Raw genomic sequence first — 60,948 nt, 5'->3', positions numbered from 1 at the left:
TCATCTGGTAAGCGACGCTCTGATTGGTTAGATGAAAGGTCTTTCTGACGTGACCTGTAATGGGATGTCCTCAGATCTTTGTTTAGCGATAGCGGGAACTAAGATCTGATTTTAATGAGATTGTGGTGATACCATCAAGGGCTGGTCGTCTTTCAGAGTCAGCTGATACCCATGGGGCTTGTGACGTATGGATGTCCTAATTCGGCCCTCATCTCTCACATACAGTGGTCTCGATGACTTGAATGGCAGGGGGTGGGAGTTCCCAGTCGTTGGCATTCGTCATATCAATACTTGGGCTTGCGGTCACCACTTCCACCTCTGGAGCGGTAAATTGTTGGTGGTACGCCTGACTGTGGTCAGCTGATCAAGCAGGTTAGGGTTGTCCTCAGAAAAGTCTTGAAGAATGCCCCTCTTGGTCATGGCCTACACCTCGAGAGCCAGAGTACTGTTGCCTGAAGCATCGGTGCCACTGTCGCCATGGAGAACTGGTATGTCGCTGCAGATAACGTGTAATTCATCGATGAAAGTGTGGATAATGGCAACAGTGATGTATCAACAGTGACAGGATGAGATTGCGTCGGTGGGGAAGGGGTGGGTTTGGACAAGTCGGACATTCTTATTAAAGATAGGCACCGCTTCCGAGTCTGCTGGATCTGCCTTGAAACCTTTTTTTGGAGAAAACAGTTGGAGAGAGGAGCAGACTATCTTTGCACCTATCCAGGCGCAGATGGTAGTTCAATTTAGACATAAAGCATGCAGGTCCGACCCCAATTTATTCCCTTGACAGTTGCTACAATGATAGTGTATTCAAACTGCGTTCCCAACTGATGATGTATGCTATAATCATTATCCTAGTCTTGTGGGTTTATGAATAATAAGTTTAACACAAAAAACTATGAGTTTGATAACAATAATATCGCTAAGGTACGGCAATAAATTGCAATACAATGAATACAGAACACATGCCAAGACAATATGTGACTACTAGGTGAATTCAAGATGGCTGATTTGGAACAACAATACGTCTGATGGTTTTTGTGGTAAACACCACACCAGACGATAAATATTAATGCGATGGCATGAATCATATGAAATATATATATGGTAGGCACCATTATAATTCACAAGAATAACAATAGAGTATCAAACACTCGAAGGATTCAAGTAGCTAATGCAGAGACACAAAAACAGGTCTTGTTTCTGGGCATGACAGCAGTAATGTGCTGTTCAGTGATGTCACTACTTCAGGGGTCACATATAAGCTGTGTGACAGGCTAAGCCCCACAACCAGTTGGAACAACATTTTCTTCAGCATATATACACAAGTGTGCGCTCACTTATACAGGTCTCTTCCCCTGGTACGGTAGAACCCTCTCCCTCATATGTATCCTCCATGCTGTAATATAAGTCTTATTACCAGTAATTGAATGCTGCTCTTTCCCAGCATCATGGTTATTAAGTGAGACAGGAGATCCAAGCCATCATGAAGTAATTAGAGTCGAGTTGTCCTACATACATTTTATGTCAAATCACAAACTTTTTAAAGACAAGAGAATACAATATCTGAGAAAATGCTTTTATCTTGGGGCCAACAGTCTCATGAAACAAGGTGGATCTGATTGAGTACAACAGTGTCAGGAAACCAGAATTGCTGTCCGTAATACTAGCTCCAATGTTGGCTTCATACAGCTCCTACTTTGGCCAAAAGTTTGTTCCCTCTGATATGTGTGTAAGGAGAAAGAAGGCAGTAGAGTATTTTAAAAAAACATTTATTTTCATGTGTATAGATAATAACAATTGAACATTCATATTCTGATTATAAAATATACATACCGCTTCATTATGTTGTACCCATACAGAAAGTCATCTTCCCAAGAACAACACATGACGGGCGATACAGAACAAGGTCCTTCAATCCTGTCAAGTACATTCAAACTGTGCACAATCTCATTAAAATCAGATTGTTTTGTGGTAGCAAGAACTAAGACCTGATGTTAATGAGATTGATCTGTATATGGCAGTCATATATCTGGAATATTGCCAAGCTGCCTTCAGTATTTCCAGCTAAAATACTGAGGATAAAAGTAACAAATATCCAAATGTTTCTAAATCTGCAAAAACAATTGCACTATCGTATATAATAAACATTGTTGCGATGTACATTATGTACTAAAGTTAAATTTACTTTAAACAAAGTTTGAGTTACTGAGACTTATAATACTTTTTTGGGCAATAACGTTTTTACTGATCACACATATTGTTTCTAATAGGTTCACAAAACACATTAAAATCCTAATAATATGTCATCATAAGAAGAAACCTGCATTTAGTGAGAGCTTATGAGCTACACATTTTGAACAGAAACTGGCTGAGCAGTGCCAACCATATTGAAAATCAGATTTAAATCTCTCAAGCAAATTCAGGTGTTGTCATTGGTGGGAACAACCATTCAAAGTTTCAGTGTTGTGGTTTCTGAGGAGATGATGTTTACAGTCGACGATACTGGCGATGACAACCATGCCAGGAAAGCAGACCATGACAAAAGCTCACTTGACTTTCAGTCTGGTGACCTACAAATGATGGATGCCAACAAGATAGTTTACACTGTAAAAGAAACAGCTGAAGAAATAGTTATTACCTATCATTGTCTGTTAAACCGGAATTACAGTTCAAGCGATGTTGGGACCGGTATAATGAACCCTCCGTCATATGGATCATCAGTACATTTGGTAAGACATATTCCGTACTTACAAAGAATGATCTGGTGACCCTCATTCCAGATGAGCGATTATTGCTAAGGTCACAGTCTTGTTGTAATAATTATGGCATGTCCTTGTTTGTTACAGTTTAGTGGTGATAGCACACTAAATGTTTAAAGTGCAGGATCTTTAGTAACATGTATTTAGTAAATACTTCGGAGAGGTTTGAAGTGGGCAGTCTTCATACAATGAATTTTATCAATTCATACAATAAAATCAAGTGTTAGTTTAATCATGTATTATTTTTCTTGGATCTTTTTATCTTTCTCACCCATTAAACATAGGGCAACTGGGCAAATACAATAACATTAAATCTATTGTTACTTCAACAGTATTTCTGATTGGTTTATGGATGCAACCAAACCCAACAAACTTTGAAAAGGTGTGACCCCGATCAGGTTATAATGCACGCTTCTAACCAGCTGTAAATGACCTTGAAGTCACTAACTTCAGATTATGTTAGCATCAATCTGTTATGAATTCAAATACGCATCCAAGTTGTATACACACACACAACTGAGAAGCACTTTTCCTGGAGTTTGGTTACTGTGCAGAAAGTGACTACATCCCACACAGATCAACAATGGTTTGGCTTTCCTTGCCTTGTTATTCATGAGACACAGTTGCTGAAGCCAAGTTGACAGCTGATCATGTCTTTAAAGCACTTGAAACCAGCACTGGTATAATCATTCAGACAACTTTGCCTTTAATAGATGAAAGTGTTTTATGTTTGTTCTTGAAATATTTAATTATTTTTCAAGTCGTAAGAAAACCCTGAAAAATAGAGCGTTTAATCAGATGCCTTCATTCATAGGAATGTATATGCTAAATTTCAGATGAAAGCGATCAAAGATTTTCTTAGTATTTTCCTATTTACAATCACTGGTAGGGACATGTTCATACAGTTTCAGCGTCACCAGTCTTGATGATTTTAAAAATATGTTTACTGATTATGACAATTGAAGGAACAATCAGCCATGACACATAAAATGGGTCTGCCGCCACTGTGGTCACCACCACCTTAAAGTCTTCCAACGCAACGGACAACACACAACACACAAACAAACTCAGCTGGCTAGATTCATGACATGCAGCTCTTCATTCAGCACACAGCTGGATCAGTAGCAGCAAGAGAAAGTCAAAGGCAAGGACACAATGAGCTACACACATTAATGAAGTCATCAATTAAAACACTACATATACACAACAGAGATATGTTATGCATGTTTCAGATTCTGCTATGTGTAATCAATAATGCAATATTAGCGCTACAACACAGTAACAGTGTCAAGTCTCTTAATCTGTCAGATTGCAGCAATACCAGGACTGTTCCACAACTGAAGACAGTAAAAGAATAATTGTGCAACATTGTTGTCACTCCAGTTACATACACTTTGAACAATATATACAAACTACAACATTCATGGTTTGGATTAATGTTTGGTCAAGTTTCAAAAGACAGGGGAATAACTGTCATATGATGAGCCCTATTCACTCCTACCAATATACCACATGTTGAGCCCCACTAACTCCTACCAATATACCACACGTTGAGCCCCACTAACTCCTACCAATATACCACACGTTGAGCCCCACTAACTCCTACCAATATACCACACGTTGAGCCCCACTAACTCCTACCAATATACCACACGTTGAGCCCCACTAACTCCTACCAATATACCACATGTTGAGCCCCACTAACTCCTACCAATATACCACATGTTGAGCCCCACTAACTCCTACCAATATACCACACGTTGAGCCCCACTAACTCCTACCAATATACCACATGTTGAGCCCCACAAGGTGATCCAGCGTTCAGTCTTACAAGTCATCATCACACTTAAATAACACATACATTAAATACCACACTGGCTCACCTCACTAGCAAAAGCATTTGTCCACCCGAGTAAGCAAAATAGTAACCAAGCCTAATTCAAAGGGTTGCAAAACAGTAATATAGTGTGGTCACTTTCATGGATTTTCACTCCATACACTAATTTGTTTGGAAGGCACCAGAAAACAATTCTTCAGAGATAACTGCATTTTTGTTATGGTCATGAAATCTTCATGATCAAAAATGAAGATGACACAAAAGACTTTTCTCCATCATTAACTAAGAAAGATGTTCAAAAGATGAACAAAATACTAAACATATCTTTGGCTGTTCTTGTCTACATGGTTCAGTAGGCTATTTGATCCAAATCCATAATTATCTCAGTGGTCACTACATCGTTGCACAACTGGGTCAGTCAACGAAGACATACTGCAGTCTGTGATGTTTGTTATTGGCCAACACCCATTTGGGCAAAAAATATTAATTACAAACTCATTTTTTATCTGGAATAATTATTACAATACATGTACACCAATCTCATTAAAATCAGATCTTAGTTTTCGCTACCGCTAAACAAAGATCTAAGGACACCCCATTACAGGTCACGTTAGAATGACCTTTCGCGAATTTTGACCGACCAATAAAATGACTGACAAGAAATCGACATTAGCCAATCAGAAGGCAGCTTTCTTGAGTTTTACGACACTAGTTTCAAACTGGCAACTACGCTTCGAAACATATTTTGCCGTGTTCTCGATTAAATATTTTAAAACTGATAAGAACATTCTGGAATGACATAGATGGCCTGGATTGAATTGATATAATCATAAAACCTGTAACTGTCGTTCGGAATACCCCATGTTAAATATTTCGTGGTTGCATGATTAGAAAACACATTCTGACTGTCACTTTCATGATCTGGTAAGCGACGCTCTGATTGGTTGGATGAAAGGTCGTTCTGAACCGTAATGGAATGTCCTCAGATCTTTGTTTGGCGATAGCGAGAACTTAGATCTGATTTTAATTAAATTGCATGTACACAAATACAACCCAATCTGTACCTAACTGCATTCCCACCTACATCCAACAGTAAAGATTTCAGGTTCAACCTGGATCTTTTGTTATTTTTATATTAAAAACCACAGGAAAGCCGAGGAGCTTGAGTGGTGTTGCGATGCCGACTAGAAGTCACTTGTGTGATCATGTACAGGTGACAATGATAGATGGGCCCCTCAGTCATCCTTTTTCTTCCTCACAACCAAGGGATTCTTCTTGCACTGGTTATAAACCTCATTCAATTCAAACTCTTTGACAAAGTTTTCCTGAAACAGAAAAATACACTGACAGACTTATTTTCATAAACAATTGAAATCATAAAGATGAGGTGAGTCTTTGTCCAAGAACAAGCCATGAATTGGCACATGATGAAGTTGTGGATGCTGGAGGTACAAGAAAGTCACTTGAACGTCATGAAATATCTGCAACAGCTCCTTCTCCCTACATTTCAAGAAGATGAAATTATTACATACACATACAGGATTCAAAATTAAGTAACTTTGTTCCAAATTCAGAAGTATTTTAACACTGCATTTTGCATTCAATAAGGGCTGAAACAGGTACCCCGGGTACCTAGCCAAGGGAGGGAAAAGCTGTTACCATGATATTAAATTAGTTACCCTGACCCGACCACTGATCATGTGAGTGTAGATGAGAAAAAATAATATTCCAAGTATCTGCACTAGTCGTCATAGAGAAATATAGTGGTCTGAGGTTCAAGTTTTCTAAGACAAAAGGCAAATTTTAATGCAGGAAACAAATGTTGTTTTTTACATGGAACATACACAAAGGATAGTATCTAAATGTATTTGACATTATTGTCGCCTGACTCATGAATCCCTGCCTGCAGAAAGATGTCGTGAGTGAGTGAGTATGGTTTTACGCCGCTTTTAGCAATATTCCAGCAATATCACGGCGTGACACCAGAAATGGGCTTCACACATTGTACCCATGTAGGTAATCGAACCCGGGTCTTCGGCATGATGAGCGAACGCTGTAACCACTAGGCTACCCGACCGCCCCATGTCTCTCACGAAGATAACACATGCATGTTGTGCAGGGGTTTCACACTGGATGCCCAACACGTTTTTTCACAACAAGTTTTGGCAAATTCCTATTTTAGCATATGTTTACATTTCTTTGTAATTGGCAAGACTGTATGATGTGTTCATTAACTGCCCTTACCTTGTTTACCACCCCTCATCTTAATTAGTATGGGACAACTATACTCATGTTGAAATGAAAGGAAAAAACTCACCTTTGTTGAAGAGAACTTGAGTGTATGATGTTTGGTGGATAATGGCCGTCTTGTCTTTTCCTTGCCATCCTCAAAGAAGACAATAGTAGGAAGCTGTCTGGACCAAGCACTATGGTCTATCTTAAACCTAAAAACAGAAGATCCACAATTACACTCACATGGACATCAATTGAAATGTGCCATGAATTCTACTCTTTATGGTCTTTGCATTGTTCACGATGTCTCAGTGATACGCTGGAGGGAGGCCAAAAGGTATGCAGCTCACATGAGTCGCAACAACAGTGGCAGATTTGTGTGGGCAAGTCTAGGGGGGTCTGGGGGCATGCAAATGGTTGTCAGGTTTTCAATCATATTTTTTGGAGTGTTTTTGTTTGTTAAATCTTTGATTATATTTTCACACGGGGAGATGATTTCTTCTGAGCACTATTGTTTTTATAAAACGCGATTTTCTGCGTTTCCGCAGAGATTTCACATCCCTGTATCTTATTTAGGGGGCCAACAAATATCTTCATATCACTACCTGAGTGTCTTGTCTACATAGTTAGATCTAGGGCCCAACATATTTATCTTCATATCACTACCTGAGTGTCTTGTCTTCATAGTTAGATCTAGGGGCCAACATATTTATCTTCATATCACTACCTGAGTGTCTTGTCTACATACCAGTAGTTAGATCTAGGGCCCAACATATTTATCTTCATATCACTACCTGAGTGTCTTGTCTTCATAGTTAGATTTAGGGGCCAACAAATTTATCTTCATATCACTACCTGAGTGTCTTGTCTTCATAGTTAGATCTAGGGGCCAACAAATATATCTTCATATCACTACCTGAGTGTCTTGTCTTCATAGTTAGATTTAGGGCCCAACATATTTATCTTCATATCACTACCTGAGTGTCTTGTCTTCATAGTTAGATCTAGGGGCCAACAAATATATCTTCATATCACTACCTGAGTGTCTTGTCTTCATAGTTAGATTTAGGGGCCAACAAATATATCTTCATATCACTACCTGAGTGTCTTGTCTTCATAGTTAGATTTAGGGGCCAACAAATATATCTTCATATCACTACCTGAGTGTCTTGTCTTCATAGTTAGATTTAGGGGCCAACAAATATATCTTCATATCACTACCTGAGTGTCTTGTCTTCATAGTTAGATTTAGGGGCCAACAAATATATCTTCATATCACTACCTGAGTGTCTTGTCTTCATAGTTAGATTTAGGGGCCAACAAATATATCTTCATATCACTACCCCATTCCAGAGTGAGACATTGCATCATTGTCACATCTATTTCAATTATGACACAGGCATTATCAAACAGTTTAACATAGCAATTTCAGTACAAACAAAATATGGACATTGACAATGCATGTGATGATTCTACCACAGTCAACTCTCATACTTCCATTCATGATTCTGAAGATCAGCTAAAACAGAAGCTAAAACAACAAGTGGCACCTGATGAAAACATTATATCAAGGAAAGTTTGGTGCTTTGCCTCTTTCTTAACATTACGCAGCTTTCTTGTCTCTGATGGCCCCAAGGGGCCCCCGACAGATATAGTACACACTCCAGGTACTCAAGTGTCAGATTTTGTTGCAGAGGAGCATATGAGTACACCATGTGTTCTTCAAATACTTTCCATTAGGGTGCCACGATATGCCTTCCTCATGTATAGATACATATAAAGATTTTTTAACCAGTTTGTGTTTAACAAGCATGACTGATTCATTAAGATTTGTTGTAATATAATTATAATACCTTCAATACCAAATATGGCTCCATAATCACATATGTTATGTAGTATTATTATAAAAAATGAATTGATCGTGTCATAGCTTGGCATCAGAAGGAGCTTACTTAGCTTACTTGCACGGTCATGTGAACATGAGTCGTCAAATGTATTTTGTCGCCTATATTTACTAATGAACTGTAGCACAACACAACAGATTCTACAAATGTAACATTACCATTACATAAATACCATATGAAGTTGTATAATTATTAGCAACAAAATTTCAGTTAAATCCAAAATTGATTATTGCAAAACTTTGCAAGACCTGAAGTTTTCAGATAGCTAGCCTCATCCACCCTCATCATGCTCTTATATCAGTACAGCCAGCCTTCTAGAAACATCTCCAACTATCAAGTCTGTCGTTCTTGTCGTTTACACAAAGGCAGATAACCATGAACCACATGCTGCCACAGAACTAAGGATAACTGTAGAAAAAGGTGATAGTTATCACTTGGATGCATAACTGCATTTCGTAAGAAAGTTAGAATGTCTCCCTTGAGCACTTGAACAAGTGGTCTTCCCCACCTGCGTCTGTGCAATTCGAAAACAATTTCCGGTGAAACAAGTATTCAGTTTGGTCTTCTCTAAATAATACTTTTTGAAAATCAATACTCAATCAAAAAGATGAATTGATAGATGGGTGGTCATATCATGTTTACCGTATATTGCCATCTATAAAGCAACCCCAGCCTCAACAGGACCCATCCCCCAACCTCCAGTTAAAGCCTTAAAAATCAATGCTAATCTACATACCCCGTCTACAAAGCAAATCGAAATGAAACACCACCATCACGTACACAATCCCTACATTTGCAATAAAAATGTGCTTGTCTTTCGCAGAAAAAAATTTACATTGTATCCCTTCAGGGATTTCAGCTAAACGAACAGGTGATTATAATTAAACTTGGTTAATACAAATTTAAAATTTGAGATAAAACTTCAATAGACATGATGATTTACCGATTAAATTGTCTTTCATAAGCATTTTTTATATGCAGAGGTTGAGATTACCATATGTATTTTCTCGTAAACTAAGCTGGAAGCAGCCATCAGCTGTACACACATTTTCTTGGAATCTACCTGTGATTCAGTTAAAAGTTACCCAAAAATATAACTTTATATATACAAATTTTGATACAATGATGAGAAGAATTGTATCTGAAACTATTGTTTTATCAGGAATAATATATTCCAATACTATGTTATTTTAGTAGTAGCCTTACTTTATATATTTGAAACAAATTAATAACCAAAAGCATAGCACTTTGGTACAGCTGATTGCTATTGTCGAACATGTATGGAACAATATGACCAATCACCGCCGATGCTCCCACGCTAGCGATCGTGAAATCTTTATGTTAACACATAATAGTCAAACTACAACAAATATGACTTTCAATGAGTCAAAGTATGGCATTTATGATATATATATATATCCATTGAATGGATTCCATTCTCTGTCCACTAAAGAGTTTCAAGGCATCAATAGCAGTGGTTGCTGTAAATAACGACGAGTTGTGCAATCTACCGATCACTTCACACACGATTCATGAAATGAATGTGAACAATATTGAATGAGATTTTGAATAAAATTAATAAAATAGATTACAATCTTAAGTCCAGATATACAATGAACACTTTTTATAACCAGACAGTGTAATTACATGATTAATTTGCGTACTTCAGTATGGATTTGTTGACATGGTATTTCTGGTGGTACATGCTCATGGTAATGTCTTTGTGTTGGGGGAAAAAAACATCAAACCCTGTGTATAAGGCGACCCCCTTGAAAGCTCCAAATTCTAGGGCATGAAAACTTGCCTTATACACAGGAATATATGGTAAATGCAGAATGTGTAAATACATCTGAGAACCATGAGATCCATATTTTCCATGCAGCAATATCAAGAATGGGTGAATAGAAAACATAATTATTACATGTCACATGGCAGAATAAATATCCTGCTCTGCAAACAGCAAAATCTACATGATCTTCCAGTAATAAACATGATGACTCCCTGTAGGCATGATGTTGAACTGTCTGGATAACACTTACTTCTCAGCTAAAGCTGGATATCTGGACACATCAATTTTACCAAATTTCAGATTGTTTAGGGAGTACCTGCAACAACAAATAATGTTCTTTCACTACTTCCATGTATTTTCTTTTGTAAATCTGAAACAAATAATCATGATCTTATGAAAGATATTATGAACACATGCCATTTAGAAAGTGGTCAAATGTAACAAATGTTATCCTAGATATAACATTTGTTATGAAAGATATTGTTTTAAAAATTGAAATTTGTCAAAATCATAAAACCAGAAATCCTGTGAGGATTGTGATAACCTGGAGCTATGTAGACATTGTCATGACTTCATGTTTACATGGAACCTCTCCACATTGAACTGATAAAATAACTGCAGGCAATCTCAAACTGACCACTTTGGCTGGCTCTCACACTGTGTCATGTGTTTCTATATAGTTTTGAATCAATGTACATTTGAATGTTGCACACTTTATGAGTCGTGTGTAGGATGGGATAGATGCTCAATCATTGCACATGTTTTAAAGGTCTACAACTTTGCTGAGCTAGCAAATCAAGAAGTTGTCTTACTGCTTATCTTCATTACCATAAACCCTCAAACATTAGTGCCATGACACTGTAGCTCACCTGTTAATGTAGTTAATGGTTCAAAATGTCAACAAAGACAGTCGAAGATAACTGGTTTCATTATTCATTAACACTAATAAAATCTAGATAATTTTCATATTTTTATAATTATCCTGCACCACTCCTTAATGCATTCCCTGCTCACCTTTGACAGTAGTGAAAGCTGTGATTAATCCTGCTAGAAGAAATAAAGATGTACAGACGCCACCTGTCACAGGGTGAAAGGATATAGGTCTTTCTATAGGAACATTGAAAATCACAAGGACAGACAAGCAGCAAAATTGGGTTTAATTTAGAAACACGTCTGTACTGTATGGTGACCAGCAGGGATATGAAGACATTGTATGTCTATCACTTCCGGTGTGGCATGGCAGCTAGTGATTGGGGGTCCTGCTATGGAACAACTTCTTTATTTCTTCAAGCAAGATAAATCACAGCTTTCACTACTGTCAAAGGTGAGCAGTGAATGCATTAAGGAGTAATGCAAGATAAGTTAAAAATTCTGAGGAGGATGATCTGTAACAATACTGCAGCAAAAGAACTACCCATTTTTTCACATGTCAGGAGTCTTAGATTTAGTAAAATCTTAATATTTTTTACATTTGTATACTTATCCTGCATTACTCTGCATGCATTTACTGCTGTCTTTTGACAGAGAGACGAACTGTGTGAGACCCAGGTGCTGAAGAAAGTTGTCCCAACCAGTACAGGAAGCAGCGCCCTCTCACAGTCGGCACGTGAACCGGAAGTCATGACGTCACATCAAAACACATAACTGCTTTAAACATAACATCTGAAACTTCGTGACGAGGCAGCATAGCGAAGGGAGGGCACTTAGACTTCGTATTGCAGGATAAGTATACAAATGTAAAAAATATTCAGATTTTACTAATTTTTTTAACTTATCCTGCATTACTCCGTATTGCATCTTTATCAGACGGCATGGCTGGTGGGCATACCTTCAGATGTGATCCATAATAAACCCTCGTCAAGGGCTGATGAATCCGCACCAAATACAAGTGATAACCGGAACATCTACGACAATTCCTGTCTTCAGGAAACAAGAGTTGATGCAAAAAGGAAACACCTAATAGGTAACCGAAATAGAATGAGGCGGATAGCCCCAAACTAGAACTTACCTAAGAGCAAAAGCGAAACGCAGTAGAGCCCTCTAATCTGAGGTGATAAACACACTCGGGGCATCGAAGAATCGGCGGCAATATCTACGATCATTCCAAAGAGCGAATGCGAAACGCAGGAGAGCCCACTTACCTGGAGGTGAGGAACACTGGAGAGGTCGATGGGCACCACTCCGGGTATCGGAGAATCAGCGGCGTTGGTGTCAGCGTTGGTGTCTACGTCCATTCCTGTTGTCAGGAAACTAGAGTTGATGCAAAAAGTAAAACCCGGATAGGTGACAGAAATAGAATGAGGCGCTTAGCCAACAACTAAAACTGACCTAAGAGCGAATGCGGAACGCAAGAGAGCCGTCTTGTCTCAGGTGATAAACACCAGAGAGGTTGACGGGCCCGGCTCAGGGTATCGGAGAATCAGTGGTGTTGGTGATAGGTGACCTGTTGGGCTACAAGCAGGGACCAAAACTGTGAATGCCGGCGACATCTTCCAAGGCTACATCACGGAAGTAGATGTTGGCGAAGGCGGTGTAAGATCGCCAAGAACAGGCTTCCATGAGCGACTGAATAGAACAGTTATACTGTGAAGAACCATGGTAAAAACTGACCTGATTTTGTGTGGGTTGATAGCCTTGGGGGGAGGGTCCAATCTGGCAGCTTTAAAAGCTTGGAGGATGATCGCCCCGAGCCACAGGGAAAAGTATTCCAGCTGACCAATGACTGCGACGAAGGGCAGACCTGTAGAAAAGAGGTGTTTCCTGGACTTGCGACAGGCTTTAGATCATCATAGAAAACCTTCAGTGCCCTTACTGGGCATAATAACGCTCCTCCTCATCCTCGGCACCCACAATGGACGAAGGGGCAGGGGATAATGAATGAACTATCAGGCTCTCCTGGGAGTTGATTCTTTACGATGAAGTCCCAGCATGATCCATGATGAACGACGCCCTGAGTACTGCATTCGAACCGGACAACGGAGACATCAAAGGCGTAGATCTCATTGACCCGAGCGGCAGTAACTGAAACCAGTAGAAACACCGTCTTCTTCCTTAGGTCATAGAAGGAAGACGTTTGGAGTGGTTCGAAGGGAGCTGTACGAAGAGCATTTAAGACCTCATTCAGATCCAACGCAGGCGGTCTGAACTTGGCCATCTGGTCTTCAACGGAACGAGCACAGCCAGGCCTGTAGTTCGGGAATTTTCGTCATTCTCCGATTGTCCGGGATGGAGTTGAGGTATGTGGAGAGGTAGAGCCCTTCAACCGACAGGTGCTGCGCGAATACAGACGGAACTGAGCCAGGAACTGCGGTGACGCTGTCATCGGATCCTGGTATTTGTCGGAACAGAATACCTGGAACGAGCACCATTTATCATCATACAGTCCCTGTGTAGATGAACAGTGGGCTGAAGCAATAGCCTTGGCCGCTCTAGCCGAATAGCCCTTGGCTTATGGGGCTTTCTGCAGATGTGCCAGGTGTGCAGACGAAACAGTTTGGGTTTTAGGGTGTGGCAAACGACTGTGTGGATGGAGCAGAAGGTTGGACCACATCGGAAGTTCCAGGGGTTGTCTCTGGCGATGTTTCGGAGGTCAACAAACCAACTTCTGACCGGCCTACAAGACTCGACCAAAATCAGTGGCAGATGCCGAGTGGCCTGGATCTTTGAAGAACCGCGGGAGAGGGAACTGGAGGCGAAAAAGTGTACGCGTGTAATCCTTCCCAGGAAAAACTGAAGGCGTCGACTGCCACAGCAGCCGGATCCGGCACCGGAGAAATGTAAGGTGACAGCTGACAGTTCAGAGATGTGGCAAACAGATCGATGTTTGGTGTGTCAATTGTTTGACATAGTCTGGCGAAGACATCTGGGTGGAGCTTCCATTCAGTGGGAGCCAACAGAGTCTGTGCAAGAACATGCTCTCAACCTTTTTCTTAAATTACAGATCCAGTCTGACCACCAAGTCGAGGAAGCGGAAGGTCTGGTTTAGCAGGGATGGAGAGTGGAGAGTACCCTGGTTCCTCAAACACCACACTATGGTGATGTTGTCAATGGACATGATCAACAGGGCGTTACCAAGAATTCTCTGCCTGCAAGTGATGTCCTGGATAAGCGCTTTTATTATAGGCATAAAAGTACAGTAATTAACAACTAATTAAAGTAATTAACAATTCATTAAGACACCTACGTGATTGTATATAAAGGTCAAGAAGAGGAGTTGAAACCAGTAAGATATGAACATAACACATTTATATATATATATACTACTCTGATAGTTGAAGACTACGGGGAACATACTTGGCCACGAACAACCAGGGGTGAGGGTAGTAGGTCGAGGGTTAAACATTAATGAAAAACGATTAACCAGATGGGAAGTAGATAAAAAGTGGAATGGAGATGTTAGGGACCTGAGACATATATGGTATTGGGGGGGAAATAGTTTGAATTCCAAAAGGATGAGAAGCCTCATCATGGCAGGTCCGAATAAGGTGCTAGTTATTAGATAAGAGTGGGTTAGAATGATCTAGTGTAGGGGGGAAAGGTGGTTGACCAATGATAGATGGAAAAATGAGTAGAGCTGTGACGTAGGTACCGGTTTAAAAAGGGGCATAGCCCCAAATTGAGAGGACAGCTAAGAACGGCGAGAGAACGGCTAGGGAGCGGCTGGGGAGACTACATCTGGACTGGTGCTCCGCTCTCGGCTTGTTGTCACGATCTTTCAAACCAGAAACCAAACTTAGGCACCAGCATTTCGACTGAGACTGAAGCTTTGCGGCCGAAGTCTCGTAATTAAGTGACAAATAGAGTGGGTTGACCGGCAACACAAAGTGGGAATAAAAGCTGTTAAACGAAGATCAATCTTTGTGCTTGTTGGAGGAACTACGGTAATAGGTCCAAGGCCCTCGGGTACTGACATTGTACCTCTCGCTAATCCCAGACAGTCAGCACCAAAGAGCGAGGGGATTACCGTAGTTCAGAAGAAGAGCAACGCGACTGGCCACACCCTGGTAATTAATGACAATTAGCGCCGGTCTGTAAGGCGTTAAAATTACCTTGGACACTTTTATCACGAGGCTGTTGCTGTGCCAATGGTGTTGATCTCCGGATCACAGTGGGTCACAACATGGGCTGGTGTGGGCAATCACAGAACACTAGCCACTGACAAGGTGGAAGTGGAAGAGCGGGAAGTCATGGTAAATGAGGTTGTCTACAAGACTGCAAAGTTGAAAAGTCAGCAACAGGGGTCTCCGATCGTGTACCGTCGGGACGATACGTGGGGAGGTGTGCTCGCCTGAGAACCAAACCCCATGTAGACAAAATAAACCAGCTCCAAAATTGACTGCCGAGGCATTGACGTAACCGGGTAGTCGGAAGTCAAGGCAATGTGTCCATCTGAGGAAATCTGTAAATGTAGATCGCATCGTACTGTACGAAGTAATGTGATCGTTTCCATCCCCTGAGCGTCGTATTAGCGCTCCTGTTCTATATCGAGGTGACGTTAAAGGACGACAACACGATACTAGGAAAGTAGTCAACAGGGGCAATGGAACGGTCGTGGGACGAAGGAGAATATCGATGCTGTATCTGGTAGCCAAGGCTGAAGATATGAAGATGTCGTAGTCTAAAAGATCAAACTGTACGAAGGAAGGTGATCTTTTTCATCCCTTGAACACCGTACAGGCACTATGATTCTTATAGTGAGGGGGCGATGAAACGAGGTGCCTCGCGACAGCCGTGTTGGCAGCGGAGGACTATCGTTTCCATCATCTGCGCATGGAAGGACTGCGACAGGCGTCTGGTTGAGTGGTTGCACCATGCATACATGTAAGCATGCAAACCAATCTGTAGAAATACATTGCACTGCTCGCCATGGTCAGTTGACCTAATTGAGTTGTTGAGTTGTTGACAGTCGGAGTACATGTAAATCACAGCCGCATTGGAGGTGCAATTTCCACACACAGACAATCCTCAATGAACTGTGTGGTAGACAAACAAGTGGTGTACCCAAGTTTTAAGAAAAAACGCGGGAGCACCGGGGGCACTGTGGATAACCCGGGGAGCGCCGAGGAAGAGTCTCTTTGAGGAACGCTGGCGCTGAGGCAGGGTAGAGGAGCGTTGGTGTCGGCGATGTCGACGAAGAAGACAGTGGATGTCCTTGTCAATTGGCGGGGCCGGTGCAGAGCGATATGATACACCGTGATATGCGAGACCAGTCAACCATGATCCCGAGAAGTGGGTACCCGGTAGCCTATGACGAAGAGGTCAAACAGGCTTGATGAGCCTGAACAGTGAAGATATGCCAGTTCTGATACAGACGCTGTCCACCAGAAGCTCTGTTTCGATGGAAACCTGCAGGTCATCTCTCTGAAAGCATGGCGCTTTATACGACGGGGTTAAGGAGAAAGTCGCCAGTCGGCAAGTTGAATCAACCTAAATGTCTATTGGTTGAAAGATTCCTTCCAGGAAGTTGAATGATAGTCACGACTCCGAAGACGTACGGGAGAGCAGCGACAATTGAAAGACATGGTTTCACCTTGCTTCACCATGTGACGATCTATGAGATGTCAGTGGCGCTGAAAAGGCAATTGCCCAAGATCGGTTGAGATACTCAGCTTGTTGATCTGGGCACGGAGGGCTTGTGGCGCCACAGGGGCCGGGAGAACCAGAGAGCTTGAGGCGCCAGATAGCTTGAGGCACCAGGAGCGTCGGACAGCTGGGGGCGACGGGAGTGCCGGTGGTGTTGGTAGCGCTGGAGGCGCTGGGACGCTTGGCTGAGATACGCCGGGTGCGCCGTCAATGCCTCTGCTGTCAACATAGATGGATGAGGAGACGGAAGACCCGTTCCATTACGGGCGTCACCGGAAGGGATGATGTTGTCCATAAAGGTGACAGTAAGTATGGAGTTGTAAGCCATATCTGGGGGTCGACAAGCATGTTGAGTGAGGTGTGTCCTGGATACTCGTATTGAGTTGAAGGAGCACAGCAACAAAGGACTGCAACATCGGCACAACATCGGCAAAGTACAGGGCATCGTACAATCACTGCAGCAGGGGCGGCCCCGACCAGATTTTTTCCCCTGGCAAAAGTGCAGCGAGGCAGAAAATCGGGAATTCAAGCAAAACATAACTATGTGGCAAAACAACAAAGTATGGGAAGCATAATGTAACTCAAAAACTTTGTATTTTATTGAAGTTTATGGGAGCAAACAATTACGCTAAAAGGTAGCGAAAAGGCAAAGCTTTAAGCATAAAATATAATACATAAATTTAATGTATTATCCAAGCCAAAGAAAGATTTCAAAACGCAGAACACAAAATTACTTTGCCATGTGGTGAATGGCAAAAATGGCAGGAAAGAAACAAAATGGCGGGAACAATATTGCGCCCGTAAATTACTGTGACTAGAGCCTCAAACGAGCGATAAACGTTACAATTTACAAATGGGAAGACCCTAAAGGTAACAGCCCATAACCAGGTAACGATGTAGCAGCAGACGATGAATGGAGAAACACGCAAAATATAGAAACAATAAGCTTTTATTTCCACAAGGGATACAAAGTACGTCTGTCTGTGGAGGTCACAAAGCAGTTATGTGTTTTGATGTGACGTCATGACTTCAGGGTCACGTGCCGACTGTGAGAGGGCGCTGCTTCCCGTACTGGTTGGGACAACTTTCCTCAGCAGCTGGGTCTCACACAGTTCGTCTTTCTGTCAAAAGACAGCAGTAAATGCAATACAGAGTAATGCAGGATAAGTTAAAAAAAATTGCCTTTACTGTAAGCATAGAATGAAACACTCACTCAGCTGACACTTCAGAGAATGTTGGAGCAAACTGCATACAAGTGGGTGACCATGCTGCATAAAAAGTGATGAACCATCTAACTCTTGTGTCTTTCTCCAGCTCCTCCTGAAGCAATAGATGATGTTTGTGAATGATGTGTTGCATTTCATCTATCAATGTAGCATACACTATATTATTGCAGCAGTAATAATGGAACGCCATGGTGCACACTTACTAACCTATTAAATATGTCATACGCAAGATGTTTCTTGTTCTTTGTTCAACTTTAACAACACATCAATATGGATTTTTTTAAGCTGATTTTCTTTAGTTCAGTAAACAAAGTACCTGTCATTAGCAGCTCAAGGGCGGGCAACTCTATATCTTGTGGTATGATAAGTGTAGAATATACCCAGTTTTATATTATGCATAATCTGTATGCACACGAGGAGGTTTGGTCAAAGGACATCGTCCAAACAGTTCGAAATTTTAAAATAAATTGTATATTTACGTACTTATCTTATCTCACACTATGCATTTCTCTTTTTTCTTTCGATCCTAAGTGGAATATGCCTGAAAAAAAGGTTTCCAGCTTCTAAAGTAAACATACGCCAATCACGTATCTATCCCAGCCAACTCATTCTCTTTCAAGAGTGTATAGACTAAGGAATTGTGATGCAGGGATGGACAGATGGGAATATAAAGTGTTAGATAGGATAAGTTTATAACTATACAATTAATGGTAACATTTCTAAATTTTTAAACTTATTCTATCTCACACTGCATTCTATCCCACGGTTAGATGGTGGGGTGCAAGAAAGTGTCGTAAGAAAAGAAATTGTAAATAAGAATAAGAAACACCCTCAGAGAGTGTTAAGATCCTGACACGTAAACAAAGGAAACAAACGAAGTCAGGTACAATATGTGTGACTTGCTCATAAGCAAGCGTAATCGCATGTCCAAGTTGAATGAGTACAACTTACATTTGAGAAGGTATGGATCCGTTCTTTGAACCTACAACCCGGGGCAATGAAGGTATAAGATCAGTGAAGTTATAAGCTCGAAGGATGAACAAGTGCATCCAAAACGAGATCCTAGTATGAGACACTTACGCAGCGGATGCCAAGGAGAGCGGAGCGAACAGTCGAGGTGGTTTCGCTGCTTCCAGGTTGATCTGAAGAGCCTTACTGGACACAAAGATACGTCTTCGCGATCGTCAGGGTTAAGGTTGGACATAAGAGGGGGAATGGTAAATATTTGATCACGTTGACCAAGAACTTTCCCATGTGAGGTACGTTCAAAATGCACTCTGTTGACATCTAATGCATGTATTTCGCTCACTCAAGCCGCAGTTGCAAGGGCCAGAAGAAATACCGCCTTCAAGGCAATTTTTGAAATCCTTCTTGACCAGAGGTTTGTAAGCAGTCAATGTTATATGACGAAGTTTGAAGTTAAGATCCCAGGTCGGTGGGCACGGAAATAATCGGCAAATCCAATGGAATACCCTTGGAAGTAGTCGCCATTCCGTGGGAGATGGTTTGTCATGGCGGGACAGGACAGGGAGTCGGCTATGACCGAGATGCCAGCAATGTGTCTTGCTCCAACCTGAAGGTTGCGCAAGTCAATCAGGTGAAAAAGGTCGAATGTTAGAGACAGTAGTGACATCAACTTGGTTGATCCCATCTTGTCTATGTACCACACGACTGATACGTTGTCTGACTTGATCATCAGTGTATCAGTGTGGAGGACTGAAGGCATGTCGACCAATGAGGCACTGCCAGAGGTGAAGGGTCGGGGTGAATGGTTGCAAGGAGACTTCTTCAGACATTTGATGGCAGTAGCCACCCACCACTGGAGGTGTGGATGTAGGTGGTTCAGGAGAGTGATTAGAACCTGAAAATTGACGTACTGAAGGTAGAGCTTGAGGAAGCACTGGATTGGATGTCAGGAGTAGGGACGAGTCCAAATTTAGTACCCGGGTATCTACACCCCTATTACCCGACCCTACCCCGGTACCCGCAGTTGGTTTCAAAAGATAGGTACAAAATGTCCAATTGGGAATAGTTTGAGAGTAGCCCTGGCAAAATGTATTTAGATACACATATAAAACGATGTGGTCATGCAAACACTGAAGTTGACTGAAGTTTCAGCTTTGGTTCAAACATATGTCAGTCAGAAGGAACGTGTTCATAGTCATGACGAAATGCAAACATAAGAGACTTAAAATTGTTGGGCAACCATGTAGTTATATAGTGAATTTTTGTCATGAAACAATATATCACGTGACTAACCATGGGTCCAGGTAGTCCTGTGGGTACCCGGGTCCTTCTCAGCACCCACCCGACCCGAGTACCTGAGTTACCCGTCCCAGCCCTAGTCAGGAGGCAGAGAAGTTGTTGCCACTGGCGCAAGGGAAGTGGCTGATGGAGTGCCAATGGAACGAGGCGTTACATCTTCTCCCAACGATCCTGGGAAACATCTTGCCCAGGCTCAGTCGACGAGGGCTCCATTGAACTGAAGACATTGTGTAGGAATCGTTTCGGACTTTGTGAAATCGAGGTGTCAAAGAAGAGTGTTCGAATCCTTGTGTATTTGAATGCAGTCGTTGATGTAAGATTTGAAAGCGATGTCTCGAATGTGTAGGAATTTGACAATGGGTTTTGTGAGGCGAACTAATGGCCAAGGGGCCACACAAAATCCAAACAGGAGCACTCACCATTTTACTGATCATGATGTCATGCGGAAGTGTAGCATAGTTTGTTGAAAGGTTTCATGTTGAAAATGAGACGAAGCTGATGACTGTCTTTCTTTGGGACAAAACTTTTTTTTACAAACCTGTAGAGGTTATGAATTCTCTGATGAAATCCTCCTTGGGGCACTTATTACATTTTCCTGACTCAAGAAAATCTACATGACATAGTTGTAACCATTTTCCTTAATAAAAATTGTTACCACACAAAAAACTTTGTTTTTGTATGATATACGTCCACCCTTATGGTGACTCACCCTCCACGGCGCGTCACGCCAAGGGAAGCAACTCTTACCCAAATCACTTTCCTTATGTCATCTGACAAAGACAGACGTGCTGTTTTTTTCAAGACTAAAAAAAGTATGAGATAATCGTTTGTACAAGAACCATGGCAGACCAAACTGTATGTATGGTACATTTCTTTCATGCAAAGGCGTAATACCTCGCATTGTAAAGTTATAAAGTTGTAATTATGTGACACGTGTACGATACCTTTGAAACAAAGGCCGTCGTAGCGTCCATTTTGTAGTGCCACGTTTGATACATGTAACACCAGGGCCATTAAAAACGGCTTGGGTTTTTTAATGTTCTATCATCGGGCTTTAGCCTACAATCTTTTCCTTTAATATACCCAAGGTGGTGTGTTAATTATTTTTTTTACGGGTTTTTTACACCTTCGCGTGTAACACGCCCACTTTGGTGTTATAATTATACTACGACATTGGCTATTAGTATCGCATGATACTTGCATCAAGGCGGAAGACGGGCATGACCCATGATCTGTATTGCTTTCACCCCCCGGGCGCAGAAAAAGAGAAATGTGGACCTCTTACACTTTAAGGGTCTATTGAAGGCGGGGGTGGATATTAGATCGGCAAAGACCGTCCAGCCCCACCCCTCTAAAAAAGTAAGAAAGGGAAAAAAAGCAGCTGAGACTGTCCTTTCCGCTCCCTCCCTGGGGGCTGGGGGGAGAAGGCTCTAGGGTCCCCGTCACAATCACTGCACCCTCTCCTGCACCGTCTTTGGCAGACATCTCTGCCTTGTTGAGGTCGCAGATGGCGTCGATGATGGAGGAGGTAAAGTCTCAGCTCCGAGAGGAGATGCGGACCGAGCCTTCCCCGTTGTCGGAGCCGGACGCGCCTTCGGGACCTCGTGATATGCCCGGCGTCGGCCGAGGCAGGCCACTTGGTCTCGGGGATGATCTCAGACCGGGCGGAGGGGTGGCGGGCACTGGCCCGTTCACTACCGACACACAGTTCTCCCTAGCGAAGCCAGACGCCTCTTCCGAGGCCGAGGCTTCCTCTAGCGGATTTCTAGCCCAGAGCCAGGTGGGTTCCCTTGAACCCCCGGCACCTCGGGACCGGGACCGGGACTCGGCTTCGGGCCTGGTGCAGCCCGGGGATGTGAAGGCCTAGGCCTTCGGGCGTCCCCTTCCGACTTCGTCTGCCTCTTCTCTCGGGGAAGAGTCGATTAATTTCGGTTCGAAACGAGAGAGGAGGAGTGGATGGAGGAGGGGGGAGACGACTCGGAGACCTCGGGAATATTTTCCTTCGCTTCCTCGTTGAGGCATGTACAGGACAAGATTGTCCAGGTACTGCCTCAGGTGGCTGCGCCCATGCCCCAGTCGGGTCCGACTGAGTTCCGCCTTCCGGGGGACGCTTTTGCTCCGAGCAAGGCGCCCCAGGTGCGGCTCCGTATTCTGTCCTCATTGGTGTCATCAAACCTCTGTTGTCGGGTGCCCGCAGGAAGGTCGACCTGCCCAAACTTATTAAGCGGTACCCGTTAGCAGAGGATGGTGATTTTGAGGTACCGGTGGTGGACGAATGCGTCTGGACCTCCGTTACCCTGGGGGGGTCTTTGACCCCCAACTTGGCTAAGGTCAAGCAGAGCCGGCTGTTGCCACCCTTTCCCGTGTGCGGTATGGAGCTGAAGGCTGCTTACTTTTGCTTCGAGGAGCAATATCGTAACGCATGTCAGCAGCTCCTGGTGTCCGTACACTCCGCATATCTATTGGCCGTACAGAGGGAGTTAGCGGGAGAGGGGCCGGCCGACTCTTCGGAGTTGGCCGCGCAACTTACAGAGGTACATAGTCATCTTGCGAGGGACGCTATTCGTAGCTGTTATCGAACTGCCTCAAGCCGGGGTCCACTGCCTCAAGCCGGATGTCCCCGTAGGCGGCCGACTGGCTCTATTCCTGCAGGAATGGGAGACAGTCACATCCAATCCCTGGACCCTGTCCACTCTAAGGGATGGCCATTTGCTTGGTGGAAACATCATCCGCCCCCCTTCTCCGGGATAATGAGTGAGTGAGTGAGTATGGTTTTACGCCGCTTTTAGCAATATTCCAGCAATATCACGGCGGGGGACACCAGAAATGGGCTTCACACATTGTACCCATGTCGGGAATCGAACCCGGGTGTTCGGCGTGACGAGCGAACGCTTTAACCACTAGGCTACCCGACCGCCCCTTTCTCCGGGATAAAGCACACTCCGGTGCCTGCTAACCGAGAGAGGGCGGAATTCCTCCGTGCCGAGGTCGACGCACTTCTTATGAAGGCTGCGATCGAACCGGTTCCCGTGGGACAGGAAAGCGAGGGCTTCTACTTGACATATTTCCTAGTCACCAAAAAAGACGGAGGGTTCAGGCCTATTCTCAATCTGAGAAGGCTGAACAAACTTATAGAGGTACCGTCTTTCAGGATGGAGACACTGCGCTCGGTGATCTCAGCTGTCGAGACAGGCGTCTTTTAGGTCTATTGACGTTAGCCATTCTCCTATCTCCACGTACCCATACACCCCGAGTTCAAGAAATACCTGAGGTTTTCTTTCGATGGGAGGTGTTATCAGTTCAGGGTTCTACCATTTGGGATCGCCATGGGATTTGGGATAGATATACTGATCACTCTAGGGTGGATAGTCAATCTCAAGAAGTCAGATCTGAGCCCTACTCAGAATCTAGTCTTCCTAGGGGCGAATTTCAACACGGTGAGCGGAATTGTATCTCTGTCACAAGATCGCATTACCAAGGTCAGAAGTGTTACTTCCCAGTTCCTTCTGTCCGCAAGTCACACTGCTCGTACATGGCTCCAGTTACTGGGCAACATGGCGGCGACAGTGGATGTGGTTTAGCGGGCGCGCTTGAGAATGAGACCCATTCAACAGGCGCTCCGTCGACTTTGGGTGAACTCGGAAGATCTCGAGACTGTTCTCGAGACTCCGCAGTGGCTCAATGCACACCTTCAGTGGTGGACCGAGGTCGGGAATCTGTCCCGGGGGCTGCCCCTCGACACTCCCGTGCCATCTCTCACAGTTCAAACAGACGTGACACTCTCCGACTATGGTCCCAGCAGGAGATCAAACTGCATATCAATGTGCTAGAACTGAGAGCGGTCAGGTTGGTGTTCCAACGCTTTCTGGATCTGCTTCGTGGCCAAGTGGTGCGTCTAAAGATGGACAACCAAACGGCGATGACTTACATCCGGAAGCAGGGGGGAACGCTGTCTCCATCGCTTCTCCAAGAGACGTGGCAGTTCCTCCTATGGTGCGACTCACATGTTATCAGGGTGCTACCTGTTTATTTCCTCGGGGGTAGACAACGTCCGTGCGGACGCTCTGTCTCGCCGGATCCTCGCTCCTCACGAGTGGAGGCTCGACCCGGGGATATTCGGGATTATCTCCCAGTTATACGGGTCATTCCAGGTGGATCTGTTTGCGTCTGGGGTGAATCACCAGACACCAACGTTCTGCTCCCGAGTCCCCGACCCGAGGTCGGAGGCACCGGACACCTTCCAGCTAGATTGGACGGACAGAATTCTGTGGGCATTCCCCCCAGTACCTCTGATTTCCAAGGTCCTGTCTCAGCTAGCCACTCAGCCTGCGCTCCTGGCACCCCTTTGGTCGGCGCAGAGTTGGTTTCCAGTAATACTCAGGTTTCTGGCTCAGCCTCCTGTTCTATTACCTTTACGACCGGACCTCCTATCCCAGAACGAGGCCCTCCACCCGAATCCCAGGATTCAGTGAGGGGCTTGGCCACTGTCCGGAATCGCCTCCAGAAGAGCGGTATTCCTGCACGAGTTGCAGACACAATACTGGCTTCGCGGAGGGATTCGACAAACGTTCAGTAACGAGGATAGATGGGCCTGCTATGCGCGCTGGTGTGACGATAGAAGGATTGCAGATCCCTTTTCTGCAGATCTCGTAGCCGTGCTTGAGTTCCTCCAGTCGCGACTAGATGTCGGCCTGGCCGCATCGACAGTCCGGGGGTACCCTACAGCTATCGCTGCCTTTCACATCCCCGTCGACGGGGCACTTCTGGGTGCGCACCCATTAGTGCAGTGTTTTTTAGCAGGTGTGGACAGGATCCGACCGCCTGTCCGGCAGATCAGCCCCCCTTGGAACTTGTCAATCTTCTTGATTGGCTGTCCGGTCCTTCCTTTCGGGATCTGTCGTCTCTCTCTCTTCAGCTGTTGAGCTGGAAGACGGCGTTCCTTGTGGCGGTAACGTCCGGCAGACGGGTAGGCGACATTCACGCAATGTCAACCGATCCCGAACTAACTGTCTTTCACCGGGACAGGGTCAGTATTCGCCTGCCGGACTCTTACCGTCCTAAGGTCGCACACGCCTTCCACGTGACGGCTCCTATTGAGCTACCTGCTCTTTCACATCCTTCCTCGTCGGGGACCACTACAAGACATGCTCATGTCTTGGATGTCCGCAGGACCCTCAAGTCCTATATCAGCAGAACTAAGGGTATCCGTAAGGATAATCAACTATTTTGCTGTTATGGCGCTAGGAAGGCTGGCTCACCTGCGAGCAAACAAAGGTGGATAGTCTCTACTATATGTACGGCGTACACCCTTCAAGGTAGGGACCCCCTACCAAGTTGAAGGCTCATTCGGTTAGAGCAGTGGCTACGACACAAGCATACACCGCGGCTCTGCCCATTGAGGAGATCTGCTCCGCGGCTATTTGGAGCCAGCCGAGCACGTTCATCAAACATTACCAACTCGACAAACACTCAAGCGAGCATGCTCGGTTTGGTCAGTCAGTTCTCCGAACTGGGCAAAGTTCTACATCTCTAGCCGATTGAGCCTTCGAGATTTTAGACCACCCGGACCGGTTATAACACTGCTCAGTAACGGTCAGGATTATATCTTCTACGGTCGATAACAATACCAGCCATTACTACTCGATAATCATCGTATTTGCACATGCACTCCTTCGATTCACGGGGACCCTCTGGCCTAGGGTTTATAGTCTCTCGTGATCTGTGCCCCCATATCACTTGTTCAAAAAGTGGGGGGGTGTGTGTGTGTGTGTGTGTGTGTGTGTGTCTCGAGTTCTCGATATGATAAGCCACAAAGAATGGCTCTTTTCATTGCGTATGGTCGATAACGCCCTGTCTCCAGCCCCCGCCTTTCGACGGTGGTGCCTCTCGATAAGGTTGGTTCCATTTATTGAACTCTTGTTCATTGAAATAATCAAAATACGATGTATTTATGCACGCTTGTTGCTGACGGATGCCACTTCCTAGATTACCTTTAGGAGTCTATCTTGATGCAATAAGTGCCCCAAGGAGGATTTAATCTGAAAGAGAATTTTACAAACCTGTAGAGGTTATGAATTCTCTGATGAAATCCTCCTTGGGGCACGGCCACCCGCCTCCCCACATTCCGTCAGCATTAGACATATGGAAAGTGATTTGGGTGAGAGTTGCTTCCCTTGGCGTGACGCGCCGTGGAGGGTGAGGCACCATAAGGGTGGACATATATCATACAAAAACAATTTTTTTTGTGTGGTAACAAATTTTATTAAGGAAAATGGTTACAACTATGTCATGTAGATTTTCTTGAGCCAGGAAAATGCAATAAGTGCCCCAAGGAGGATTTAATCTGAAAGAGAATGTGGAATAGAACCCTGAGCCCAGACACTCTACGACATTCTTTAAAAGCAACATGCTTGTAGCATCTTTTTCAGTGTCTTCTTAGACTTTGTGGGTTTTTCTGTAGCCTTGGATAAGTGATCTGAAATATAGCTCCCTCACTTGTGCAGAGAGAGTTTGAATGATTCCTCCAGCAAGGAAGCTCTCAACGCTCTGAAATACTACACATGCCGGGCCAATCGGAGCACTTGAAGTATGAGTCTGAAGGAGAGAGGACACATCTGAACGTCATACGTACTGGATGCCGTGGGGGCTGCTCATCCATGATGAGTTTGGCACTCAAAAGAAAAAAACGCAAACGCAAACCGAACGACAATGCCGATGCAGGCAAGAAGACGTAAAAAGGAAAAATGGCAAGGAATAAAACAAAAATGGATTCCCTTTTGATGAAAACGTGTCACCACTGTCTGGTGATTTGAAAGAGAATGAGCTTGCTGGGACAGACACGTGATTGGCGCATGTAGGTCAACCAGCATGCAAAGCGTGCAAGACCCAGATCTGGGAGGTGACCATGGCTATGTGAGGTATGTATGTACCTTTATTTCAGACATGTTTCCACTTAGGATCGAAAGAAAAAAGAGAAATGCACAGTGTGAGATAGGATAACTTTAAAAATATGGGTTCTTTTCTAACCATTTTCGAATGGAGGCAGGTTAATTCAACTTCAAAAACATTCCAGAAACTATCATAAAAAGGTTAATGTTTGTACTTGCGAGTAGCCGTGACATACTGCAAGTCCTGTATCTATCATGCGATGAAATATTGTGCTTAGATTTGCATAATTAAACAGTCGATAGGGGCTGTGGATTGTGAGATTTACCGATACAGCGATAATATAGGTGAGGAGAAACGAGGATATTACGTCATGTCCAAGATTATTGCACTTATATACCACCTAGCCCAGTGCTAGCCCACTGAGATACCATGCCTCAGTTTAACATGAATACTAGGGGTTGGCCAATTCACATACAATGTGATTCAATTTGATTATCAAATTTACATGTCCGATTCAATTTGATTTGACTGATTCATAATTTGACTACTTCAGTTGGTATCACTTGTTTTATAATAAGTTTTTTCAAACATTTGAGTATTTATAAGTTTAAATTAAAGAATGGTGCATCTTTTGTCTTACAGAATCATGTTGAATGTAAATAATAATAAAATTAAAAAAACGCCCTTTGTTTTCTGTTTATTTGGTGTTCAGTTTCAGCATAATGCAAGTGAATATTAACGGATAACTAAATGCCTAAAACACACATTCAAAACTAAAAAATTTGTGAGGTCAACCAGCAAGCTAAAAGTCCTCTTTTACACTCACAACACTTCAGGTATTACTAGGAGGAACAGCACTTATGACGACTTCATGTACTACTTCAATATTTTTTCATCAAACTTTGCAGGTCTGTCAGGTACATGCTGAACTGGTGCCTTTTGCTATTTAGAAATTTTAGAATTTTTTTACTTTTTACGTTTCCATGGCAACAAGAAAATCTTAGGTTCCAAACTCTTCTTTTTTTTTACAATTTCCATGACGCGTTCCATCTCGGTTAAAAAAGGTTAGGGTTTGTTTAGATTTAATTATGTCATAAATTCTTCAACAGGGGTGGGGGATATAGCCACATTAGTGGCAAACTTTTGTTTTATTTTTGTCTACAGAATGTGTCCCATCTTGTGCCTGGGGCCACTTGTCAGAGTGTTTTGGGGCGGGGGATATAGCCACGTTAGTGGCAAGCATTTTAAAAAGTATTTTAAGTATAAAAATAGTATCTGTCATCACCCATTTCCCCATAACAGTGGCTGTCCGCTCAGTAACATGAAGAAATAACCCCGTTACCGAGGCTTCGGGAAATAGTGAATAATTTTTTAATCTGTCAATCAAAAATGATAAACTGAAATGGAACACGTAAACGGTCAAAAACTAACATCATTAACATAGAAATATGTTAAGTATGTTAAATTTGATAAGCATGAATCATTTTACCGAATGGCTATGTAAGGATTTTGAATCGATTCAAGAATCGGAAATTAAAAAAGATTGATGTATTCGGGGATCGATTAATCGTCCCACCTCTAAATTGAATAACACACTGAGACACAGTACAAAGACTCCAGAACCAACCAGTCCTTGTTTTAGCCCCTTAATGCTGAGCTCCAGACAGGGTAACAACAATTACAATTTTGGGATCAAACCCTTGGCATTCCGCTCTTCAGGCAGACATTCACTACTAGACCACGGAGGCGGTCCCGCGATGATATAAAGTCTGACTACACATATCATACATACTCTCAGATTGGCCCACTGTGATCTCAGTCACTTCTGAGGACAGGACTTTAGATGTCAGTATTATTCAGGAGTGGAGTTTGATCATGTTGGCAATACAAATACAGAAAACAACAAAATTATTAGAAGTAGCCCACTTTCAGCGGTTGCCAAATGAAAACGACACATATTGTGAAAATACAATGAAGTCTTATTTGAGGGGTCACCTCTCACCTCTAAATGTGGTCCTCGGAAATAGGTGACATACTCTGGACCATTGTATGTTGGTTCAGGCAGAAATATGAACTGGACTGAAACATGAAATGTCCACCAATCAAAACCTCAATGTGATGAAACTCATGTCAACGAGAAACAACCATGAAATGAAAGTGAGTTGAATCATTTTACCTGGATTCATTGCTCAAAAGAGCTGTTTGTTTGTTGTTGTATATAAAATCCAGTTCTTTCATTTTTATCATATTAATTACAAGAAGAACATGTTAAATTTAAACCTTAATTGTTTGTGCACATAATTGTTAACTTTGTATTGTAACAACAACAAGAAAAGAGGTTAATCACCTTCCCTCACCATGCGGCACATTAGAATTGTTTGTACATATAATAGTGAAGATAAACTATTAAAAAAAGAGTCCAATAAAGCCTTAAGAAGAGATTGGCACTTGGGCCGCTTTATGTCATCAGAAACAAAATGATTTAATGTGAAATTAATACACACAAAAGGCCACTTCTCTGGAAAAAATAACTCAGTCTTGATAAGCTAACATCAGTAGTATCTGAGAAAACATGTCCCCATTGCAGACAGGACCAATTTTTGAAACTCAGTCTTGACAAGTATATCTAAGATAAGCATGCAAACTTCCATTCATGGTGCTTCAGTGGTTTCTGAGAAAACTTGTCCCCATTTCACACAGTATGCACTGAGCTGAAAAGCATGGAGCAAGGGCACCTATTTTTTTAACTCATTTGAGATCATGGCTAGTAACACCAGTATAAAATTTCATTTCACTGAATTCAATAAATTTTGAGAAAATTTGTCCCCTTTGAGAACCGGACGGACGAACTCTGTTCCTATATCCCCCGCCCCACTTGGTGACAGGAAATAATAATCATCCCAGTGGATTAGACATGGTATGATTGGGGTTGTTAAAATTGATTTGTAAACTGGAATGAAAAACAGTCATTTCTGCTAGATAGTCATTTCTAATCTCAGAATATATTCATGTTATTTCCACAGACATCAAGAACAACGTGTAAAAAAGATATTTTCATCCTAAAGGCTGGATACAAATTCTGGGAATATAAGCCAAGAGACACGATCGCCTTCAACTGAGATGAAACGCACTACTTACGTAAACACAAAACACAGTAAGCTATACCCAGACCAGGACTCTGCTTGAAGAACATCACCACATTCAAGATCTTGGCAAACAAACAGGTAGTAGAGATATATTTGTTGATCGTGGCTGAAAATTAAATTGAATTATTACATCAAAAATGAAATATACAGGGCTATTATTATACATACATTTTGTTCCTAACAGCTGCTGATATTCATCCTGTCAACTCAAACAGTATTATATGGGGTGCACCAATGTTATCACGTACATTTGAATTTGACCAAATTTATACATCAGATTTGTCACAAAATGTTACTAGATGGATTAAGAGTAAGACACAAGAACAGAAATTTAAATTGTCAAAAGTTCAACATAAGGCTTTAAAAGCCAATGATTATATCTAATTTTAGAGCAAAACCTGAAATAGTTCGGACATGTTACATCCATGATAAAAGTCATGTTAGTGTGTGCCACGAACCTTCTTTTCTATTTTTCAAAACAATGACGCAGCCAAGAAATGTGATCCATTCCCACTCTTTCTGAAAAACATCAAAACAAAATCAATTAACAAAATCCAAACCATACTGTAGGGAGATGTCCAAAACAAATAATTCAGTTTTCCTAGAATGTTAAGAATTGGTGGTCTGTAGTTGGCTGATAAACATGAATTATACCCTTGGGTAATTGTTGTGTTCATTCATTTATCACCTCCGGCCAAAGGTTCTACTACACCAAATCAGAACCAGTTGGGACAGTGTGGTTTTCGTAGGGAGCCTTCACTGCAGATCGAGAGATATCTGCAGGCTGTGATTGGAGGATATTCTGTAAGATTTTTATGTCTTTTAAATGTACATCCATCAGGTTATCAAAACTGATCATGTTTTTCAAGATTTAGTACTGTCTTTTTCAACATGATGACTTATGCTGAATGTGACCACAGCTATTTTCAAGTAGGTGACATTTGGTGCAAGCTAGTCATTTTTTTAGTTTTTATTGCTGCTCTAAGGCCAAACTGTGCACACATGTACAGGTAATTAGCTGTTGAACATGTTGAATGTAGGGCTGGGACGAGTCCAAATCTATTACCCGGGTACCCACACCCCTATTACCCGACCCTATCCGGGTACCCGCTGTTGGTGTCGAGAGATAGGTACAAGATGTCAGATTGGGAATAGTTTGACAGTAGCCATGGCCGACTGTTTTCAGATACACGTCTAAAACGATGTGGTCATGCATACACTGAAGTTTAGCTTTGTTCAAACATATTTAAGTTTGAAGGAAGTGTTCATCGTCATGACGAAATGCGAACATTAGAGACTTAAAATTGTTGTGTAACCATTTACTCATGTAGTGATTTTTTGTGATGAAACAATATATCACGTGACTAACCACGAGTCCGGGTAGTCCTGTGGGTACCCGGTTTCTACTCAGTACCCACCTGACCCGGGTACCCGAGTTACCCGCCCCAGCCCTAGTTGAATACTTAGGTTTTTTTAAAATATAACGCTACTATAGAAGTCTGTGGGTAACATTTGGTTGTGTGTAACCTATCACATGTTTTATATTCAACCTCTGTAATTAAAACTGACAAATTTCAAAACAAAATAGCCCTTCAACCAATCAAATCAATATAAAATTTACACATTGCAGCTTTTTCAATGCCAAGTATGATGATTAGAAATAGAAAACTGGAGGTATAACGATAGTCAGGTTGTGATACATTATATATCTACACTCTATGGGTACAATACGATTCATATCCCAATAGAGTACTTATATATACATAAGTTTTCTTCTTGCAGGTGAATCACAAACCTGAATCATTTGTTTTTCTAATTTCAGACAACAAAGAAGGGATATTGTAGGGCAGAAGCATAGAAGCTAGAGGACACTGTGAATGTTATGCTATTTGTGGCCAACCACAAAACACTAGAGAATCTGCGTAAATTTCTGTTATTATTCACATGTTTGTACACCAATATAACTTGTAATGTAATGAATATATAATGAATCTCAATACAAGGGGTGGTAAATCAATGTATTCTATTGTGAGCTTCCTATCAGGACACGATACAGTATCGACACAATGTTACACCACTAATAAAAAATGTTTGAAAAACCAGAAGCTGACCCAACCCTTCCTTTTCCTGAAAGCCCCCAAACTTTTTCACCAGAAACATTTATCATGAACCATTTTGACGTTACCAAATAAAGTGACTACACTTGATTATCTGTACTCATGGTTAAACCCAATGCAGTACATCTTTGTCAAAAGCCCTGAGCTACCCTAAACCTTGGATAAGCACTTCCAGTTTAAGGACATCACTTCACAACACAACATATGCCAGGTCCAAAACAACTGTGAAACAGAACTCCCCATGCCTCCAGCTACCAAAGCAGTACTACTTTAAGAATTACCATTCCAGTGACCATGAAGTTCAATGAAGGTCGCTGAAAAAATTACTACTAACACCCTAACATGCATAAGGATATGAACCAAATTTTATCCTACTACAGTGAGTTGACCTTGAGAATTTGGTCTTCAACATCAGTTGCAAGAATTCCAAACAGCTATCCAGCAAATAAACCATGGATAAAACATGACAGAGGTTTTGGTTGAAAATGTAAAACCTCGAGAGAAGGAAAATCCTGAGACTTGGTAGATCATACAGGTTATTGGTTAAAATAGTGATTGACAATGACCATGCACATTGTATTCTCTTGAGGTTCACTATTCACATGTGTCATAATCTCATGATTAAAAAGTAAATAGTAAGGATTATTCCACTTATGGTATCGATTTTAATGACCAATGAAAACTGAAATGCTGTCATAAATTTCTGTGTCGAGAGAATATACAGTACACATATTGTCCTGTTGTCAATCAGAGCTTTCAGCATCATATATGCCTTTGTTATTCATGACAATACTATTATTGTCGGATCATAGATTTTCGGGCATCATACATTTTCTATCATGAATACTTGCAGTATGACAAAGGATGTGGCCTCACACAGAAATTGTAAATACTCAGAAGATGGCTTGTTTTAAAGATAAGGTTTGTCTTTCAGAAGTGAAGGAAATGTTTTACACTTGTTCAAGTGATTAGCGAAAAAACTATGAATGTTTCTTTAGCGTCCGAAACATAACACAGGGATATATGTTGTATTCATGTATGTTTGCAATGTTGTTTTAGTTTTTTTCAACAAAATGTAAGTACAGTGTGTGTGTGCGTGCGTACGACTTTTGCCATTTACTTATTACATTTCTTGGGTCCAAGTCATTGACCTGTATACAGCCTTTTGTGTCAAAATCACTAGGTCAAATGCGGATAGAGATGCAAATATCAAATGCTCAATGGCAGTTACTCATGCTGACAAACCGATGGATTGCCGCGAAAAGTAAGTAGAAACAAAAGGCTTTCTTATTTAAATACATGTTCATTCCTAATACAGGATATTTACCATCCCTAAACACACTCAGGCGATAATCTCTATTTATTAGAATCATACATGATACATAACATTGAAAGTTCATAAATATAATATGAACACCATAAGTATACAGGATTTACTTGTTTTAAAACCCTGTAAACTGAACAAATCTCCATTTCTCTTTACATGCACAATAAAATTTAGAACAAGTAAGTAATTGAAAACTGTTTAAATTAAAACAAGACACAATATGAGCAGAGCTCACTAATACCTCCAACTTCGACTCCAACATATTTCTAAGTTCAAAACATGAAAAAAACATGGACTATTTTCTCAGAAAATCCACTTATTGAAATCAAACTGCATTGCATCTCTCCTGTCGGTATAGAAAATGTACTCCCAATTAGAAAAGACACCATAACATAGTTTTCAAATTATAGGTCTCACAAATCTTTAAGTTAAAAAATCTAAGTTGAAAACATGAAAGAAATCATACTTTTTAGAAAATCCACATATCAGAATCAAAGTTTGCACTGCAAAGCTCCTATAAGTATAGAAGGCAGTCCTTATATTGAAAGAATCCATGAAGTAGCTTCTCAAGTTATAGGTTGCACATATGTTGAATGATAGAGTAAAAAAAAACATTCTTAGTTCAATACATTTTTTCTCAGACAATCCACATATCAAAATAAAACTTTGCATTGCACCTCTTTTATTAGCATGAAAACAATTCTAGTAAAATCCTAGATATTTTTTATATTTGTATACTTATCCTGAATTACTCCTCAATGCATATTACTGCTTGTTCTTGACAGAGAAAAGAGCTGTGTGAAGATCTTTGCTTGAAGAAGTTGTTCCAACTAGCTGAGAGGCCAACCCTATCACACAGCTCCCATGTGACCAAAGGAAGTGACGCCACGGATCCTCACATTACTCTGTAGTCCAGACATCGGAAGGCATCGTGGGGAGGTACATCTGTGATGGGTGGGTCACTTTAGACAGTGATGCAGGATAAGTATACAAATATAAAAAATATCTTGGATTTTACGAGATTTTTTACTTATCCTGCATTACTCCTTAATGCATCTTTATCGGGCGGAACAGGAGGCGGGCATACCTTCAGATGTGGACTTTCATCTTTTATTTCCAGACTCTCTTCCCTAGCCAATCCTTAGCTGTGTGGTCGGTTTCGGGTGACCACTCCATGTATGGGAACCTCCAATTCCCTCAGCCCTACCTCGGCTGTGTGGTCGGCATCAGGTGACCACTCTATGTATGGGAAACTCTGGAGTACCGAGCCGTATGCAGGTGGGGCATGAACCTTCTAGTCCAGGGCTTACGTCAGGGGAGGTCAAACAGCCGGCTCTGCACTTGGAGGTGAGGTCAGTGACGTGTAGTAGAGGAGCCTAAAACATCCTTCAATGCGACATCTCGTATATGGTGACTGGCGATGAATGTGTTTGATCGCCTGAACACCTCTCCATGATGGCAAGTAGAGCTCAGTTGCTGTGTAGCCCCATGGTGGAGGCCATTGCCCGGGTCTCATGTGGGTTGTTGGAGCCTGGATGGTCCAAAGCTGCGGCCTCATAGACCTGGAGAATGAAGGCTCGTAGCCAGAGGGTAATCGTGTTGCGGCTACCTTCCGCTTGCAAGGTCGCAGCTCTATACTGGAATGAAGAGGCGCCGTCGCTGTCTATGGCGTTCCTTGGATCGTCTGATATACCAACAGAGTGCTGTAACCGGATATAGACGGAGCTCTAGTTCATCTTCAGCACCCACAATCGAAGATAGGGGAGGGATGAGGAACGATCTATCTGGTTGTCATGGGAATTGATTCTTGGCGAAGCAGTCCCAGCACAGTCCAAGATGCACGTCCCCATGTGCGCCATGCTCAAAGTGGACGAGCGTGACGTCCCAGGCATGTAGTTCACTGACACGGGCTGCTGTGGCGAGCACCAGTAGGAAGACCATTTTTTCATCAGATTGTAGGATTGCGTCGCTTCAAGGGCGCGTCTCTCAGCGAGGTGTGAATGACATTCAAGCCCCAAGCTAGTGTACGAGATTTCGCCTTTTGGTCTTCCAGCCTGAATGAGCGCAGCAGAGCCTGTAGTTCCAGGATTTACGTCATGCGCCGATCTTCCGGAACTGCCAGGAGTTGAGCGCCACAAGGTAGGTCATGATGGTACTGCCCTGTACACATGTGACGCAGATGGAGCTTGAACTCGGCTAGGAATTGAGGCGATGCAGATGTTGGGTCTTGTTGCTTGCCCCTGCAAAAGCTCTGGAAGGATTGCCACTAGTCATCAGAGAGGCTCCTAGTGGTTGGGCGATGTGCCATCGTGATGGCCCAAGCCGCTCTGGCCGAGCAGCCTTTGGCATTCAGTGCTCCCTGTAAATGGATCAAACGTAAAGACAGAGCTTGTATGGTCCTGGGTGTGGCTGTCTGCTGTGAGTGTCCAGGGCGTGACCAAAGTCAGATCGAGGTTCTGTGTCGATCTGCCCTGTGTCGACTTTTGGAAGGAGTACAGGTGGTGAAAAAGCATATGCTTTTAGTCCTTCATATACGTTTAGTCCTTCCCCAAGGACAATGAAAGCGTTGACTGCCCCAGCCAATGGATCTGGGACCGGAGATATGTAGGTCGAGATCTGGTAGTTCTGGCTGGTCTTGACAAAAAGAGCGAAGGCGTCTGGGTGAAGCTTCCACTCTGTCGGAGCAACTTTGCCTGGTTGAGATAGAGCATCCGCTATGATGTTTCTGCAGCCCACAATGTGTTGAACCTGGAACTGAATCCCGAGATGATCCACCAGGTGAAACAATCGGAACTTCTGTTGAAGGAGCAAGGTCGAATGAGTCGTTCCTTGGTTCCGTAGGCACCATACAACGGTTATGTTGTCCATCGAGATGGAGAGCCAGGCGTGTCTGAGGGCCTGCTTCCAGTGAGCGATGTCCAAGATAAGTGCCTCTAGTTCGAGGTTGTTGATGTGCGATAGGCGCTGATCGGTGGACCACAGCCCCGAGGCGACTTGTCCCTCCAGGTGTGTGCCCCATCACTGCAGGGGCGCGTCTACAAATAGGCGCAGAAAGGTCGTAAGCCCTGTCAAGGAGACGCCGCCTAAGACATTCGATTCCTCGGAGATGCTGCTTGAGATGATCCGGGAGGACAATGGATACTGAGGGGTCCTGGCGCCTGAAGTAGGGAGCCAGGAACATCTGAACTGGATGCAGTTGGAGCCTTCCTCTGTAGGTCAAGTCCTGCGCTGAGGTTAGGAGGCCCAGGAGGACTTGCCATTGGCACAGAGTGCGTGTTAGGTGGAGAGCTGGAGTCAGGTGCGCCTGCATGGGCTCCCATCAGTCTATGGGTACAGAGAAGAGATCAAGGTCCGCCTGGGAGAGGCGCCTGATGAATTGAAGGCGATTTAAGGGTGTCAACTCTGACTTCCTGAGGTTGATCTTCCACCCCAATAGGTACAGGAGTCCCTGCAGCAAAGTAGCAAGACGGTGTCCCAATGATTCAGGAGACAGTCGTCTATGTGTGCCACGAACTGAATGTCCCGGAGATGGTGGTAAGCTGTGTGAGTAGCCACAGTGCCGAAGAAAATCCAAATGGGGGAACCGCCCATTGGTAATGGACCCGGTCATCAGGATGTATAGGGACATCTCGATAGGCGTCCTCGATATCTAGACTGATGAATACATCCTGCGCCTGGATCCGGGATCACAGCAGCCTGAGGCGGTCATCCTGAATACGGTTGGTGCGCCAGGTAGCATTTGTTGAATAGGGGGGTAGGTGGCTATGGGCAACGACGTGAGCAGCGGGTCGTCTATAAGCGCCAGCTTGTACCAATGTAGCAGCGGGTCGTCTATAAGCGCCAGCTTGTTCCCATGTCGGTTGATGTTGGCGACATATGGGTCCCCCAGGATCTCACAATTCTGCCAGCAACGACCCAGTCTCCCATGTACTGGAGTGGCGACAACTTGGACGGCTAGGGGTGGAAGTCCCAGTCGTGCTTGTCCGGCTATTCACTTGAAGTCCCTGCAGTCAGCGTTACCTCCCTTGGAGTGGCCACGGCGGGACTGTTATGCACCCGATGCCCTGCCTTTTCCTCTACCCTGAGAGGTTGAGGTGACTGGGACGCCTCAGCAAGGCTGGCTGTGACGCCCTAGCCAGGGTCTTGAGAGCTGTCTCGTCTCGGGCGAAGGCTGAGACTCGGGATTGAGTCATTGATGTACAGCAACAGGTGTCTGGTCGAGTGGTTGCAGAGTTACGCATAAGCGATCATGACCTGATTCGACGACCGGTCGACGATGTTTACAGCTGTAGTTCTTGACATATGACATGTATGTCGTCCTGCTCCACACACGGCCAATCCCCTGTGAACCCTGTGGTTGACAGACCAGTGGTGTATCCGAGTTCTGAGTAGGAACTGTGACGTTGCCGGTGTAGAGGCAAGTTGATCCCCATGATAAGAGTGACGACTGGTCTGGTGTTGTGAACGATGACCCAGTTGGGTACCCGGAAGCATATGATGGTCATGGGGTTGTGATCGTCAACTGTGGTGAAGATAATATCTACCAGACACCGTGGGTAGGGAGATGTTGGAGAGTATGTTCGCTTTCTCCGAGGAAAAGTTCAACCAACGTTGATAGACGAGGAGAAATGGCGGGAGATTTCCACAGAACCGTCACCCAGAGGTAAGGCACTTCCAGGATCTTGGGAAGTGTTGGAGCGCCGTAGACGGTGCTTTTGTAAAGGCATCTGTATAGGCGTCCGACGAGGCACTGGCGTCTGTATAGGCAACCGTCGAGGCGCTGGCGTCTGTATTGGCCCTGTTTAAGGATAGGCGCTATCTGTATAGGCACTAGCAGAGGCGTCTGCAGGCTCGCCAGTACTAATGTACTGGAGGAGAGGGGTGTCCATCATAGGTGTCTGGGCCGTAGGCAGGGGTGACTGTTGGGTGACATGCGTCTGTCCGGTGGACTGGATAGGCGCCGTTATGATAGACGCAGTAGTGGTCACCAGGGAGCTCTGGGTAGAGACTGAGACCATGGGGCCCGACATCATGGTAGTAATGGAGGTCGGGGAGTTGTCGTCCGAGATAGCCGATCTAGTTGTGGGCGAATACTCGACAAGTCAGACACCTGGCGCCGGTGTTTTCCTGGCCTGATGCATTGTCCGTTCCCTGGACATATGGAGGTACCATCTGAAAGCTGTGGGGGAAAGCGGAGACAGTCTGTACAACTATGACACTGGAGACATGTAGATGTACAACTAAGGCACAGGGGGTGGGGATCCCACGCCGACATATTACGCCGGCACTGAGCATGAGGGCATGATATCTGCAATGAAGCAGTGTAAAATCACAATGTGTCCCCTCCCGATTATGTATGCTAAAATTTGTTTATCCCATTGCGTGGGTTTATAAAACAATTATTATGACAAACGTAAGACAACATACAAAACGAAGACAAAATACTTGCGAGGTTACACCAATGGTGGGGTACAAAGCAAGAAGAATTATAGAACGCAAGCCAGTTAATAACTGGCCACTTAAATATTCAAGATGGCTACTTGAAACAACAAGACACCTGGGTTTACCGTAGTTTTCTTTCTGAAAAAATTATGCACATGTTAAAACATACAATGTTTCACATAGCTGAGAGGCCAACCGTGTGCACAACACAAGCACAATGAACATTAACTCAAGAAGCAAAACACATAAGAATTTGAACAAGTTTATGCTACAGATCAAAAACAGGTCTTCTCTGAGCAAGTGACAAGAGTAATGTGAGGATCTGTGACGTCACTTCCTTTGGTCACGTGGGAGCTGCGTGATAGGGTTGGCCTCTCAGCTATAGTCTGGAAGTTAATTTAAGGTACCAACGTTTACTACAATATCTGAAAAACTATTGGACCTACTCCAGTCAAAGTTGGTATGAGATTATTAAACAGTCATACATAACTGGATATTACATTTAAAGACAATCAGTGCATGAATAAAAAATCTGTCTATTTAGCTATCACTATATTTCATCAACAACCAGACCTGTTCGTCACAGGTGGAACGAGCATTCATTGTTACAGCCATCTGCATAATGCTACCCCTGCGTCACAGGGCCATATGACACAGTTGAACCAATCAACTAGACTTGAAAGGTTGCACGGGAATCACGCACGAATGAATACGGTGTTAACATTAGATTTCATGATGTCTCAGCGCAAGCATCTTTCCGCTGATGCGAAAAGGTTTCGTTGTTAAAATATTTGAATACTTTAAGGCTGAAAGTGATAGACGTTTTCCCTTCTTTGACATTTCAAAGTACATGAAAAGAACAATTCATGCGTTACAGCTTCCCAAACAAACCGTAGTTAAGATTTTGAACTCTCATAAAAACACATGCTACCCTGCACATCACTTAGCAATGCTTAGGGGGCATCTCAAAACAGGATAGGAAATTAAAGTTAGATTCCTTTGACAAGAAAGTTGTCAGGGACGTGATTCGGCGAGAAAATGAATTTATTTCAACACGAAAACTAAAACAAATTCTCCTTACAGAGCATGACCATTTGTAAACTTTCTAAATTTGGATATCAGTAAAAAAAGACGAAAGGGTCAAAAATAGCAATGTGTGAATGCCCAGATATCATTCGTTTGCGTATCAATTATTTGCGCACTATTAAAAAGAAACGAGAAGAAGGCTATGAGCCTGTCTATTTGGACGAAACCTGGGTTAACGCCTGGCCACACAGCGGCTAACCAATGGTCTCACCCAGATACCAGAGAGCCACAGCGCAAGATCCGCCCTGGTAAAGGGGAGCCTCTGATTGACCTCCATGCAGGCTCCCACAGAGGTTTCCTCCCTGGGTGTGATCTAGTGTTCAGATCCAGATCTACAGATGGCAGAGACTACCATACCGAGATGAATAGTCAGGTTTTCACTGCGTATGTTGAAAAGCAGCTCCTCTTAGCACTGCCTGATAAATCCTTGGTGGTTATGGACAATGCTCCCTATCACAGTTGTCGAGATCCTAATAACCATTGTCCAACCTCAAATTCCACCAAAGGTGAGATGTCAGTGGTTGGGCAACAACTGCATTGCTCGGCCCACGAAAGCCAAAAAAACTGACTACTACTGCCCTCTTATCTGATTGACAACATGTTGAGAGAACACGGTCACGAAGTGCTTAGACTTCATCCTTACCATTGGGACTTGAATCCCATCAAACTTATCTGGGGTGATTTGAAAAATATGGTCGCACGGCAAAAAAAGACCTTCAAGCTTGCCAACGTCAAGCAGATTGTCTTGAAAGGGATGGGAGAATTTACAGATGTACGTTGGGCAAACTGTGTCCAACATTTTATTAAAGTTGAGGAAGAGCATTCGAAACAAGACTGTATCCGACCAGATACTGTCCAGCCTGTTGTTGTTCATTTAGGTGACAGCACAGACTCTGAATCTGACGACGAGGGCATTTCGTGGGACCAAGAATAGTGCAATACATATACCCCTATTTCACTACGACATGTAATAGCCTGAATTACCACGGATATGAATTCTTACATATTCATACATATTCTTAATCATTTCTTAAGAATCTTAAATATATCTTATTTGATTCCCATACATTCTTGTAGTTCGTGGGATTCGTGAGAAAAATTTGTTTATCAAAGAATTTCTAGGAATCGTCTACGAATTTCAGGTTCGTGCTTTGTAGTACATGTCGTAATATGATCTTGTCCACTTTGTGCAATTCTTGGCTCAGAATTTGATTCTCTTTCACCCGAAACAGCCCCGAAAGTCTCGAATCATCTACGAAAATACTAAAATATTTTCTTAGAACCATAAAGCAATGATTTGTCTAAATGAATAATTACGTATGATATATTACACCTAATAACATGATGCATGAAATATAATAATGTGGCAAGGAATGATACATTCAAGTCAATAACACTGACCTGAAAAAGAATGCAAAAATAATTGGATAAATATTATTAAATAACTTCTTGAGACGCCCAACGCTAACACCGTGTGTGATTCCCGTGCAACCTTTCGAGTTGAGTTGATTGGTTCAACTGTGTCATATGGCCCTGTGACGCAGGGGTAGCATTATGCAGATGGCTGTTACAATGAATGCTCGTTCCACCTGTGACGAACAGGTCTGGTTGTTGATGAAATAGTGATAGCTAAATAGACAGATTTTTTATTCATGCACTGATTGCCTTTAAATGTAATATCCAGTTATGTATGACTGTTTAATAATCTCATACCAACTTTGACTGGAGTAGGTCCAATAGTTTTTCAGATATTGTAGTAAACATTGGTACCTTAAATTAACTTCCATGCTATAGTTGGAACAACTTCTTCAAGCAAAGATCTTCACACAGCTCTTTTCTCTGTCCAGAACAAGCAGTGACATGCATTAATGAGTAATGCAGGATAAGTAAAAAATTCATGTTTCAGGTACACCGGTTATGAGACGCATGTAACATCATGTATATTTCAAACTTGGCTGTGATACATAAATCCTTGAATTCCTCATACATTTTAGAAACAAATGACTAATGGCCTTTGTCACCAATAAAAAGTGGTTAGATGAAATCAAGCAAAATAAGTTTGGTGTGAAAATGAACGCTGTGCTTGAAAAACTGCACTTGTTTGAAATGTAAACAAAGCAAAATTCAGATTTTACACAGTGCAGCATTTTCTCTTATTTTGAGCTATCCATTCGTCTTTTCGTTCAAGATATTGGCTCAACATTTTCAGAAAAAGCATGGGAAGAGAATTGAAGGAAGAATTAGGGAATTTAAAATAGATACATTGCAATGATTTGATATTTTCAACAGAAATTGTCAAAGTTACCGTCCTGTGTGACGCCATGACTGATGCAAAATCACGCACGACAATGGTATTTATCTGAATTTTCTGTTGGTTTCAATGAAAAATATAACAACAAATAACAATACATAGCTTGTCAGAATGTTTCTGATTACTTTCCAATTTTGTAAAAGTCGGTCACAGTACATATCTCATTGTACATATCTGGTAATTTCTTGGAGGTGAAGGTCCTTGAATGAGCTTGCACACGATCATTGTATCATGATGTTTACAGTTTCAGTTATGATGTAGATTTTGCATATCTTTTAGACATTTTTTCACACAATTCAGTTCACTTTGGATATTTGTCAATGTCGTTTGATACACAGAACAGAGATATCTAACAATTCGCCAGGTGCGCGTTAATCACAAACAATTCACGAATTATTCCTCTTGTTTTGCATTACATAATCAATGGGTTCATTCTTTTTTCAATATTGTGATCACAGAATATTAAACTGTTTACTTTATTTCTCCAGGACTTTTAAAAAGTATTAAAATAAAACCCATGCCATGTACCCCGTTGGTTTAACCTTATACGATTTTCCTGATAATTCTATACCAACAGAGCTTTCTTCACATATTTTATTGTGTAATTCTGAGACGAGATGAAGAGAAATAATAACATAATAATGAACAAATATATGTCCAATATTGAATATAATTTTGGTTGTTTTGAAATATCCTTTGGATTATTTCATTACATAAATTGATGCCAAACAGGTGCGTGTCTTGTCCAATTGAGATACACGATAAACTATCCAATAGATTATATATTCAAGACATTATTCACTTGGTAAAAGCAGTCATTTAATGTTGTGTCAAAAAAGCTTTAAATTCTGTTTTACACATAGAGATTTTCCATATCATGAACGAAAATTAGGGGAGATATATATTAATCAAAATATCAGTTGTCAAAAACATAAAACCAGCCATGACGTTGAATAGAATGGTGTTATTTTTTTGGTATTTCATTACATTTGATGATAAGGCTAGTGCTCCATTAATAATGGTGCAACATTAGTCAAATTACACTTACACAGTCAGGAGAATGTTGGAATCTAAGGACTAAGTTATATCTTAGAAAGGGGGCATCCATTTCTCTACTACCTCTTTTTTATGAAGTCCGATTTCATCATTTCTTATGGGTTTTTAATAACTAAACGTATACAGTTTCAATATCTATATTAGTGGTGGAATAGTTTGGTTCCTCATGAACAAAACACCATGAAAATATACTGTCCTTACCCACAGCTAATTCTCACCAAGTGACCCGAGTTACAATAAACTAGTGCTAAGCATAAAGGAACTATGACCCCTTTTCTTTGTACCTGTGTAACCTCTCTGTCCTGGCATCCAGAGGGTTAATCTCAAAGGGAAAAAGGCTACAGCATATGTGCATCAAGGTAAACAAGAACTAATTATTTGTGATAGTGCCCATGGTAAAGGGCTGGCTAATTAGATTATCTCATTAGCTTAGCTTCAAGTTGGCAACATGAGTTGAAATCCAATTGAAATCCCATTTTGATGCTTTCTTCGAAAAGAGTATATTTCGAAAACAGGTGATTCATGGAAATGACCACGATAACAGGGTCTTTCAAATTTTTGTCTAAATAATAATTTTGTACAACAAAAACTTTTAGGCTATTATGGAACAGTCATTAAATGAGTATCAAGTTATCAACCCGCAGACAAAACAAATATTCATCTAAATTGTCGACGTGTCCACTGGTTATGTAGCACTCCCGGAAAGGTGAGACCTGTCAATGTCAAACTACGCCGGAGGGGCACCACTCTTGAGTATTACAGCAAGTGAATGGCTTCAGTACAGAAAACACACGAAGGAATAAGGACTATTGTCTCGTACTTACGATTTCTAGCTTGCAGTCTTCGAAAAGAAATGTGCAAACTGTCGGTGTTGTTTTCAAAATAAAATACAAAACAGCAAGAATGATATTGCTGATATAATGAGCATTGACAACAGTTCTCCAATCGTCCAGAAGAGCCATCTTGGACCGGATGCAGATCGAGAATATCGTAGAATGGCCCTATCAATCAAGCTCCTGCCCAGCGCGTGAAACCTTCTTGAGAGCTCCGCGAACGGGATATCGCTGTGAGGAGCTTTTATACGCTTACTCGGTATTTCTTACGTTGGTGTCGGAGGTGCCCGAAGTTAAACGATATTTTCTGAATGGGTCATGGTAATTAAAAAAAACGGACCATTTGTCACCACTCGCCCCTTTCCCATTCGTGACCAACTCGTGTTATTCCGACAGGTTACGGAAAGAGGCGAGTGGTGACGAATGGCTCCTTTCTGTAAACTGCATTCCGTTTGCCCCGGAATAACACGAGTTGGTCACGAATTAGAACGGACCTATCACAAACTGTCCCTACGATGCAGTAAAAACGGCTGCGAAGGATTGGCGAACACGGCCCCATATGACAAATGTACACTTACCATCAATCTATTTAAACGTTATGGATAACGTAGCAAATTATTAAAATTTTGTTTCCCACAGTAAATGAGCACAGAAGACGCATCCCGCCTGCACGGTCTCCCTCCCATTATTGCGGATAACGTTTCTGGAAACGTGTTTTGTGACATCTAAGTTTATTAAATTTTCTTTTCCTCATATGTGTATGATCTATTTGTTTTAATGATTTATTCATTTGATATTTTGTGAATGTTTGGAATATAGAGTTACGTTAGATACATTACCCTATATTCTTACTTTGTCCCTCACTTTGTGAATGGGTGTTTTTCCAGACAAAGATGAAACCTCATTCTACCAAGCATTGGACCCGTAAAAAATCCGAGGTAGAATAGGTCTTCAGCAACCCATACTTGCCGTAAAGGCGACTATGCTTGTCGTAAGAGGCGACTAACGGGATCGGGCGGTCAGGCTCGCTGACTTGGTTGATGCATGTCATCGATCTTAATTGCGTGGATCGATGCTCATGATGTCAATCACTGGATTGTCTGGTTTCAGTTTGTTCCCACTGCAAATGATAAAATGGTTCCACTGTTGTTTTGCGAATCTTAGCTTTAGCTTCTCATTTAGGTAATGTCGGAAAGCGCACGTAAGTAAGTAAGTAAGTAAGTAAGTAAGTAAGTAAGTAAGTGTGGCCGTGAACGCCCACGAGTATTAAATAAACACACGGTTGTCTCTCAAAATAACCACATATCATAATCACTACATGCCAATATCTCTACACTTAGTTAAAACAACAAAGGCAAATTACCCACTGTTGTTGAGTTACAGTCATGGACTAGGTTTCAGATGGAGAGGAACACGAGCTGAGAGAGCTGTGAAGGATACTCTCATGTTAACTAGAAGTTGGTTCTTTCAAACCAGTATATTCATTCATATAGTAGCAACAACTGTATATTGCACTGTTTAGAGTCTTTTTGAAAAAGAATACGAACATACGTAACTATTTATTTCATGCAAGATGTTAAAAAATGAGCAAAACAAATTATAAAAATAATAAAATAGTTATGGTATAAACATGCAAGATTCCTCTTGCAAGTCCACTAACAAAAATTGCAATTAGATCCGCTATCTACGGTGGATCTCCTGAAGCCAAAAGATGAAATAGCTGTAAGATGGCTAGCTCCTCGAACGTGTCTAAACGGAGACGCCAAAGAAATTCTATCCATTTCTGAAAATCAGTTCATATCAATACGAAAATACGAATCTTATCGATACTAGAACTCCCAAAAGATAAATGTACCCTACTCAAACACACGAGTCCCAAAGATGGGCAGATCAGCCGGAACTGCTGAGGCAGCCTTCAATGTACTACGTGTCGAATCAATAAAACAGGAGAATAGCGTAAGCCCCCCCCCCCCCCCCCCCCCCCCCCCCCTCCCCCCGTAAATATAACTTGCAATAACTTTCACAAGTAGGCTTTACTTATCATTTAATTACGTATGGAATGTATTCCGACACTTACATTATGATGGATGTTATGTTTTTCTTTTGATCGTATTTTTTGTTTTGCTGATGAGAAGAAAACACTCAAACTCAAAAGCTACTTTTATTACGGTTAATTTACTATAAACAAAGACAATCTGGATCGTTAATCATCGACAGGATGAAACGGACACGATCATGGCAATGGCGGTAATCATGATCCCGTTCTTTTAGTACTATTACAATCTTTTTGTTATATCCAACTTGATTTTCTAAACGTATTTACATAGATAATTAATTTTGGTAAAAGTAATGTCATATTTATATCGAGTTTGTAAATGATTTTAAGTTTAGATTTATGTTATTTGCCGAAAAATCAAATACGAATTTAAACTCAGTTACATTTAAAACTTCAGTTACATTTTATCTTCTGACAGAGGAAAAGACATCATTCTGTTTCAATCATTCAGTGTGTGTGTATGGCGCAAGTTGACGACGCGCATATGTAGCCGGGAACCAGCAGACGAGTTAGGGTTAGACAGGAGCCCAGTCAACACATTTAGGTAGACAGTAGCCAAGTCAATCTGAATGACGGATGTCATGGAAAAAGGAGGCATTAAACATTTTGTGGTCAGTTGACGAGGATTTAAACAGCTGATAAAGCGGCTTTGCTTTATTTACGTCCTCTAAAAACCAAATGTGGTTATAACTTATTGACAACAGTTACTCACGTCTGACCGAATTTTGAGTCAGCCGCCGAAAACGCTTCTCACAGCCACCTAGCCTAATAATATTGTAATGTCATGAGAGTGATTATCTTATCGCCAAGTGACTCTTTCTCAAAAGGAAGTGCCCCGTCGACGTATGGCATCATACTTCGTCATATTTGGTCATAATTTCAAGCGAACATCAAGTACATTAATGTTGAAATAGCCAAGAAAATGGAAAACCTTTATGAGGTTTTGGAATGTTCGGAAAATTCTACGTACGATGAAATGAAACGTCAGTTTAATAAGTTAGCCAAAGTCTACCATCCCGATAAGCAACAGAAACCGTGCACATCTGAAAATGATTCGTCAGTCATGTTTACCAAGATTAGTCATGCCTGGAAGATCCTTGGAAATGAGGAAATGCGAAGACACTTTGATAAAAGATGGAGAGAGAGGTGTCTCGTCCAGGACTGGCCAATACAAGATAATGTTCCAATTGAAGAGTTTTATGCAGAGGACAGCGTCCATGAACACCCATGTAGATGTGGCGGAGTGTACAGTCTCACTACACAGGATATCTACTTGAAGCTGGACTTAGTTTGTTGTGATACATGTTCCTTATGTATCTCTGTTTGTTATTACAAATAATTGGAATACATTGTGATATCGGATAATTCATCATTATGAAAATGAATCATTTGAATGTTGTAATAAGATGTTAAGGATGTTCACTGGTCAATATTAAGAGGCACTTTTGCTAAGATAGGTGCTTCGAAATGTTTTGATAATTAATCTATTCGTGAGTCAAAATGAAAAAGAAGGGGAACAGTGTGCATTGTACTGCGATAGACGCACTTGTTAACAGCATTGCCCATTTCACACTTTACTGTTTAGGCATAAAGGGAAATCGTTCACCGTGTTAATTGTTTTGCCTAAAAAATAAGTAATAGTTTTTAAATATTAAAAATATTTTTGCCACATATGGATAAAATGTTTATGTACATGGAGATATCATAATATCTGCGTTTGTGTGCAGTTTTTTCAAATCAATAAAAATGCAATTATCAATTTCTCTCAGTTTCTAACATTCCATGGATGAGGTCGTACCTTGACGTCAGGCAACAAGGTTACTACAATGCAGTGACACCTCAGTTTGACATTACAGCTTCCATTAAGCAAGTAGAAGTATGTCAAAATTGGGAGTTCAATCTTCTTTTGTGAGATGTGTGACACCATCTTTATTTATGATTTGACTTTAGTTTACAATTCTCTGTTCACTGCTTGAGCAATTTATTAGCGCTGAATCACAGTGTGTGTGTGTGTGTATGTAATCAGTGTTTATTGAAGGTTGTGTACTTGTATGTACATGTATAAGATAGAATATACATGTATACACATTATATATACATGTATGTATAAAATATATATATGACATCACACACTGAGTGAACAAGTAATGATGTAATACACTGAGCACTTTGACATGTGTAGCGGCCATAAAATGTCCGAGTCCCGTGATGGGATTCGAACCCCGGACCTTCTGATCAGAGGTCGGATGCCTTGTCCACATGACCAAAGAGGTTATCCCCGTTAGCAAGCTGACAAGGTAAGGATGTCATCTGTGGGATGACTCCACGCCCTGCTACATATGCATTTATCATATACATGGCGGTACAAGCCGAATAAACTGGGAATATTTTATGAATTGCATCTGACGTTCTTTATTGTCAACATTGTCCTTCAGCAGTTCAGTGTCCTTTTCGTGCACATACTTTAGAACTCATTGTTCTTTCTTTACATATGACATATTTTGTTTGCGATCATTGGTATTGTTTAGTATTTTTAGTTCATTATTCACATGTACATAATGACCTTTATTTGCAACATTCATTCTTTATTTGTAACATCTGACTATCATTGTGTATTTTTGTCCTTTATTGTCCCCCGCCGCGCGAAAGCGCGAAGCGGGGGATATAGTATTCACGACCGTCCGTACGTACGTCCCACCTGTTTGTTGCCACGATATCTCAAGAACTAAACACTGGATTGTCTTCCTATTTGGAACTATGGTGTATATACAGACTCCGCAGACACCAGTCGGTTTTGGTGACCTTGACCCCATTTTCAAGGTCACAGCAGGCATATCTGCTTTTGGAGTTGGAAAACGGTGTTGCCGCGATATCTCAAGAACTAATCTTTGGATTGTCTTCCTATTTGGTACTAGGGTGTAAATACGGACTCCGCAGACACCTGTCGGTTTTGGTGACCTTGAGCCCATTTTCAAGGTCACAGCAGGTAAATCTGCTTTTGGAGTTGGAAAACGGTGTTGCCGCGATATCTCAAGAACTAATCGCAGGATTGTCTTCATGTTTTGAACTATGGTGTATATACGGACTCCGCAGACACCAGTTGGTTTTGGTGACCTTGACCCCATTTTCAAGGTCACAGCAGGTAAATCTGCTTTTGGAGTTGGAAAACGGTGTTGCCGCAATATCTCAAGAACTAATCGCAGGAATGTCTTAATATTTGGAACTATGGTGTATATACAGACACCGCAGACACCAGTCGGTTTTGGTGACCTTGACCCTATTTTCAAGGTCACAGCAGGCAAATCTGCTTTTGGAGTTGGAAAACGGTGTTGCCGCGATATCTCAAGAACTAATCGCTGGATTGTCTTCATATTTGGTATTTTGGTGTATATACAGGCGGGGGACATTTCGTCACTTCTGTGACAAATACTTGTTTAACATTCATTCTTTATTTGTAACATCTGACTATCATTGTGTAATTTTGTCCTTTATTTCAACTTTGTATTTTTTGACTGAATGGCTGGTCCTAGCTGGCAGCATGAGACAACTAGAGATAAGTACTCAGCAGCCATACCGAAAAACATAGATGGCCATTATGCTGCCATTTCTTTTAAAAAATGTCATGAAATTAGGTATATTTACATGATATTTATGGTCATTTACAATTTAAAAGTGCATCAGCAATGTTTCAGCCATATAACAATGAGGTGTAGTTTATTGTTCAGCTCAACATATAAGTTCCATTTGTATGCAATAGATTAAGTTTTTGCCATTACCTTTGAATTTGGGGCATGCTCTTTCCTGAAAGTTCTCTGAAAATGCAGTGTTTGTTCTGTAAACATCTCTGAAGCTGCTGAAATGATGAACGTTGTCATCCGTGTTCTTTCTCATGCTCACATCCTAGTTTGTTCAGGATGATTTATTCAGTTTGCGATTTAGTGTCTATTTAAAAAATCATGTTTCACAAAAGGTTCAGACAACTTAATCTCTGTGACCACAAGGCTTTGAAAGCAGAAACTTCAATGAATGATAAAATCTAGAAGATTGAAGTTTATTCCACGCATCATGTAACTTCAGTGTCGATGTAGACTCTTTTTATCCACCTGGCATATAATGTGGGGTAGATTGTCACCATCTGGTCTGTCTGTCCATCTGTCATGCCATCCATCCGCTTTTCATTTCCAAAGCATAACTTTAAAACCATGAAAGAGTTTTCATCCAAACTTGGTACATGTACTAACCAGGGGCTGAAATGGTGCCTTTTGCTTTGGTGGGAGCCAGGGGGATTTGTCGTCTTCAAATTACTCTCGTTTTCTCAGCAAAGATGAAGGTCCACTTGAGCTTATGGTGCATTGTGTGTTTGTCAGTCCATTAATTGACTTTCGACTTTCTTAAAGAATCGTCTTCACAGTAAAAGGTCTTTGAACCTGAAACAAGGATATCACGCATAGCAACATAATGTAATTCAGATTTATTCATGCCAGTAAAATCTAAAATAAATTATATGAAAAAATATTGTAATAAGTAACTTAAGAATCTATCTTTCAGCAATCACAAGGACCACGGAGCTGAAGGTTTACAAAGATATGGAGGAGAATAATGTAACATGGATTTGTTCAAGGATGCATTTGAATATTTTTGTCTTCTCAGAAACTACAAAACCTATTTCACAAGTCTGAAAATGTGCAAGAATATTCTCATACATCACAAGGTCCAGAGAGCTTTAACTGTCGGGAGGATGTCTAGCACCATACTGTAACTAGGATTTGTTCATTCCATGTATAGTAACAATGTTTTTTTTGTGAAAATGTTTTGGCATCGTTTTGTCTGAAACTAAGATTTTGTAATACTTTTCATACATGATTAATACATGTACAACAATGATATGATATTTCATTGATATAGTGTTTTCTTTCATCAACTGGACCCCATTTACAAGCCAAGTAACAGCTACTATCCTCACTTGATGGCTTAAGATTTCATTCCCATCCTATACCAAGCCACAAAGCCACAACTTGATAATCGTTCATTGTTTTTCAAATAAACTTGGCACATGCAATACTCATCACCTGGTGCCTTTTATCTATTTTGAAACTTTTCCAAATGGTATTTTCTTATGGTACTCATAGGCGGATACAGCTTTTTTTAAAAGGGGGGGTGCACAATTAAGATCTATTTATTGTCTTTGGTGGTAATTTATACAGAAATATAGATTTTTTTCAAAATAAAAAGGGGGGGGGGGTGCGCACCCCCCCCCCCCCACAAAGATGCACTTGCCGGAAATATGGTCTCACTTGCAGTGCTGTGGGCGGGGAATACCTTGGTACAAGCTGTACCAATAAACAGTTACCAGACTTCTCAGGGGATGACAAACCTGTTGAGACTTTCGAGTTACATGTATCGTATATAATAATAGTAATAATGAGTCCATTTGTATGGCGCCAAACTCCATACCAGCTCGTGTAGTAGTATAGGTAATGGGGGTTCTGGACCACTTCCACTGGAGCCGGATTCATATACCTATACTGCTACTACAGGTGGCATTTTTTATGCCAAAATGATGATGCGATTCAACGATAGTCATAAGATTAAGTTAAATTGGCTCTATCTCACCTATACCTGGGGCCAATCATTGCTTTAGATGAGCCTAAATGGTAATAAAAATATTCTTCATTATTTTTATCAATAAAGCGATATTCAACAATTTTATTAAGTTCTTCGTTCATTTTACTAGGAGACCAGACTATATAACTACACTCTTCTTGTAAATTGATAAGAAACAATTGATAACCGTATTTGGTTGGTTTGACATCACTGATATAATAAAAACCTTGTGGTAATTCTCTCCATTTAATAGCTTTTTCGATCTCCATTATCATATATATTCATGTAAGCATTTGTCTAAATGTGATCAAACGATAGTAAGCAATCTATTTTTAATCTCCAACCAGTTCTTTGGTTTTGGCACGGAATAATTGACGCGCTTGTTGCCTCCCCTGTTCTATGAACTTTTTTTTCTCGTCTTCGCTAATACCACTGATCTTATGAGATTTTGATCGAATCTCCTGCTTCATTTCATTGTATTTGGTGAGTTCCGACAGCACTAAACGAAACGAATCTCACAATCGACCATTGCTGCCGAAATATGATCCTCAATGCTGTTCAACTTTGCTTCGGCGAGTATCCGAATACTATCGTGTTTTAATGCTTTCTTTTGTAACCTACGAGAAATGAATTTTATCGCTATTCCTGCCAGTCCCGAGACTCCAGCGGCTATTTCCATGCCGAGCACGATAGGCGCGGCGATTATAGTTGATAGTAAACCGACACCTGCTACACCGAGTCCCATGCCAGCTGCTACAAGCGCAGTGTCAACTCAGTCCAGAGCATTCACGGCTCTGCGATACTTTTTATACAATCCAACTCCCTATCCTTCTCTATTAGATGTTTTATGACGCTTATTTGATGTAATCGAAGTCCATCAACAGTTTCCATCTTTTCAATTGCTTCATCGAGTGCCTATGACCTGGGTTTTCTGGCAAGGGGGTAACTAAAAGACTTTTTCGTTTTGATGGGATATAAGCTGCGAGTACGATGCCACTATTTATTATCTTAGTTAAATTATGTCCCTTACCCATCATCGCATCAATGGGGTAATGAGGATATTCAGTAGCCACTCGATGTTTGCGTCGACCATAGTCCATTTATTATCGTCGTTGCGAATAATATTGTACGAAGTGTTTTTAAGGAGTCTACTAACGTCGACATCGCTTAAATCTTCTAGATTACCCGTGAATGTTACTTCTTTCCGCTTCTATACATTATAGTGTAAGTGTAAAGCGTTACCGGGTTTATCGAATCCTTCTGTGTCTCCGAGATCGGAAAGCGCAATTGTATTACATTGTTTGAGCGTTCCAGGGCCTGATGCATCAACCATTATTTTTAATATGGAGTGTTACACTTAAGTATCCTATATGTACTGGTTGGTGTTTTACATCTAATACAGAAGGTCTTTGAGGTCTGAAATAATACCCCGCTTTAATTTTTTATATTGTAATGGTGAGAAAGATTCTGTTCTACCACTATTGTATTTTTCATTTTTCACTGGAACACATCTGAGTAGAGTTGAAGGACTTTCTAGTTGAATATTATTTGTCGTACTGATTTGATCAAGATGGATACACAACTCTTTATAGGGAACTTAATCGGGTAATTTAACATCAGGATGTATGCCAATTAAGCGATAAAATTCATGTGTAGCTGATTGGTCCCATAAAAGTATAGTTTCTTCTTGGTCGAATTTCACTGTCCCAGTCGCCTCATTTTGTGTTAGACAAACTCCATTAGGCTTAAAAATTTCATCATTGAGTGAGCTTACGCTGTAATACCCATCAGGTATAGTAATGGATTTGATAATAGTACCCCATGCAGTAAATAGTTTTATCCTATTATTATCTTTTGCAGCATTTATATTGGTCCACCGTGGGTAATACGTTACATCGCATAGAGCGACTTCGAGCTGACCATCCGAGTTATCGATAGTACGAAGCAGTTGAATAGACTGACCATTTGTTATTCCCAGGAGTGTAACATACATATCAAATATACAAAGTTAGACTATATCATAACTTAAATATGGAATCAACCATTATTTATAATATGGAGTGTTACACTTAAGTATCCTATATGTACAGGTTGGTGTTTTACATCTAATATAGAAATTTTGAGGTCTGAAATAATACCCCGCTTTAATTTTTTATATTGTTATGTTGAGAAAGATTCCGTTCTATCACTATTGTATTTTCATCTTTAACTGGAACACATCTGAGTAGAAGGACTTTCTTGTTGAATATTATCAGTCGTACTGATCTGATCAAGATGGATGCACAACTCTTTATAGGGAACTAAATCAGGTAAATCGAGTCCCTGATCTGATGTCTTGAGTACTGTTATTTCTCCTCTCCATCCAAGTGTGTATGCTAAGTTCTCGTAAAGCTTTACATCCATTTTTCCAGCGTTTAAAATCAGTAACCCATTCGACTCATTTTGTGTTAGACTAACTCCATTAGGCTTAAAAAATTCATCATTGAGTGAGCATACGCTGTAATACCCATCAGGTATAATATATTTTTCACCATTTATTTCTGTCTCATTATTATAACCCCTCGCAGCATTTATATTGGTCCATCGTGGGTAATACGTTACATCGCATAGAGCGACTTCGAGCTGACCATCCGAGTTATCGATAGTATGAAGCAGTTCAATAGACTGACCATTTGTTATTCCCGGGAGTGTAACGTACATATTAAATATACATTGATACTATATCATAACTTAAATATGAAATCGAGACACATTACTAATCTATCGATTATGGTAAATTCCTATGGTGATGATTTTTTCATTAAATTACCCGATATCTTTGAAAAGTACAGGGTCACGGCAACTAGCGATAAAATGGTGCACGATTGGTTTCACAATCCGATGCAATTTTGGCAGAATCAGTTAAACTTTGCCGTATGGTGTGCCACAACGGGATGTGGCGTATCTGTTAGTGCCCCAGGATTTAAACTATATAAGTTTGTTTTATTATTTCACGTGTATTATCAGATTAGACGTATACTTAAAGAAATTAGTGCTCCATTACCGCAGGATCGAGCGTGGAATTCCAGAAATAATAATTATGATAGGTCTGCGTATGAGCGTATTTGTCAGGAATTTAATGTTTCTACGAGTAAAGATTGGCGTATTAAAGGAGCAAACCATGGTCTAGGAGTTCCTGACACAGAGGAAAATATATCCTTCAAAGAAGAAAGCGATTATGTATATAAAACACTTAATAAACTTCCAGTTAATTTTACTAAGTTGAGGAGTGACAGCAAACTTTACTCAAGAGTATATGATCATTGGCATAAAACCAGTCATTGGTATAAAGGCTGGGAACTTTCGAGTAACGATTGGAGAGGGGATATTATGAGTTTTAAGAGTGGGTTAATTTATATTGTTAAAAAATTTGTACAACTGAACGATGACGCTTGGAATGAATTTCTTAATGATAAAACGGAAAATAATTTTACTAACCCAGGATTTGTAAGATTTAATGAATCGATAAGAACTTATGTGTGGGCAATTCTCGGTGCACAATCGCAAACACGAACGGGAATCATCGGTACTGGGACGGCGTTCGATGCACAAAAACAGTTTGTCGCAAACGTGGAGGACGCCATTAATTCACCAGTTGACATACCATCGTCTATAAAGCGTTTTCAAGATGCATTACAGTACGCTCAATCCAAAGTGGACTACGTTTATGCGCCGGGACTATACATGTCTCCGAGTAATATGGAACTTAAGATCGGTCAAGTGATAGGTTATCATAATAAAATTGTTATCGCTACCGATAAACAAAAACCAGGTATAAATTCAGATATTCACGTTGAATTAATAACGCAAACAATCACGGGCGAAAAGGAAATAGTCAAGCCACAAACACCACATGTTTCACAAACATCTACTAACGCACAAACACAAGTGCCACCACATATTGAGGCTAAAAATCAACAACATATTGATGAAAAAACAGCGCTTGTATTAGGTGGAGTCGCGGTTGGTTTACTCATGATTTGGTTAAATAGTTCTTAGCGAACTGATTTGGTTAAATAGTTCTTAGCGAACTGATTTGGATAAATAGTTCTTAGCGGTTACGTACAACAGCCCTGCAATTGCTACGATCAACCCCCACAAATTTTGACTAAGCCAAGTGGTGGTCTTAGCTAATACATTCAATAGCCAGGAAACAACACTCCCTATTATACCGGGAAGTGCAGCCGCGGCTTTCTCAGCGAGCTTTCCCAGTGCTGAACCTAATGCTTTTAGGTGTACTACCACCTGTACCACCTGTTAACGTGAGAGTCAAAGTCGATATAATAAATCCCGATGCGGTTAAAATACTGGCAATTGTTATTCCCTGTTCTCTGAACAATGTTTTAATTTTATCGGCCAGTGTAGTGTCATCGTTGAGGACTTGATCGATAGTTTCTCGAATTCGACTGATTTGCGAACGAAGTGCCTTTCTATTACTGGAAGCTGCTTCGAGGCGGGCCGATCTTTCGTCTTCTAAGTTACGCAATCTTTCCGCTACGTGGCGTCTACTGAACTCATCGCCCGCCTGTTCGAGTTTTGTTTTCTCGTAAGCTATATGCTTGTCAATTTCGGATATCTTGGCCATATTATTCATGAGTTCTCCCCGCATTGTTCGCATTGCCTTGTCAAGACCTCGTAATTCCCTAATACTGAACTCCGAATATGGTGATACACTTACCGTGGAATTATCGTAGTAGGTACCCAAGATTTCTTCGAGTCCGTCCGAGGCCACCTTCGAGGAAGCTTCCAAATTATCTGTGTTACTGAGTTCTTCCCGCACAGTCCTAAGAACCTTAGTAGTCTTCGCGGAAAGTCGTGAGTAGTCTACAAAACCTAATTCATCAAGAACAGTGCTGATGGCGTGTTTACCAGCTATCGTAGACAAGGCTAGGGGCTTACGAGTACGAGAATGCATTAGATCAATATCCGGAGCGCCACGCAGTCGCAATATTCCTTTACTATCTATCTCAAACTTTGAATAGTCACGACCAATAGGACTATCATCTTTAAAGGTATCGTAATAATCATCAACGGCTGTTTTCAAAAGTTCATCATATACGGTTGGGTTCAAAAGTTCTTCGTTAAGATTCATAAAGCTGGTTTCATCAGTACCCTCTTCGATTGGATTCGGGTTATCTAAGTCATAAAAGGTATCTAGATTAAAATCAGTCATTTTTATATTAAACATAGGGTACATGTTTTCAATATAACAATGTCTTCGCAATACGGACGCAAGTTAAACCCACAGTAGACTTCGAGATCCATTAGGGGTCAAAGCAATTCGTCAGTCTGTAACTATAACTAATAACCCTAGTACCATCGATCAGAATCAAACGCTTCTGGTTCGCTTTCCTAATCTCGGCGCACACGATGTGTTAGTTCCGGGAACTGTCCGACTAGCATTTACGATTTTTTTTACTTCTACCGACGTTAACAGGGAGCCCGTTCAGAACATAGGTCATGCTATCGTTAAGAAAATCGCTATTAAAATTAGCGGTAATGAGGTTTAGAGTATCGACGATAGAGATGTATACTATTGTTACATGGATCTCTTGAGAACGGATAAAGAGCGGGAAAACTTACAGTACCAAGGTATTTGTAATAAGAACACATTGAGACTGCGCGTGGGTGCTGAAAATGGTGTTGATACCAACAAAGAAGATACGGCCGTTGCCGACGCATTAGGTAACAGATTCTATATTCCCCTAGACTTTGAATTACTAGATTCCCACATGCCCTTTTATCAAGCATCCCTAGGCAATAGGTTAGAATACGAACTCACTTTTAATGACTACGGAAGAGTAATCAGAGCTGCTGAAGATGCTAGCTATTCCATTGGAATATCCAATATCCCTCTGGAGTACGATATGATAACGGATCCCGAATTAGCCAGACAAATTTGTAACCATAATACCGGAAGTTTAGCCATTTTGTACGATTGCGTGCTGTGACATCGAAAGATCACGAGGGACAAAAAAGATACGATGTGGAATATTAATCTAAACGTTCCCACGAGGGAATGTTGTTCGAGGACCCCTCCGATGCGTTTAAAAGAAATACCGAGAAGTTCTACAATCCCAAGATTACAAAAGTAGAATTGACTATCGAGGGCGTTCCTAATCAACTATATAGTCAAGGAATGCTAGTGTATCACCAGTGGGATGAGATTAAAAAACTTCCTTCTATAAAACGCTCCCCGGAAGTTATCGCGGTCTTGAAAGATCTGTCTCTCGGGAGTGTATCGATGGGTGAATACCTCACCACGAAGTACGCGCTATGGCCCGACATGCGAACAACGGACGATGACCAACTACACCGCAGTGGGAGGAGAATAGAAAATGCTAGCGAGGGTGTCACCATACAGATAACGAAGCTCCAGGAAACGGCTGGTAAATTAAACATATATTTGTACGTGATTATGGATGCGCAACTTAATATACAGAATGGGCGATTCGTGCAAGCAATCTATTAATAATCTTTTACCTAAAGATCCGCACTGGGCTATCATATGCGGGCAAACGGGCTGCGGAAAAACAGCTTTTATTCTAGATATTTTAGAAAGTCATTATCGGGACGTTTTCGATCATATTATTATTCTGTGCCCGACTATAAGCGTTAATAAAACATACCTATCGAGAGATTGGGTAATGAATGACGACGGGGTACACAGAGTCGATCCGGGCGATCGTTTACAAGACTGCCTCCGAGTATGTCACGAAAGATTCAAAGGAGAATCAACCCTTTTCGTAATAGACGACTGCAGCGCTAGTAAAGAACTCACAAAAAAGAAAGATATGCTTTCGTATTTAGCATTCTCCGGTCGGCATACTCAACATAGCGTTTGGGTACTTACTCAAAAATACAACTCTGTCCTGAAAGATCTCAGAGAGCAGACCAAATGGGTAGCACTGTTTCATTGCAAAGAACGAGATTCATTCGAGGAATGTTTACGCGAAAATGATGTTATTTATACCAAGATTGAACGAGATAAGTCAGAAAACTGTTAGCGGCAACGAAGCATTGTAAACTCATATTAAAAACCGATCAACCAGCTGCTTATGCAATTGCTTTGCAAAATTATAGCAAAATGTGGCAAAATTATAGCAAAATGTAGCAAAATGTAGCAAATTGAACATTAGCGGTTAATATTACATAAAATGTGGTTTGAAATCATCATTCTTTCGCAACAGTTCATTATTACGGGTTGTATTGGATATGTCATATTATATTATGTTAGACTTAAATATCTCCTTAGGTATTACATTATGGAATGCGACGAACTCATCAAACAAATGCTCAAAGAATCTGAGCCTGATCAACATGCAGATCAAAATGTAGATAAATCTTTAGATAAACATAGAGAAAGACTTGCCGCTTTGGTAGCCGGTGGAAAATGTTCCCAATATTTGGGAGAAAATTATACCATCGAAAAAATTGATAACATGACCGACGAAGAAATTAAAAAACTGCACCCGCGTTACGAGTCTAGACTGGGAGCTACCATGACTAAAACGATAGGGTCTTCTATATTACAACTATACACAGTTGTAGCTAGTACTTTTCTCCCTATCCCGGCAGAACATCGCATATATTTATGCGAATCTCTAGAGAAAGACCCATTTATCGAACACGCTATAAGCTCAGTGAGCTGTGAGTTTTATCATAGATACGGAATGTTCTTAGCTCCACTCACCCCAGCTTTAATAACGGCTAGGTATTGTCAATTTAAACATACATGCCCACTTAATAATAATGGAGACTCAACAGGTGACACCACAACAGATTGTGAACACACAACAACAAGTGAACAAGGAACAACAGATTGCGGAACAACGAGTGAATGAGGAACCACCACCTGTGAATGAGAAAATACATGTGAATGCACCACCTGTGAATGAGAAAACACAAAAACAACCCAGAGTTACTAAGAACCCCCAAAAAATAGCCGCAGGAAGAAAGGGAGGACTGCCGCGCAAAGCGAAATTAATAAATAATTCAAATATTAATCCGATTAAAACTTGGGCACTAGTAGGAGTTGCTGGTATAGCGGCTGTATGGTTCTTTTATAAGACCGGAGAAGAGAAAACGTCACCCCCAATGTCACAAGTTCAATTAGAGGTTAGCCCGCATATAACGCTATAAGAAGCATGACTACTCCAGTTACAGACGGTAAAATGTTGGTAAACGCGACGTATCATTCTTGGCCATTGGCTATGCCCGTATGGCTAAAATGATTACTAAAGCCACACCTCCCAAGCTAGATTTTAATGGATTTGATATAGGTATGATGATTCTGGATATTGGATTAGCAATGGCAATGAAGGATATGCTCATCAAACAAGGGCTTATCCCGGAAGACATAATGAAGTAATTAATTAAACATTTGAATATATTATATTCATATAAACCATGGCAACAATTGCGATGATGGTCGGTGGAGCTATTGTTA

General features: G+C 41.5%; 1 protein-coding gene across 1 annotated transcript; it reads right to left on the bottom strand.

The window, feature by feature from the left end:
* Positions 1 to 1,753: 1,753 nt before the first annotated feature.
* LOC124124731 (thioredoxin-related transmembrane protein 2 homolog) lies at positions 1,754 to 45,132 on the bottom strand. The gene is made up of 8 exons (XM_046487978.2): positions 44,792 to 45,132; positions 31,087 to 31,147; positions 30,621 to 30,734; positions 29,485 to 29,561; positions 18,317 to 18,423; positions 10,772 to 10,837; positions 6,914 to 7,040; positions 1,754 to 5,921 (listed from the first exon to the last, which is right to left on the bottom strand). Exons 1-8 carry the CDS (start codon positions 44,927 to 44,929, stop codon positions 5,832 to 5,834), a joined length of 780 nt encoding a protein of 259 aa, XP_046343934.1. The 5' UTR covers positions 44,930 to 45,132; the 3' UTR covers positions 1,754 to 5,831.
* Between the last annotated feature and the right edge of the window lie 15,816 nt (positions 45,133 to 60,948).

The sequence above is a fragment of the Haliotis rufescens genome, unplaced genomic scaffold (assembly GCF_023055435.1).
Source record: "Haliotis rufescens isolate VD_foot unplaced genomic scaffold, xgHalRufe1.0.p SCAF_36, whole genome shotgun sequence".
Classification (NCBI taxonomy): Eukaryota; Metazoa; Mollusca; class Gastropoda; order Lepetellida; family Haliotidae; genus Haliotis; species Haliotis rufescens.
The sequence above is the reverse complement of the archived record's forward strand: the minus strand, read 5'-3'. Positions and strand labels throughout refer to the sequence as shown.

What these genes read in the sequence shown, in the direction of transcription:
- LOC124124731 (XM_046487978.2), bottom strand. Translation starts at nt 44,929, where the DNA reads ATGGCTCTTCTGGACGATTGGAGAACTGTTGTCAATGCTCATTATATC. An exon ending in TATCCAGCTTTAGCTGAGAA is followed by an intron (nt 7,041 to 10,771) that starts GTAAGTGTTATC and finishes TTCTGTTTTTAG; the next exon opens with GTTTAAGATAGACCATAGTG. An exon ending in TCAAGTTCTCTTCAACAAAG is followed by an intron (nt 5,922 to 6,913) that starts GTGAGTTTTTTC and finishes TTTCTGTTTCAG; the next exon opens with GAAAACTTTGTCAAAGAGTT.